Source organism: Martes martes, assembly GCF_963455335.1.
Source record: "Martes martes genome assembly, chromosome: 13".
Lineage (NCBI taxonomy): Eukaryota > Metazoa > Chordata > Mammalia > Carnivora > Mustelidae > Martes > Martes martes.
The window spans coordinates 230394-298950 of record NC_137901.1 but is presented as its reverse complement, the minus strand read 5'-3'; the positions used below and the strand labels follow the sequence as shown (position 1 = coordinate 298950).

The window sequence follows — 68557 nt, the reverse complement described above, 5'->3', positions numbered from 1 at the left end:
GTCCGTGGCTCGGGCTGTAACCCTCTAGCCTGCGGCTACTCTGCGGGGAGGAGAAGGTCTGCCTTTTGGCTGGAAGTATCCCCTGGCCGGAATGGTAGAAATCCAGAAACTTCAAGCCCTCTCTTTATTTCTGGTCTTACACAGAGTTGTCTGCTTGGGCACGGGACGGCCGCCAGTCTTCAGACTCCCGCGTGACGTTTCCTCCTGACTGATGTGATGTGATCCCCTCCACACCCCGCACCTAGCGGCTTCTGGCCGCAGGACCTCCACTGGGTGCCGGCCGGGACCCGGACCAGAAGGAATTAAAGCCCAGCTGGGGACTGTCTCCCAGGCAAGCTGGCTGTAAGGACCACGTGTGTCGCCGTGTCGCTTGAAACCATGACGGATTTCCATCTTTGCTGCCTTCCTTTACCGTTTCCCTAACTGCTTAAATCACAAAATCGGGTCATTTCCCCTTGTAAGACTTTCCTAGTGCTCTCCCTGATTCGGAAGAGGCAGGTTCTTCAAGGCAAGGTAAAATAAGGTGTGACCTTCATGGCGTGACCTTCAAGGCTCGGTATTTCAGTCCATATACCAGCACAGTCTAGAATGTGACGGGGAAGTGGGGGGAGGGCCGGCCTCCCTCCCGCAGGGGCCTTCGTGAGCAGCGGTGGTCACAGCGATTTTGTTCAGGGGGACGCCTCGGGCTGCTCGGAGGAACCTGGGCACGGGGGGGGGGGTGGTTCTTGCGGGTAAGGGACCTCCTCTTTTCCTCAGTTCCCACGGCTCCCCTTGGGGTGCCCCTTAAACCCACTGAAAACAATTTGGGTTGCAAAATTTAGGAGAGGACAGGGCTGCTGTAACCCTGTGTGGCCTTGGTGGGATCTGTCAGTGAGAGCCCCTCGCTAGGGTGCCATCACTGCTCTACACCAGGACCCCAACCTGAGGGCCTCTTGCAGACGGTGTCTGGCCAGTGCGGTGGCTGGCGAACTCCCTCCTGACACGTGGGAGGATAATTATCTAAACAGGCTTCCTCCCAGTAGACCCACGTTGCTGGAGGACACATAGGCCGTCCCTAGCAAAGGGGACTCCCTCTCACTGCTCTCCTAATACATGTGGGGGCGTCTCCCTCATTTCCCGGGTTAATGGCTGTAATCGCAGCCAGCTGTGGTCAGTCTACCTCCGGACGGGGACTCTAGGGAATATTCCCAAGCAGCTGCCGAAACTCCCTTTGCTTCAGGGAAATTCCCCGTCCCAAGATGGACTGCCTAGTCCCCCTTGCTGGCGGGAAAACACGACATCTGCTCCCTCACTGGAGCTCGTGAGCGCTAGAACCAGGAACCTCCTCCACCTTCCGGCCCGCTTGGCCTCTTCTGTCTCCCACTCGCCCTCCTCCTGTTTGGGCACCGGCTTGGGTGTGGCCTAACAGGCTCCTGGACCAACCTCCTCGCCCCAGGCACCACGGCCCCTGCTCCCCTCACCATCAAGGAGCACCAGTCCACCCACTCCAGATTTCCCCGTCAGGGTGTCGGGTAGAAACTGATCCTGGGGAGGGTCCAGGAGCAACATAATTCAGTATTTGAACTAAGTTAAGTTTGTTCTTTTAATGGAGATAGACGTGTCTTTAATGTCATCAGCACTAAACATGGAACTCAGGTCTACCGAGGTTTATTGAAGTTCAAAGAGAAGCTCGTGTTGTCTCTGTAGCAGTTTGTTAGCAAAAAGATGACTTAAAATGATGGTTAATCTTGTTAAAACTTATTCATCAAGTGTTCATGGATAACTGTTAAGAGAGTTTTCAAAGTCTTTGGTAACCTGAAACTTCAAAGCTTTGCTTGGATGATAAATGGGATTAAATTCGTTGCACAAGTAGGTCTTTTCCAAGTAGGACACAGTGCAAAGCATTGGTTACTGGATGTAGGTTTGCGCCTTTGACTTCTTACCGCATAGAAACCAAGAATATTTGGGTCTGTTGGTATGCTTTGTGCTTAATCGGTTCATAAATTTGCCGTCTAAAGAATTCTGGTTTAACAGTTCACAACTGGTTACTATTTAGTTTTTACTGGAGACTAAGATTTCCAAAGAACGCAAAATTCTACTAAATGTAATTAAGACTGATGGAAATAAGGAAAACAACTCTGTATGTACAAAAGAAGGAGACACGTGAGAAAGATAGAAGAAATGGGAATGCATTTTTGTTGAAAGTAAAAGAAGGTAATTTTGTCCTAAATAATGGCTTGGGACAAAATCTGAATGCAAAGCAAGTTGGAGAAGGCTTGTGAAGGGAAATCCTTGGAAAGGAATTTTAGGTGTGGTCAGGATGGACTAAGATTGAAGTGAATGGATTTCGGGATGCCCGGGGGGCTCGGTCTTTAAGCCTCTGCCTTCAGCTCAGGTCATGATCCCGGGGTCCTGGGATCGAGCCCCGCATCGGGCCCCGCATGGGGCTCTCTGCTCAGTGGGGAGCCTGCTTCCCTTCCTCCCTCTGCCTGCTTGTGATCTCTCTCTCTGTCAAATAAGTACATAAAATCTTTTTAAAAAAGATATCTATGACTTCCAGAACCATAACAAAGCATTCATTTGTGAACAAATTGAAGCATTTAACTTCTCTCTCTCCCGAACCCTCTGAAATTCAAAAGGTCTCAGTAAGTATTCTCTCTTCATGGGAATCATAGTCATTTGCATAAGTTCACTAAGAATCTGTTCTCCCTTGTAACGGGACGCCAGTGGAAGCATGGGTCATCTTACCAAGGCTTCGACGGGAACGCCGTATTTGAGCGACACGCGTAGACTCAGATATGACCAAACAGCTTTAAGGGACTAAAGTTGACTTTCTGAAACCGGGGGCCATAAAGCCCCTTGGAACTGTCGGCCTGGTACCTGTTTCCAGAGCCCCAGCAGCCTCACCAGGTGAGTCAAGAATGTCTCTTCCTGGCAGGTGCAGGACCTCCCAGGTGCCGTCCTGGGGACCGTGTGGAGAGGAATCCGCCCCATCTACAGGTACGGCCGGCGTGTCCGACGGCAAGTACGGGGCTTGGCTCCCGGCCCGGAGAGGCTACTGAAAGTTCAACCTAGAGATTCCTTCCAAAAAGTTCAGCAAGGCAGATTCTAAAAGATCCGTAGGATCACTCACCGTTCTCACTGAGCTTATGGAAATGATTAGGCCAAGTTTGTTAAAACTGCACTTGGTTTTAAATAAATTAGTCCTGAATTGGCTATCCCTGATTTAAAAATGAGGGTTATCTTAGAGAGAAAAATTATGTTTCAACAACACACATTTGTGGATGTTAAATGCCAGATCTGATGCTCTGTAAATGTTTGTTGTTTGCCTAAGCTAGACAGCTTGAGGTACAGCTCAGAGAAGCTGGCACGGTAGCTCGCGCACAGACAGAGTCTCCCTGCTCGTTGTTCTGTGGGGAGAGCGGCAGACCCCACGGGCATGTGATTATTTGGACAACGGGAACTGGGATAGATCCCCCGACAGCTGTATAAGTCAGCGATCACCGTGACCAGTTCTTTGTGCTGGGATGACGAAATCGCTCCCTAGAAGTCGAGCGCACCCCACTCTGTGGGGCCAGCTACGGGCTTGTGGAGGTGATGGACAACCCCACTCTCTTTATGGCGGGATAGGGTGACGCACTTGGGGATGCCCTTGTCTCTTGAGACAAGTTTTCTCCCACTTGCCTGTGATTCATTGTAATTAGGATACCGCCGACGCGGGACCTCAAACACAGAGGGCTTCTCGATGGTGTCATCCCTGAGTCACACTGATCGCCGCCTCTACTGGGAGGCAGCGGCGAGCAAAGGCTTGAGCCAAGCACACAGCAGTCTCCCTGGCAGGAGCCTCCAGGCCCACTCTGCGATGGTCCTTGGCTGCAGTGACTTCACATCAGGTCCGTGTCTTAGAGACAAAGGCCACCGACAGATGATGGAGGTGCGCTTATTAAACACCGGGCTATGCTTACAGATATGCCCGGAATGATACTTGACCCCTGTCGGATGTGAGACCAGCTACGCTCATGCCTGATCCTGACCGTCGTCCTACAGAGCGTAGCTCTTCAGAGGCTCCTTACTGATCCTGCTTCTGCTTGTCAACGAGATTTAAGAGGTGCCTCCACTGAAAATACAGACGACAGCTGGTTTACTGATGGCGACAGTGTCCTCAAAAAAGGAATAAGAAAAGCTGGGTGTGCCCTGGTGCTCACTCGTGCTTTGCAATTCTCAAAGCCTTAAAAATTAGTATTTCTGGGTGCCTGGGTGGCTCAGTGGGTTAAGCTGCTGCCTTCGGCTCAGGTCATGATCTCAGGGTCCTGGGATCAGGCCCCGCATCGGGCTCCTTGCTCAGTGGGGAGCCTGCTTCTCTCTCTGCCTCTGCCTGCCTCTCTGCCTGCTTGTGCTCTCTGTCTCTCTGTCAAATAAATAAATAAAATCTTTTTTAAAAAAATAAAAAAATAAGTATTTCTGCTGATTCCAAATATGTCTTCCCAGTCCTGTGTGCTCATGGAAGAATGTGCAATTTGGAAGAAAGGGGGACTTGTATCAAGCCGTGATTCCCCGATCAAATATGGCTGCACACCTCCCTAAGGAGACAGCTGTCAAGGACCTCAAGGGACATGACCTTAGAATCTGAAGGAAACAATTCACTAGAGTGTGCAACCAAGTAGGCAGCACAAAATAAACAAACATTAAGTCGCTTACCGGCCAGTAAAGTCCACAAGTCCAGCCTTTTCAGACCAAGAAAGACAGAAGAGGACTGGCTTGTGAATAATGAAGGAAAAATCTTTATGCCCAAGAATAACCAGTGGAAGGCGATACAGGCTTTACACCAGGTAATACACCAGGTAATACACCAGGCTACTTATTGGGGTAAAAAGGCCACAGAGGTGGCAAAAACTTCACTAAGAGAAATTGTCCCTAGATTTGGACTCCCTTGGTCCCTACAAAGTGACAACGGACTGTCTTTCATGACCCATTCAAACCATGGCCCTCCAAAAGTGAACAGCCCTTGGTATCTCAAGTGGAGTTAAAGGGTCCAGAATGAGATGACAGTCTCCTAACAGGACCCGGGGGCTATGCAGCTCTAACTCGTGTCATGGCTTCCCCCAGGCTGGAGAGACCACTGGACTCTGGGTTTTCCCTGGATGCACCGACACATTATTAAAACCATGACCATCCCAGCCAACCTTCCCAATTTACAACAATGGTGGACATGTTCTCTGTCTCGTTGGTCTGAGCACCCAACATTCCTCTCTGTTCCCTCTTTGGGATTGGAGGGAGGCGCACGGAAGCACTTAATAAGTACTCGGTCAAAGCCCTCAGTGAAACTCAAAATGCCATCTCTCTACTAATCGTCGAAGTAACAGGAATGCTCAAAGCAGTTTTATGGAATAGAACGGTGTTAGATGTGCTACCTGCTACACAAGGTGGGACAAGTGTGATCGTAAAAACAAAATACGATGCGTACCACGTTCCAGATGGTCACAAAGTGTTTCTGGGTTTCTGACATGGATACTCAAGTTGGCGCTTTAAAAGACCCATCTCTGTCCTTTAACAACTGGTGAAACTTCTGGACCAGAACAGGATTTTTGTCAACTGTCAAAGGGCTCTGTGCTGGGCTTCTTTATCTTTCTGTTTCACTAATCGTGTTTGGCTGTTTTCTCCCGTCTCTCCGCTTGGTGCTGGGACTCCTTCGCTGACACAACTTCCGGCCGACAGGGGATCCCATGTCTGGAAGAGCCACACGTGCGGTCTCTCCCGGATTCAGGCGCCTCTGCCTCTCGTAACTCCGCTCTCTATAGGGACCGACTGACCGACGGGGACCCATCCGCACGCCCCTGTTCAGCAGGAAGATGAGACCTTCTACCTCAGCAACCTTGAAGATTTAAGGGTCAACACTGGTCCGGGGGGAGTGATGCGGAAACAAACGCAGAAGAAAAGTTACTAAATTTCCTTGCTACCTACAGTCCATTGACAAGTCGCTCAAACAGGCAGAGTGACCCTCCTCTAGGGATTCAGCTGCCTCGATGCTGACACTTCGCTGAGGGCAAAAGGCAATCTTAACCCAACCCCCAGAATCCTGCGAGCCTACTTTAACACATAAAAATTCTTTTGGAAACTAACTTTACCTCTAAATCCCCAACATACATGTTGGTAATCGCCCCCCAAGCATACAGTCCATTGATACACATCTATCCGAAGGGCCTCGTGACGAGGGTTTTACTAGAGGCAATAAACGACATTTTCCCAACACCGGCGAGCGAGCCCTGGAAACCTGCTTCCCAAATTCCTTAGAGACTTATGCTCTCCTACCCCTCCCAACTTGAAAGTATATACTGGGCCCCTCCTCAGGGCCCCAGTACAGCTCTTTCTGTCCCCGCGCTTTAATAAAATCTCCTCTTTGCACCAAAAAATGGCTCAAGAATTCTTTCTTGGCCATCATCTTCAAAACCTAACGTTCTTTCCAACATCACTTGTAACCTTGGAGAGGATCCTGGGAAGAGGGCAGAGCAGGGAGCACCAGGAATCTCTCCCCACCCGGGCAACGACCGCAGGGGCAGACTGTCTGATGGGACTCTTTGGGGACCGTGGGGTCTGCCGACGCCTGCAACTGTCGAGGGGAAGTCGTCAGTTTGGGTCTCTCCTAGCTCTCGGCACGGTCGCAGCCACCCAGCCACGCCGCAGGCAGCTGTGCACGTATTTCTGGAACGGCCTGCAGACGCCAGGTGGGCAAGGACCCGTCCTCCCAGTAGCAGGGTCTACGCTCTGATCACTGACGGCGGCTTCCCATCACACAGGTGCCGACGCCGAGCCTGGCGGCCGTCGCTGTCACCCCTCCAGCTCCAGCTCTAGCGACGCCAAGGGCATTGAAAGGGCAAGGGCCCCCTTGGCCCCCTTTTGGGAGCCACACATTAGGACATTCAGAAACAGCTGCATGGGTGGGAATTAGGAAGGGACTGTGCGTGCCCAAGGAAAGGCTCAGACAAGACCCGAGGAGACGGCAGCTTACACCTCAGGCTGGTCCTCGGCACAGAGACAGCCCGCCGGCAATCCGAAGAACTTCGACAGCAAAACAGCAAACCCTGGGGAAGGGGGAGAATCTGATTTCTGGAGTCACCACATTATAAGACTTGAGCGTCCAGTGGTCAGTCAGCCAAAAAATCACAAGACACACAGGGCAACAGGAGAGTCTGGCCACTGAAAGGAAAAAGAGAATTCCACAGAATCAGTCCCCGAAAAAGACCTGAGTCAGAGCTACTAGACAGGCTTTAGAGCAACCGTCTTTTTTTATTTTTTTAAAGAGAGAGACAGCGAAAGTGGGAGCACAAGCAGGGGCAGTGGGAGAGGGAGAAGCAGGCTTCCCGCTGAGCAGGGAGCCTGATGCGGGGCTCGATTCGGGGCTCAATCCCAGGACCCTGAGATTATGACCTGAGCAAAGGCAGATGCTTAACGACTGAGCCACCCAGGCATCCCCTTGGAGCAACTGTCTTAAAGATGCTGAAAGAAGGGCACCAGGGTGGCTCAGTCAGTGAAGCGTCTGCCTTTGGCTCAGGTCATGGTTCTGGGGTCCTGGGATCGAGCCCCATGTTGGGCTCCCTGCTCGGTGGGAAGCTGCTTCTCCCTCTCCCACAGCCCCTCCTTGTGCTCCCAGTCTCGCTGTGTCTCTCTCCGTCAAGTAAATAAATAAAATCTTTTAAAAAGTTAAAATAAAATTATGAAAACATTGCTTCTATTTTAGAATAAAAAGCAAAGAATTCTATACTCAAATCTGTGTACCCAAGTCTATACGCCAAAAGAACCCTTCTTTTCTTACATATTTTTAATAAATATTTTACTTATTTGTTTATTTATTTAAGGGGCAGAGGGAGGGAGACTCTCAAGCAGACCCCCCACCGAGCCCAGAGTCTGACGTGGGGGCTCCCCCCCCACAGCCCTGAGATCAGGGCCGGAGCCAAAACCAAGAGTCAGGCACTCGACCGACTGTACCACCCAGGCACCCCGAAGGTGGCAAAATGTACTGCAAAGAAAAATCATGGTAAAATATATATAATGTCAAATGCTATTATTTTCACCATCTTTAAGTACTCAGTCCATTAGCAGGAAGGACAGTCACACTGCTGGGCGGCCATCACCACCGTCTGTCTCCAGAACGCCATCTTCCCAAACTGAGATGCGGTCCAGGGTGAGCGTCAGCTCCCGCCGTTTCTCCCTCTTGCTGGCCCCCGGCACCCGCCACTCTGCTTTCTGTCCGTCAGAGTGGGAACAGTCTGTGTGTCACGTAAGGGGACACCTATGGTGCCGAGCCCTGTGCTGATGGCTGATTTCATTGAGCATAACGCCCTCCAGGTTCACCCACGTGGCACCTGTGTCAGCGGTCCCTTCCTTTTCAGGACCGCATAATATTCCCAGGTGTGTCTCACATTTTATGTATCCACTCATCCATCCATGGACACGTGGGCTGCTTCCTTGTTCCCGCTGTTGTGAATAACACGGCTACGAACGTGGGTGTACAAATACCTTTTCAAGTTCCTGTTTTCACTTTTGGGGGTAGATGCCCAGAGGGGGAATTGCTGATTAATATGGTGATTCTCGTTCTAATTTTTTGAGGACCTGCTGTCCAATTTTAAGTCTCCACCAGCAACACACGAGAGTTCCAATTTCCCATTTCTGTCTTCGCTGACAGCCATCGTAGCGCATGTGGCATGGACCTCACCGGGGTTTCGATTTGCATTTCCCTCTGACCAGGAATGGGGGGCATCTTTTCACGTGCACATCTTTGGTGGAGAGATGTCTGCTCGAGCCTTTGCCCATGTCTGTCGGGGGCTTGTTTCTCGTTGAGTTTTAGGAACCGTGTAAATATTCTGGCATCGATTCCTTATCTGATACCTGACTTGCAAATATTTCCTCCCGTTCTGTAGGTTGCCCTTTCATTCTGTTGATGTGCCCTCAGTGCGGACACCCTGCTCCGGACCATGCGCTACAATCTCCAACAGCTTAGTGAAGTTTAGGGTCATGTGTGAAATGGGTAACAATATTTGCCTTGCGTGGGTTATCGGGGAAATGAACAAAAGTGGAAATAATAAGTATTATTACTTATTATATATTATATTTATTTTATATTGCTAATTAAATTATATTATGTATTAAATATTCTATATTTATTCTATATTCTACAGGATCTCTTCCAGAAAGTGTTTGGCTAGACCCCGTTCTACGGCGCTTCTCCTATCCTCCTAGGTCCGCGGACACAGCTTTGTCTCCCAGTTGCGTCCTGCTGACACCCGAGAGCAGCGGGGACTCTGTGGCGTTTGTGACGCCTCCCCCCAAGACTAACCCTTCCTGTTCATCTCCCGGAAAGTTCCGGAGCCGCGGAGGCCGCTCGGATCCTGGCCTGACACCACACACACCACGGGTGCACGGAGGAATTACTGATGTGCTTGCCGAAACGCAGACTCCTGGGCTCAGGAAGGGCACCACGGGCTGGGGGTGCTGCGGCTGGAGGGCCACCCGAGAGTGTGCTCTGAACGCCCACCCCCATTGCTCCTGCCTCGATTCCCGGCCACCCGGCCCCCTACCAGCTCCACTTCTAGAACCTTCCCACCTACCCTCGGATTCTCTGTCCTGAGACCTCGCACCATTTCTCACCATTCCCAGCTCAGTGGGGAGACTGGTTCCCAGGCCTAAGACCCTGGACTCTGATGGGAGTTTCTGAGGCTCTGCCTCCTGTAGGGGGGGGTCCCGGGCCACCTGTATCAGGTCTACCCACTCCCCAGACCTCCAGCCACCGTCGGGCAGGGGACCCCCTCCCCCGTCTTTGTTTCCCCAGGGGCCTGCCGGGCACCCGGACGCTAACTGCCTGGGTCAGTGGGTTCTGGAAGCTTAGACTGAAAGATGAGCGAAGGCCCGGCTGGGCAGACTCACAGACAGGCTCCTTGGGGAAGAGAAGCCCGTGCAGGGGAGAGAGAGGCCAGTGGCTTCAGAGACAAGAGCCTCTGCTTGTCTGCGTCTCCGTCCCAGGCTCCCGTGGGCCAGGCCAAGCTCACAGCCTTCCGTCTACTGCCGCTAATTAAAAGCAAGGAAGGCATCGCCAGCGTGGGGTGCGCAGGAACACGAACCTCAGCTAGGACCGGTTATTAGCATCCAGAGTCCCCCCAACCCCAATCCACGCTCCCAGGATGCTCACGAGGCCTGCCCCGCCCCGCCCCAGGTCAGCTGGCCAGGGTGTCAGCAAGCAGTGCCCAGCGCCGCACAGCCAGCCCCATGTGGCTGTCTGCCCGCACGAGGGAACCCGCCCTTGCACGGGAGGTGCGTCCTGTCTTCCAGAAGGCCGGGCTGGCCCCGCCGGCCTAGCAGGTTTTTGCTGGATGCTCAGGGGCTGAGAGAGAAGGCAGATCACCCTGCACGAGGTCCTCCTTCTGTAGACGGTCCCCACCTCTGCCATCTTCCAAGAGAAACCAGAGGCTGGAGGCGGCCGATCCCGACCCAGGGCTTAGCCCTCGACCCTCTCTGCCCCACCCTCTCTTCCCCCCGGAGTAGCCCAGACGGTGCCCCCTCCATCTCCCACACCCCAGAGTTCACACCGCACACCTTTCCTCCTCAGCCCCTCTCAGAGGGAAGATGCTTGAAAAGACATGAAAAGGAGCAAAACGGCCATGTTTTAAAAAGCTATTATTATTTTTTTAAAGATTTTATTTATTTATTTGACAGACAGAGATCACACGTAGGCAGAGAGGCAGGCAGAGAGAGAGGAGGAAGCAGGCTCCCCACCAAGCAGAGAGCCCGATGCGGGGCTCGATCCCAGGACCCTGGGATCATGACCCGAGCCGAAGGCAGAGGCTTTAACCCACTGAGCCACCTGGGCGCCCCTAAAAAGCTATTATTTTAACAACTGCTTTACTGAGATATGATTCACATACCATAAAACCCACCCACTTAATGTACACAATTCAGTGAGCTGTAGCTGATTGCAAGGGTTATGTGCCCACCACCATAAGCTAATTTTAGATGATCCCCCCAAAGATGTCCCTTAACTACCGAGCAGTGTCTCCCCTGCCCGTCCTCTCCCACCCTCAGCAACCACCAGTCTGCTTTCTCCCTTGGATTCACTGATTCTGGACATTTCACGGAATTGGAACCCTACAGTGCATGACCTTTTGTGACTGGTTCCTGTCACTCAGCATACCGTTCCCAACCTTCATCCCTGCTCACCATCCAGCTTCCTTCTCATGGCTCAGTGACAGCTCATTGGACGACGGGCCACATTCTGCTTGTCCGTGCATCATGTATTGGTGGACATTTGGGCTGTTTCCATTTTTTTTTTTTTAAGATTTTATGCTTAAATCTCCACACTGAATGGGGGCTCGAACTCACAACCCTGACATCAAGGGTCCCACGCTTCACCTCCTGAGCCAGCCAGGCACCCGTTCCCACTCTTTAGCTATTGCTAACAGTGCTGCTGTGAACCTCTGTGTCACGCGTACGCTGCCATTTCCCTGTGCACATATCCAGAGGCGGAACTCAAGTTCTACGGTAACTTTAACTCCACACTGGCTGCCATCCATCAGCAACCTGTAAGGGCTCGAACTCTCCACTGCCGCCCACACCTGTCATTGTTTCAGTTCTAGCCTAGCCGTGGGTGTGAAGTGGCATCTCACCCTGGTTTTGATGTGCGTTCTCCTGATGATTAACGACTTTGGGCATCTTTGCACGCCGTGTCTCACACACACATTCAACAACCCGGGTGTTCCCCCATTGCTGAGGGAGCGGCTAAAAACAGAGTCCTGGGGGGAGGGGGTCACCCCGGAAGTGACCCACGAGCCACAGTCCAGACAGGCCTCACGGGCGCTGGAGGGAATGGGTCGTGAGATCTTCCTTCCGGCCCCTGGATCAAATCAGAACAGGGATGCGAGTGTTGGCCGTGCGCCAGGACTGGGCCCCGGTCCGGGTTTGAAGGCTGACCACAGGAGTGGCGGCGACGTGAAGAGATGACCGTCCCCTGGAGGGGGATTATGGGCTGGGGGCACTGGGCTGTGTGTGGGCAGCAGCGGAGTTACCCAGCATCTGCACGAGCCCCTCAGAAAGGGACCAGGAAACATAAACGCAGAAGGGAGGGTGGTGGGCGCCGGGGGTCCTGGAGGGGGACATGCAGGTCACAGCAGGGGGGGCACAGTTCCACTTTGGGGAGATGAAGGGGTCCTGCAGGCGGTGGAGACCATGGCACAACAGTACGACCTGGATATGTGCAGGGCCGCCGCACCAGACCCCAGTTGGATCCTCAGTGGGACCCCCAGTTGGACCCCTGTCGGACCCCCCGCCGGACCCCCGTCGGACCCCCGTCGGACCCCCCGTCGGATCCCCCGTCGGACCCCCCGTCGGACCCCCCGTCGGACCCCCGTCGGACCCCCGTCGGACCCCCCGTCGGACCCCCCGTCGGACCCCCCGTCGGATCCCCCGTCGGACCCCCGTCGGAGCCCCCGTCGGACCCCCCGTCGGACCCCCGTCGGACCCCCGTCGGAGCCCCCGTCGGACCCCCGTCGGACCCCCCGTCGGACCCCCCGTCGGACCCCCGTCGGAGCCCCCGTCGGACCCCCGTCGGACCCCCGTCGGACCCCCGTCGGAGCCCCGTCCGACCCCCGTCGGACCGGTTAAGGCGGTACAGTTTGTCCCGCGCGCTCTACCGTGGCAGTAAGGCGGTGCTCCCTCTGCCCTCCTCTTTCGTCTCTGAAGCAATGAAAACAAAGCAAACAGTCCTGGGCAGGGTGAGCAACGCCTGCCTGGCCCCCGCCCAGGTCAGCAGGCCAGGGTGTCAGCAGGGCCCAGGGCGCACAGCCGGCCCCAGGCGGCTCTCCGCCTGCACGAGGGGACCCGCCCTTGCACGGGAGGTGCGTCCTGTCTTCCAGAAGGCCTGGCTGGCCCCGCCCGCCGGGCAGGTGCACAGGCCCCTCCCCGCACAAGGTGGCCCCTCCCTCCCCGGGGAAGCTGACCATCCGGCCTGGAGGAGCCCGCACCTCCCCGGGATCCCCCCGGGAGCCGCCCCGGTTTTGTTTGCCTGTCCCCGCACAGGCGGCCGCGCCGGCCCCGGAATTCACTTCTGGGGACCCGAGCTGCTGCGCTGCCTCCCACATCGGGGCTCCCCCAGGCCCCCCCAACCGCCCGCAGCCTGAGCATCTCGGCGACCGGCTGCCCAACAGCCCTGCGCCGCCGCGGGGACCTGTCGGGGTGCAGCGCAGCTGACGCCCAGGGGCCGCCGGGCCGGCGGGGAACCACCCGGCCCACTGGGACCCACCAGGACACTGGTACCCACTGGACATGGACGCGCGGGGACCCAAAGCCCCCGGCGGGGACGCGCTGGGCGACGCGGTGAGTGGGGTCCCCTCCCTTCCCTCCTCCGCGTCCCTCCGCACCTGCACCGCCTCCAGGACTGAGGGCGGGTCCTGGGTGGGCGGGGCGGGGGGTACTAGGGCAGGCTCCCCCCTCCCCTGCAAGCCTTTCGCGCCCGCACCCCTTCCCGCCCCCCGTTCGCCCGAGGCCACGCCGGCCGGCGCGCGTCGGGACGCAGGCTGGCAGGCCGGGGGCTCGTCTTCTCCTCCTTGTCCGCGTGCTCCTGACCACGCGAGGAAGAAGGAAAGCGAGCCGGTCCGCAGGGAAGGCGCCGCAGCGTCTCCACCTGCAGATGCAGAGTCGAGACGGCCCCCGCCCAGGCTTTCTCGTCCGCGCGCGAGGTCACGCGCGCCCCGCACTGCGCACGCGGGTCTGCAAGCGCCGGAGCCCGCAGGACTAGGGCTTGTCTCAGTAACGCACCGGCGCCTCTGGGCCGGTGGACACCGTCCGCAACCCCGGCTCGGGGCGGGCCGAGGGAGGCCGCGGGCAGGTGCTGCGGCCGCTGCTTCCGCGCTCCTCGGGGACTCGCGGGCCCCCGAGTTGTCACACTCTCCCGCGTCCCCTGCTGCGCATCGGTAGTTGTAACGCCTGCCTTCAGGTGCACGATGCTTTCGAGCTAGTTTTCGCGGGGGGTGGGAGGCGAGGGCAGGCCTGCTTGACCTTGTTCCGCGTCGGGCTCTCTCCTTGTCCCGGCACCATCCGGAAAGGTTTTCCTCACCCTTTGGATCGAAAGTCCTCGGCACCTTGTCAAAAATCTAACTAACTAACTAAGGATGATTCTGTTCCATGACGCTAAAATGTCCTACATCGAGAGTAAATATTTTTTTAAAAGGAAGGCGATAGATCTAATTTAATTACAGACATCAAGAGACATATATATATATATATATATATATATATATATATATATATATATATATATAAAATTACATTCAGTTTTGTGGTTCATTTTTTCAGGCAGAAAATCTATTTCAGGAACTTCAAGAACATTTTCAAGCTCTGACTGCAACATTAAACCTCAGAAATATCCTTTTCTATCTTACAACAAATACCGTGATGCTTTTGAACTCTGAAATTATCATGGAACCTCTTTTTGTCCGCCACTAATGGATAATTAACCCAGCATTTCCTGGTGTTTACATTTGCGCCTCTCCCTGGTATCCCGATGCAGCAATTACCACTCACAGGTAATTACTTCCTGCCTGGCCAGCAAAACAGGGCATTTTGTATGACAATGATAAAATGCAAGGACACAATGCACAGTACTGCCCAGTGGGGCTTTTCCACTGAGCCCTAAATAAATCTGAATGACATTTGTACTCCACCAATCAGAAACTTGCAAACGTAATAGGGAATGTCAGCTTACTGCTTTGTAAGACATGAATTCAAACAGAATAAGGATAGAAAGTTTGTTTCCACTTCAAGCAAACCTGGATAATGGAACTTCTGCCCTAAGACTTGGGGAGCTAGAGTTGTATGTGTAATGTTGTAAATGTTGTAAAGTGATTTTATAACATTAAGGTCATTCCTTAGAAATTATATGTAAAGTGTTTGCATATGAACCATTTACTTCAACTTCTGAGTCTGTAGATGGGTTCTCATAGGGAAAAACATATTCTTAAACATGGTAAAATAAAACTAGGAAAGCTGGTTTTAAACAGAATTAGTTTCCATTATATATACATACTCATCAGAGTTTGGTTAAAACATAGTTAAACCTACAAGACCATCTCATGTGTCTGAATCTGTGTCCACACAAAGGGAGCCAAGTTTCCTACTGAGCTCACATTTCAAAGGGTAAAGACTCATTATGAAACCCTCAGGGAAATGGTTAATTTGCACTGATGCAGAGTTGATTCCCTCCTTTTAAAAGTTGCATCAGTAGCCTTGATGAGCAGGTGTGGTTTGAAGTCTCCTTGACGTTGTACTGGAAGAAATGGGAAATCGCATTGAGGATTTACAGAAGAATGTCAGTGACCTAATGGTGCAAGCTGGGATCGAAAATTCTATTAAAGAACAAATGGTAAGGTCATCATTAGGAAAGTAAATATGTTTGCCTTTTGCATTATCTTTTGATTGCTTTCATCTTGAAAAATAAGATCCCACAGTTGTTCACTGTGGGGATGACGGCCTTTATCCTACATAGAAAACTTTTAGGAATAATAAAAGACATTTACAAGTGCTCTTTTCTAAGTAGACCAACTGGAATGCTCCTCGTCCTAATTCCTTAAAAAGCGTGTGTTTGAGTGATGGGTTCTGCGTTTGGCCGTCAGCTTTTACTATAGCACTTTTCCCTCCCGCCCAACGGGTCTTCAGTCAAAGCACGGGTTAGGACGGAGCAGAGGGTGGGGCGTAGAGCGAGTCGTTTCTGCTGGACGATATATTTCTATGGCCATTTAAAGAAAATGCGTGTGCATTAAGCCCTCGGTTTCATGGTGGTTCTTGAGGGTCCCACGCCGGCCCCCACCATGCAAACATTTCTCTTCCAGTGAAACGTCGCACTTAACCCCGCGATGCAAACACGTGCTTGACTTCAGGGCTGGGACTGGATTTACGTCCATGTGACATGGGGACAGACACGGCCTTATTTTATGAAGATACTGACCCATATTTTGTTTCCAAAATATTCTGATTATATAAGCCAATTTTGATGGAATAGTTAAGGTACCTTTGTTTTCCCGTTTTCTTTTTTTTTTTTTTTAAAGATTTTATTTATTTATTTGTCAGAGAGAGTGGGCACAGGCAGACAGAGAGGCAGGCAGAGGCAGAGGGAGAAGCAGGCTCCCCGCCGAGCAAGGAGCCCGATGTGGGACTCGATCCCAGGACCCCAGGATCATGACCCGAACCGAAGGCAGCCGCTCAACCAACTGAGCCACCCAGGCGTCCCTGTTTTCCCGTTTTCTTTCACAATTGTTATCCTTCGCCAGCTGGCAAATGGTCCGTACTCTACCTGCTGAATCAGGGCCGGTTCACCTCCCAGTGACTTAGAAATACCTGTGTCTCGTCTTCTGGGGAAAAGGTAACCCCAGGCGGTGCCCTGCTGCCCCGGGGCTGCACAACACTGCATGGGGTGCTCTGTGTGCAGGGTGCACTCAGGGCGCATCTGGCCCCCCAGCCTCCCGGCCGAGCCCTCCGCCCGCGGGGCTGAGTGGGTGGTAAGACAGGGCGTGAGGACACTGCCCGCTGCAGGCTGGGGGTGGCAGCCCAGGAGCCCGGGTCCTTCCCTGCGTCCCCCAGATCCAGCTGCTGTTTTAAATTTAGTCAAAACCACCAACTATTAGGATCAAGTTAAATGATTGAGTAAATGTGGAGCCCTCCCTGTTGGAGGCGCCTGCGGCCTGAGAGGTCAGACACCCAAGTTTGTTTCAAAGGGTCCTGCTGCTGAGACGGACAGAAAGACCCAAACAGAGATGTTTGGATAAACCTGGGTCTGCTGGTTGCACTAGGTCAGGGGTCACAGAGGGCTTGTGCCGGGGGCTTGGGGGGACTCCGCACACCTCTGAAACCCGTGTTGCTGTCCTGGGGAAGGGTGATGGGAGGAGGCAGATTCGGTGAGCCCAAAATGTCGGAGACGTCCTCAGTTTGTCGGTGTCCCCATTGCACGACACCGTGGCCCCTTTCCTGCAGTTACTTCCATGCAGAGACACAGTGTACCTCGCGGGGGTTCTGTCCGGGCTGCCTGGGAGGGTCGGTCACGGCGGTGGGACACCGATGAGAAACAGTGTTTTGTTGTTTCAAGAGTACACACTGTTTCCTCACCTTCCCTTGTGAACCCGCACGGACCCCATCGGGGGAAAAGGAAAAGCATTTAACGTGTATGTTCTCCTACACACCGGATTTTTCTTATCCACAAATCCTTTAATAATTATAGGAAATTAAGGTATTTTTCTTGAAAGCTTTGGCTTCCTGTTTATTTAACTGTACATTGATTGGTATATAAATCAACCATTACCTCTTTCAATTTTTTTTTCTTACAGACCTGAGGACGGTAGACCAGTCATTTGAAAATGTGATAAAGTCTTCCCTTCCTCTCTCTCTGCCTGCCTCTCTGCCTACCTGTGATCTCTGTCTGTCAAATTAAATAAAATCTTAAAAAAAAAAAAAGGAAATGTGATAAAGTCAAAACTGCACTTTTAAAATAATAATTTGCATGAGTTCTGACTTTTACTACTTAATTTAAAAATTCATTCTAATAAAAAGAAAGATTAAAAGAACAAACAATCCAGTAAGAACATAATTCAGAAAATGATTAACAAAGATGATTGTAAAATTTTTTCAATACATACCTTGTATTTATAAATCATGGGAGAAAAACATAAGCTACATTAGGTCAATGTTTTTTTCCTGAATTAAGTTCTATATAGATCTTTTTAAAAAGCATCATAAGCTGTTTTCTGATTGAGATTGCTTTTTAAGTAACTGCATTCCAACCCAGCTTTTCCACTCCCACGGGGTTTGGGAAGACTCATTTTAATCTGTCCAGTCCAAACAGATTCGGACAGCAGTGTTCTCCAGGCCCAACCCAACCCAAGAGAACAGCTTGTCCGGGAGCTCAGTCGGCCTCGCCCACCCTGCTCCTGGAGGGTAGTTACCCAGGAGAAGCAGACGTACTTCAGTGTACTTTGTAGGCTATAGAGAGACAATCAAGTAATTGTATGATTTGCCTCTCTAAGCCAAAGTAAAATAGCGCTATGATCATCTAAAAAGGGGTTGGCAGGTGGTAACTATGCACACAACACCAGCTTCTCAATCATTTTTTGGAAGTAGTTCTTTTTCAGGGTCTCTGGGTGGCTCAGTCAGTTAAGCATCTGCCTTCAGCTCAGGTCATGATCCCAGGCTCCCTGCTCGGTCGGTGGGGAGCCTGCTTCTCCCTGTCCCTCTACTGCTCCCTGTTTGTGCTCTGTCAAATAAATTTTAAAAATCCTTTTTTTTTTTTTTTTAGATTTTATTTATTTATTTGACACAGAGAGAGAGAGATCACAAGCAGGCAGAAAGGTAGGCAGGGGCAGGGGTAGCAGGCTCCACGCAAAGTGGAGAGCCCAACGTGGGGCTCGATCCCAGGACCCCGAGACCATGACCTGAGCCAAACGCAGAGGCCCAACCCACTGAGCCACCCAGGCACCCCTATAAAAATTAAAAAAAAAAAAGAATTAAGGGCGCCTGGGTGGCTCAGTGGGTTAAAGTCTCTGCCTTTGGCTCAGGTCATGATCCCAGGGTCCTGGGATTGAGCCCCGCATCGGGTTCTCTGCTCAGGGCGGAGCCTGCTTCCCTCTCTATCTCTCTGCCTGCCTCTCTGCCTACTTGTGATCTCTGTCCGTCAATTAAATAAATAAAATCTTTTTAAAAAATTGAAAAGGGTTGATAATAGGCTCTCATTGTAAAAAATAACCTTATACCTGTATATGAAATAAAACTTATTCTTCATCTAAAAGTCAAAATTACCCAGAATTCTACAATTTAGAATTAACCACTGTAAGCACTTCTCTGTGCACATACTATTTTATATATGCTTGATCATGTTGTTTATAATCTCATATCCTGTTCTTTTCATATCATAAACATTTTGTGAGAATTTCGTACACTTTTCATACTTTTTTTTTAAATGTCTGACTACTATTCTATCGTATGTAATAATCTGAACTTTCCTGTAATACCCCTCGGACACCTGAGGCTGCTCCCCACTTTCCCGCTGTTAAAAATAATGCCGTGGGGAGCGCTGTTACCATGAATTCTGCACACATTTCCTTAGGGTCAGAAGTACATTTGGTCAAATGCATCTAAGAAAGGGAGCGTCACGTTATACTCCCAAAAGGGGTGCATGTCTTTCTTTTTATGATTTTATTTTTAAAAAAGATTTTATTTATTTGAGAGACAGAGAGAGCACAAGCAGGGGGAGCAGCAGGCAGAGGGAGAAGCAGACTCCCCAGTCAGCAGGAAGAACGATGCAGGGCTTGATCCCGGGACCCTGAGACCATGACCCGAGCTGAAGGCAGACACGTCACTGACTGAGCCCCCCAGGCGTCCCCATGTCTTTCTTTTTTTAATCCAAAGTTTTAAAATGGCATCATTTGGATTCAGTATTCTTGGTGGTTTAAAATCATGGTAGTTCCATTGGAGTATGTGAACAATCTCAAAGCATCTTGGTTCCTATCATAATCTCAGCAGAAATTAAAGTGGATATTTGAAGTAAACCAAACAGATTTGAGTCCTCATTAATAACACAGACCACAGTTCAAAATACAGGATTTTTAATTAAGTAAGTAGAAAAGAAAGCTTCTAGGCACCCGGGGGGGCTCAGTCAGTTGAGCGTCTGACTCTTGAGTCCAGCTCAGGGTGTGATCTCGAGGACACAGGATCGAGCCCCAGGATGGGCTCCGCACTCAGAGGGGGGTCTGCTTGAGATCCTCTCTCTCCCTCTCTCCCAGCCCCTCCCCCTGCTCACACTCTTTCTCGAAATAAATACAGAAAATCTTTTTAAAAGGGGGTGGGAGAAAGCTTCTATTAGTTAATAACTAAAATAAAAACATTAGAGTGCCTGGCCGGCTCCGCTGGTAACGTGTGCGGCTCTTGATCTCAGAGTCACGAGTTCAAGCCTCACATTGGGTGTGGAGCCTACTTAAGAAATGAAAAAGAAACATTTGTGCTTTCCAAAACACTAACTTCTTTCTAAGGAAAGTTCCAAGCTGATCCCCTTTCATCGTCTGACATTTAATATCTCAATTATTTACTCAAACCACAGACACCTGCCTTTAGAGGTTATCTGCCATTTTATAATATCATCCCTGTTTTAACATCTTCCTAACATTTTTTTCAATTTTATTTAATTTTTTAGATTTTTAAATTTATTAACATAGAGTATATTATTTGTTTCAGGGTACAGGTCTGTGAATCATCAGTCTTACACACTTCACAGCACTCACCCTAGCACATACCCTCCCCAGTGTCCATCACCCAGCCACCCCAGCCCTCCCACCCACCTCCACTCCAGCCACCCTCAGTTTGTTTCCTGAGATTAAGAGTCTCTGTGGTCTGTCTCCCTCTCTGGTTTCGTCTTGTTCCATTTTCCCCTGTGATCCTCTGCCTTGTTGCTTAAATTCCACGTATCAGGGAGATCATATATCAATTGTCTTTCTCTGATTGACTTATTTCGTTCAGCATAATGCTGTCTAGTTCCATCCACATCGTTGCAAATGGCAAGACTCCATTTCTCTTGATGGCTGTGTAGTATTCCATTGTGTATATGGATCACATCTTCTCTATCCATTCATCTGTTGATGGACATCTAGGCTCTTTCCATAGTTTGGCTCTTGTGGACATTGCTGCTATGAACATTCGGGTGCACGTGCCCCTTCGGATCACTACATTTGTATCCTTAGGGTAAATACCCAGTAGTGTGATTGCTAGGTCATGGGGTAGCTCTATTTTCACCTTTTTTTTTTTAAGATTTTATTTATTTATTTGACAGACAGAGATCACAAGGAGGCAGAGAGGCAGGCAGAGAGAGAGGAGGAAGCAGGCCCCCCACTGAGCAGAGATCCCGACTCGGGGCTCGATCCCAGGACCCTGAAATCATGACTCAAGCGCAAGGCAGAGGCTTAACCCACTGAGCCACCCAGGCGCCCCTATTTTCAACTTTTTGAGGAACCTCCATGCTGTGTTCCAGAGTGGCTGCCCCAGCCTGCATTCCCACCAACAGTGCAGGAGGGTTCCCCTTTCTCCGCATCCTCGCCAGCATCTGTCGTTTCCTGACTTGTTATTTTTAGCCATTCTGACTGGAGTGAGGTGGGATCTCACTGTGGTTTTGATTTGTATTCCCCTGATGCCAAGTGACACTCAGCATTTCTTCATGTGTCTGTTGGCCATCTGGATGTCTTCGTTGCAGAAAAGTCGGTTCATGTCCTCTGCCCATTTCTTGATTGGATTATTTGTTCTTCGGGTGTTGAGTGAAAGGTTCTTTATAGATTTTGGACACTAGCCCTTTATCTGATATGTCATTTGCAAATATCTTCTCCCATCTGTCAGTTGTCTTTTGGTTTTGTTGACTGTTTCCTTTGCTGTGCAAAAGGTTTTGATCTTGACGAAGTCCCAATAGTTCATTTTTGCCCTTGCTTCCCTTGCCTTTGGCGATGTTTCTAGGAAGACGTTGCTGCGGCTGAGGTCGAAAAGGTTTCTGCCTGTGTTCTCCTCAAGGATTTTTTTTTTTTTTTAAAGATTTTATTTACTTATTTGACAGACAGATCACAAGTAGGCAGAGAGGCAGGCAGAGAGAGAAGGGAGGAAGCAGGCTCCCCACTGAGCAGAGAGCCCAATGCGGGGCTCGATCCCAGGAATCTGGGATCATGACCTGAGCTGAAGGCAGAGGCTTTAACCCACTGAGCCACCCAGGCGCCCCTCCTCAAGGATTTTGATGGATTCCTGTCTTACATTTAGGTCTTGCATCCAATTTGAGTCTATTTTTGTGTGTGGTGTAAGGAAATGGTCCAGTTCCATTCTTGTGCATGTGGCTGTCCAATTTTCCCAACACCATTTGTTGAAGAGACTGTCTTTTTTCCATTGGACATTCTTTCTTGCTTTGTTGAAGATTAGTTGACCCTAGAGTTGAGGGTCCATTTCTGGGCTCTCTAGTCTGTTCCATTGATCTGTGTGTCTGTTTTTGTGCCAGTACCATACTGTCTTTAGATGATTACAGTTTTGTAATAGAGCTTGAAGTCCAGAATTGTGATGCCCCCAGCTTTGCCTTTTCTTTATCAACATGTGTCTGGCTATTCGGGGTCATTTTTGTTCCCTACATATTTTAGGATTATTTGTTCCATTTCTGTGGGAAAAATTTATGGTATTTTGATAGGGATTGCATTAAATGTATACATTGCTCTAGGTACATTAGACACTTTAACAACATTTATTCTTCCAATCCATGAGCATGGAATGGTTTTTCATTTGTGTCTTCTTAAATTTCTTTTATGAGTACTTTATAGTTTTCTGAGTACAGATTCTTTGCCTCTTTGGTTAGGTTTATTCCCAGTTATCTTACAGTTTTGGGTGCAATTGTAAATGGGGTTGACTCCTTAATTTCTCTTTCTTCTGTCTTGTTGTTGGTGTAAAGAAATGCAACTGATTTCCATGCATTGATTTTAAATCCTGCCACTTTACTGAATTCCTGTATGAGTTCTAGCAGATTTGGAGTGGAGTCTTTTGGGTTTTCCACAGTATCGTATCATCTGCAAAGAGTGAGAGTTTGACTTCTTCTTTGCCCATTTGGATGCTTTTATTTCTTTTTGTTGTCTGACTGCCGAAGCTAGGACTTCTAGTACTATGTTGAATAGCAGTGGTGATAGTGGATATTCCTGCCATGTTCCTGACCTTAGGGGAAAAGTTCTCAGTTTTTCCCCATTGAGAGTGATATTCACAGTGGGTTTTTCATAGATGGGTTTGATGATATTGAGGTATGTTTCCTCTTTCCCTGCACTGTGAAGAGTTTTGATCAAGAAATGATACTGTAATTTGTCAGATGCTTTTTCTGCATCTATTGAAAGGATCCTATCATTCTTGTTCTTTCTTTTATCAATGTATTGTATCACATTGATTGATTTGCAGATGTTGAACTAACCTTGCAGCCCTGGAATAAATCCCACTTGGTCATGGTGAATAATCCTTTTAATATACTGTTGGATCCTATTGGCTAGTATTTTGGTGAGAATTTTCGCATCTGTGTTTATCACAGATATTGGTCTGTAATTCTCCTTTTTGATGGGGTCTTTGTCTGGTTTGGGGATCAAGGTAATGCTGGCCTCATAAAATGAGTCTGGAAATTTTCCTTCCGTTTCTATTTTTTGGAGCCATTTCAGAAGAATAAGTATTAATTCTTCTTTAAATGTTTGGTAGAATTCCCCCGGGAAGCCATCTGGCCCTGGGCTCTTGTTTCTTGGAAGATTTTTGATGACTCCTTCAATTTTCTTGTTGGTTATGGTTCTGTTCAGGTTTTCTAGTTCTTCCTGGTTCAGTTTTGGTAGTTTACAGGTCTCTAGGAATGCATCCATTTCTTCCAGATTACTTAATTTGTTGGCATATTGTTGCTCATAAAATGTTCTTGTAATTGTTTCTATTTCTTTGGTGTTGGTTGTGATCTCTCCTCTTTCATTCATGATTTTATTAATTTAGGTCCTTTCTCTCTTCTTTTTGATAAGTCTGGCCAGGGGTTTATCAATCTTACTAATTCTTTCAAAGAACTAGCTCCTAGTTTTGTTGATCTGTTCTACTGTTCTTTTGGTTTTTATTTCATTGATTTCTACTCTGATCTTTATTTCTCTTCTCCTGCTGGGTTTGGCTTTCTTTGCTGTTCTTTCTCCAGCTCCTTTAGGTGTAGGGTTATGTTGTGTATTTGAGACCTTTCCTGTTTCTTGAGAAAGGCTTGTATCACTATATACTTTTCTCTCAGGACTGCCTTTGCTGCATCCCACAGATTTTGAAGCGTTGTGTTTTCATTATCATTTGTTTCCATGAATTTTTTCAATTCTTCTTTAATTTCCTGGTTGACCCATTCATTTTTTTTTTAAGATTTTATTTAGTTATTTGACCAACAGAGATCACAAGTAGGCAGAGAGGCAGGCAGAGAGAGAGGAGGAAGCAGGTTCCCCACTGAGAAGAGAGCCAATGTGGGGTTCGATCCCAGGACCCTGAGATCATGACCTGAGCCGAAGGCAGAGGCTTAACCCACTGAGCCACCCAGGGGCCCTGACCCATTCATTCTTTTGAAGGATGCTCTTTAGCCTCCATGTATTTGGGTTCTTTCCAACTTTCCTCTTGTGACTGAGTTCTAGCTTCAGAGCATTATGGTCTGAAAATATGCAGGGAATGATCCCAATCTTTTGGTACTAGTTGAGACCTGATTTGGGAACCAGGATGTGATCTACTCTGGAGAATGTTCCATATGCAGAAGAGAAGAATGTGTATTTTGGGATGGAATGTTCTGAATGTATCTGTGATGTCCATCTGGTCCAGTGTGTCATTCAAAGCCCTTATTTCCTCGTTGATCCTTAGCTTAGATGATCTGTCCATTGCAGTGAAGGGTGTGTTAATGTCCCTACTATAGTATTATTGTCAGTGTGTTTCTTTGATTTTGTTATTAATTGGCTTATATAATTGGCTCCTCCCATGTTAGGGGCATAAATATTTACAAATGTTAGACATTCTTGTTGGATAGATCCTTTAATTATGATATAGTGTCCTTCTTCATCTCTTTTTACAGTCTTCGGTTGAAAATCTAATTTGTCTAATAGAGGGATTGCCACCCCAGCTTTCTTTCTTTCTTTCTTTTTTAAGGTTTTATTTATTTATTTGACAGAGACAGACGCAGCAAGAGGGAACAGAAGCAGGGGGAGTGAGAGAGGGAGAAGCAGGCTTCCTGCTGAGCACAGAGCCCAATGCAGGGCTCAATCTCATGACCCTGGGATCATGACCTGAGCCAAAGGCAGAAGCTTAACAACCGAGCCACCCGGGTGCCCCCCAGCTTTCTTTTGATGTCCATTAGCATGATAAATTGCTTTCTACTCCCCTCATTTTCAATCTGGAGGTGTCTTTCAGTCTAAAATGAGTCTCTTGCAGACAGTATATCGATGGGTCTTGTTTTTTTTTTTTTAAGATTTATTTATTTATTTGACAGAGAGACAGAGAGAGAGATATCACAAGTAGGCAGAGAGGCAGGAGGAGAGAGAGGAGGAAGCAGGCTCCCCGATGAGCAGAGAGCCCAATGCGGGGCTCAATCCCAGGACCCTGAGATCATGATCTGAGCCAAGGGCAGAGGCTTAACCCACTGAGCCACCCAGGTGCCTCTCAATGGATCTTTTTTTTTTTTTTTTTTTTTAATCCAATCTGATACCCCGTGTCTTTTGTTTGGGGCGTTTGGGCCATTTACATTCAGGGTAACTATCAAAAGATATGAATTTAGTGACACTGTATTGCCTGTAAAGTGACTGTTACTGTGTATTGTCTCTGTTTCTTTCTGGTCTATGTTACTTTTAGGCTCTCTCTTTGCTTAGAGGACCCCTTTCAGTAGTTCTTGTGGGGCTCGTTTGGTGATCGCAAATTCTTTTAGTTTTTGTTTGTCCTGGAAGTTTTTCTCTCTCCTTCTACTTTCAATGACAGCCTAGCTGGATATAGTATTCTTGGCTGCATATTTTTCTCATCTAGTGCCCTAACATATTCCTAAAGGATTGGTAGTTTCCAGTTCCATATATTTAAATGAAATCAAAATGCTTCCATAAGGAAAAGGGGGAAAGTAGTAGATGGAGTTACATGTGCTTAAACACACTTATTCAAACATAAACTAGACAAACATGGCTTTTAGCAACAAGCAATTTACTCACAGAATAGTTAAGTAAATGCTGTGAATTCAATATCAAATGCTATACTCATAAACTTGTAACTTAAAACTCATTTACCTCAAAATTAGGGAACTTATGAAAACCTCAAGTTTAATAATAAAGGCCTAAATCTGTTAGTCAGCAGCTCTAGAAGCAGTTGTGCGAAGTTTTAAATTCTCACGTTTAATTTCCGTTCTTTACAGTCTCTTGCCTGATCTATCACCATAGACTTTCAACTCTCTTCCCAATCCCCTTTTAGCTCTTCCAAGGGGACAGAAAGATCTCAGAACTAAAATCTGATCATGTTACACCTGGTTCCCAAGGCAAAGCGTCCCCCTGTGCCCACTCCACATAAGCCACCACAGTTCTCAGATGAGCCCGCCTCCCTCCCACCATGGGCCTTTGTTCCTGCAGGTCCCCTTCTGGAATGCAATTACACCCACTGAGTTGGCTTTTTAATATCTGATATCAGCTTGAAAATAATCTCAGAGATTCTCTCCCTGAATCCCCCTCTGGGTCAGATCTACTCGGTACATGGTCTCCTGGCACTCTGCTGTTGACTATCACCGTCGTAATTTCACTTTTTACATGATCATTTGGTTATCTTCACAAGGCAGCAAGCAACCAGACTGATTTTGCTCAGTCCTGGGGCCCAGGAGCTACTCAAATTTTTTAAAAAATAAATTAATAATTGAATTGCCAGAGTTTCAAAATAATTTTTGCAATCCTTTATATGGTGTTTTTTGTCCATGGAGATGTGTGAGAGCTTAACTACTCTACTAAACAAGAAAATCAAAGCCCAGTTGGAGGATGGGGTTATAGCAGTGCCTGGGGAAACTAGTGGGATGTCACCCCAACACAGTGTGCAAGACAGTACAAGTCTCATTAAGATGCCATTGGTGTTCCTTATATAGCTTTTGATGATAAATGTAAAAATGCCACAAAAGAATACTAAAACCAGATGTATTTTAAAAGCCATTAGTAAAGATGATGTAGAAAAACTATTCAAAATGGCAACCATATAAGTGAGTTCTCCCAAAGTTCCCCATTCTGATTTTCAAGATATCAGACTTTCCCAACAAGCACCTCAACTTTCAGATCAGAAACCTGGTGAGGCCATGGACACATCCTATATTTTTTTTCCTCTTTTTTATTTATTTGACAGAGATAGAGAGAGAGAGAGAGGGCACAAGTGGGGGCAGCTGCAGGCAGAGGCAGAGGGAGAAGCAGACTCCCCTCTGAGCAAGGAGCCCGACGGGGGGCTCTATCCCAGGACCCCAGGATCATGACCTGAGCCGAAGGCAGATGCTTCACCCACTGAGCCCGCCAAGGTGCCTCGATATCCTACATTTTAACTGAGCCACCCGAGGAACCAAACTCCAAAATCCAGACACAGTTTTTAGGGTTGCTGTAGTTTTGACTCTGTCAGTGACCCCAACGCCTTGCTTCTCTGCTCATAACAGTAGGAAAGAAGCAGTCTACCCCAGGGACCCACAACAATCTACTGCAAAGACACACCGTTTCTGGTTATTTCGATATTGCAGAGCTGTGTTTCGAATGTCTGAAAGCTGTAAGTAGATGCCGTCATGCCGTGGTGCCCTGCCGTACCTAGCAGCTCTGTTTTGGGACAGTTGTTTACGGTGGTGTGTGTAGCTCTGCTTCAGTCATTGACAGCTGTGTGGTAACCCTTTGAGTTCTGTTTTCCATTTGACTGTTTCCAGTAATGATGCAATAAACAGTCTTTCCTATCTCCTATGTGTCTGTTTTCTCGGGGTACTTGATTACTTACTGCCCCCCTGAATATGTGCTGTACCTTCTAGGCTTGTTGCCTCTGTGTAAGCTGCCAAGACTAACTCCTGGACTTTGCACAAGCTGCCCTGGGAAGGATGAGAAACAGAAATCATTCAGTGCTCAGGGAACCGGGGGTACTGGTGCACCTTCTGCACTAGTTAATCTCCACTTGAATAAAGCAACGCGCACAGCAATGAGGTGGGTCCGGTAGCAGCACAGATCCGGCCTTGAAGCCACATCCTCTGGATGAGAAGGGATTCTGTGCAACCTAACCTTTACTTTCCTTCTATGCACGCTGGCTACTGGCAGGTGGTTGGAAGGATTTGAGAAAATGGCTTGTAAATCACTTAATTCAGGCTGAGGTAGACAGTAGGTACAAAGTAAGACATAAACTTATAAAAACAACACATTTACAGCACTACCACAGGGTAAGTTTACAAATGTGGGATGTAATTTTCTTTGCTTATTTTTGGGCAGCTAATAAAGCTTTATCAATAAGATGTAATTCACATGCTACACAATTAACCAATTAACACAATTCAGTGGTTTTTGGTATATCTACAGATGTGTACCACCATCACCATAACCAGTCTTAGGACGTTTTCATCATCTCAGGAAGAAACCCCATAGCCATCAGCTACCACCTCCCTCTGTCCCCCTCCCCCTAACCACTGATCTACTTTCTGTCTCTATGAATTGCTTATTCTGGGCATTTCATAAAAACGGGAATCATACGATATATGGTGCCTAGTCTCTCACGTACCCTCATGTTTTCAAGGTTCAACATACCGTGCATCAGTACTTCATGTCTTAGCACCAAATAACATCCCATTGTACAGACAGACCACATTGTGTTTACCCATTCTGCAGCCGGACATGCGAGTTATCTCCTCGTTCTCCAAAGGGCCGCCTGCACTCCTCTCCCCCAGCAGGGTCTAAGCGATCCAGTTTTCTCCGTGCCCTTGACTCTTGTAATAATCCGACCCTTTAGGGGCGCCTGGGTGGCTCAGTGGGTAAAGCCTCTGCCTTCGGCTCAGGTCGTGATCTCAGGGTATGGGATCGACCTCTGCATCGGGCTCTCTGCTTGGCGGGGAGCCTGCCTCTCTGCCTACTTGCGATCTCTCTCTCTCTCTGCCAAATACATAAATAAAATCTTAAAAAAAAAAAATCAGGCCCTTTGGATGTAGTCACACCACCCCGATGGGTGGGAAGTGGCATCTGCCAGTTTTGATTTGCATTTCCTTGATGACAAACAACAGTGAGTTTGTCATGGGATCCTCGGCTGTTCTCTCTTGGAGAAACGTCCGAAGGAGAACACGGAATGTCTGTTATGTGCCAGGTACCTGGGGTCACAATGAGTTTTCCACCCGTCCCTCATCTGTCAGGGCACTGTACTCCCTATTTCGTAGGTGGGAAGGTTAAGGCTGGAGCAGTGCAGTGAATCTGCGTCGGAGTTTCAAGTCCACTTCAAGTGCGCCTCGGGTGCGTTTGCTGGTCTCTACTCGTGTCTCAAGCGCAGTCAACCTGGCCGTGGCTTTCGCACACTGAAGCCCACCAGGCACTATTCTGAGACACACACGGCACAGCAGACACCGGCACCTCCTCACCTGAGAGAAAGAGGAGTTGTCGCAGCAGAGCCTGTATGGACGAGATGTGCCGGGAAGTTCCCGACCGCCCACCCACCACCGAGCTGTGGGGCAGGAGAGGCGCAAGTCTGACATGAGGACACCAGCTGCACGTACGGCGGGACCGCGGTTTCCACAGAAGATAGAGCCTGCTTGAGTACGATAGATACCATCTTAGGAGGAAGGAGGAACAACTTACTCTTCGTATTTAAAAGGAGGACTCCCGGAATCATCATCTTACGGCACTGTTTTTGTAACCAGAGTAAAAGACACTTTTTTCCCCAAGTGTATTCTTTCTGAACTCAAGCCTTCGGATTCTGCTGTGGGTTGAACTGTGCCTCCTCATAAATTCCCATGTTGGGAGTTTTTAAATAGATTTTATTTATTTGACAGAGAGAGCACAAGCAGGGGGAGGGCAGAGGGAGAGGGAGAAGGAGGCTCCCGCTGAGCAGGGAGCCTGATGCGGGGCTCGATCCCAGGGCTGAGATCTTAACCTGGGCCGGAGGCAGACACTTCACATCGACAGAGTCGCCCAGGCACACCCTGCCTATGTCGGGAGTTCCAATCCCCAGTACAATGTGACCTCATATGGAGATAGGATGGCCCTCTCCAGTGACCAGTGTCCTTATAAGAAATGTGGACACAGACACACACAGGGAGAAGAGGCCACGTGAAGATGAAAACTGAGACCTGGGCGAAGCGTCGGGCCAAAGCAGGCCAACGAGCACCGGAAAGCAGCAGGGTCTGGGAGAGGGGCAGGGGACAGATTCTCCAGCACAGCCCGAAGGACTCAGCCCTGATCACCTCTGGATCTAGAGTTCTTGCCTTCAGATCTGGAAGACTGCGCATGTCCGCTGTCACTCCCGTCTGGGCTACTTTGCTACGGCAGCCTTGGGAGGCTCACACGCCGCCCCCCCCCCCACCAAACCGGAGGCACCAAACACAGGGCCCCACGGAACATACGCTTGAATTCCACTCCAACGGGAAAGAAGTCCAGTAGTTCCGGACTGCCAAGGTCAGTAACCTGCACGGCAACTGTTTTTAAAAGATTTTATTTATTTATTTGACAGAGATCACAAGTAGGCAGAGAGGCAGGCAGAGAGAGAGGAGGAAGCAGGCTCCCCACTGAGCAGAGAGCCCGAGGCGGGGCTCGATCCCAGGACCCTGAGACCATGACCTGAGCCGAAGGCAGAGGCTCAACCCAGTGAACCACCAGGCGCCCCTGCATGGCAAATTTGTAAGAAACAAGCAATTACAACTTCCCATCACTGAGTATTTTATTTATTTTAGCTAGATATTTACAGATATTTGATAATATAAAAATACAATGGCCAGGGGCACCAGGGTGGCTCAGTGAGTTAAGTGCCTGCCTTTGGCTCAGGTCATGATCTCAAGGTCTTGGAATTGAGCCCCGCGTTGGGCTCTCTGCTCAGCAGGCAGCCTGCTTCCCCCTCTCTCTCTGCCTGCCTCCCTGCCTATTTGTGATATCTCTCTCTCTCTCTCTCTGTGTCAAGTAAATAAACAAAATCTTAAAAAAAAAAAAAATACAACGGCCAGGCAGGCGGAGAGTTGAGGCCATGCAAGCCCCAAGCAAGGACCCTCCAAGCAACCCTGTGATCTTCATATTCTCTTCCAAACGCTTGCCCTAAGGCTTTAAATAGTTTCCAATATTTCCACATGAAAATGACTCCACGCCACTTCTGTGCATGGAGACTGGGCCGAGCTCAGTATCTGTACTTCGTGGAGTAATCCTTTGGAGACACGACCAGGCCGCGGCCTTTCCGGGCGCCCCGGTACACTGTCTCGATGATGTCTATCATTTCCTGTTTGTCTTCCATGGCCCAGTTGATCTTGTTGTTGTTACCAGTACCCAGGTCAATCATGATGTGCTTGTTCCTGCAAAGAGGAGACAGGGTCAATGTTCACAAACATTCTAAGAGCTCCATGAAAAAAATGCCTTCTGTGTCCCACCATCACAAGCTCTTGTTAAACATCAGTTAAGGGCTCCTGGGTGGCTCAGCGGGTTAAGCCTCTGCTTTTGGCTCGGGTCATGATCTCAGGGTCCTGGGATCGAGCCCCGCATCGGGCTCTCTGCTCAGCGGGGAGCCTGCTTCCCCCTCTCTCTCTGCCTGCCTCTCTGCCCACTTGTGATCTCTGTCTGTCAAATAAATAAACAAAATCTTAAAAAAAAAATCAGTTAAGACAAAAACATACAGAGTCAGGAGGATCTACCACGATTTAGAAGATGAGAACCAGTTGAACACTAGTGTAAGAGCACACACCATGCAGGGCACAAGTTCCCTCTGCATGGCTTAGCCACTCCCTCGGGACAAATGTTCTACAGGACACAGTGTGAGTCACTTGGAAAGTGACACTGTTTCCCAAAGGGCTGTACCAATTTACCTAGGAAACACAATACCCTAACCCTAGCGTACGCTTTATTCAAAGTCCTAACTGTGAAATTAGTATGGTCTGCATTTCTATAGTTAGGGAAGTAGATGATACTTTACAAATTTATTTTTAAGAGGCTACTTTCAAAAATGAATTGCTATGTGCACTTTACAGAGATATTAACCCTTGTTGTCATTGGTGCACTGATTTCTCCAAGTTTGTTGGAGATAGTTTTCATTTATCCCAGTTTTCACTTCTACAGGAATGAAGAGCGGCACCTCAAGTCTCCGTCCGTCCAGCCACCGGGAGCATCCGAAAGGCAGACACGTTTCTCCTTCGCTGCAAACATCTACTTCCAGGGTAACTCTCCACATCCGTACTCAGGCCCAGGAATCTGGGGGTCTGGACCCTGTCCCTCCCTGTCCCATCACCTGTCAGCCTCCTACAGTCTCCCAACACGGCCTGACCGTCCTCGCCTGTGTGCCTGCCCCCGCGAAGGCACCAACTCGTTCTAAACTTCCTCCAGCTGTCCTCCAGCTCCCCGCCACCCTGACCCGGCACTTGTGTCTCTACAAACACCTGCTCGCCTCCGCTCATCTACTCCGCTGCTGCCAATCCGCGAAGTCCGGTGACGGCAGGAACACTGTCTTGTCTGACTTAACGTCCGGGCGCTAGACCACGAAACCTGGCAGGACTCGGTACACGCACTTGGTGAAAACATTAACTCAAGCAGAGAGGCGCCCTGTCTTGGATTCCGGGGTCGCAGAAAGAGCGGAGGGCACTTCGTCTTCTCTTCGGTCTAACGCCCCAGCATCCACCCTACCATCCTCCTCTCTGCAGCTCCCCGTCCGCCAGAGTGTCCTCTGTGCCTTGGCTGGGCTGGCCACTGGCGGCGGGAGGCTGGCCCTAAGATGGCTCTCGTGAGTCACACCTTAAGGGTGTGGGGAGGACTGGGAGCAGCACGACAGGAAAGGCCCGGACTGCCTCGCAGAGCCTGTTCGTAGACTCACGGACTTGAGGAGCACGGCCAGTGCACGTGCCGGAGGAAGAAGGAGCACACTGCCGGGGTGGAGGGAAGGGCCCCTGTTCCCCGGGGACACCGTCCTGCAGAAGTCATCAGGATGCGCCTGGATGTGCACCTGAGGAGCTGTTGAGCCCTGGAGCGGCCACCTGCTTTCTCCCTCCTGCAGACGGTGACGACAGATGACGCGGGGTTAGAGCCGCTAAAAGAGAGAAGGAATTCTTGGCCCCTCCAGACGGCAGAAGACGCTGCAATGCAGAAGGGCACGGGGACACGGAAGAGGCCCCACGACCTGGTGCTGCAGCCCAGGCGGAATGTTCAGTCGCAAGTGAGGAACGGTGTGCCTCCTGGGTCTTCAAGGACGCCCAGGACAGGCACTCGGGCTGCAGAGGACGACGGTGCGGAGAAAGGAGGCGGAAGAACCCCAAAATGCTTCCTGCTGAAGTCGGCTGAAAATGGCCCAGCTGCACATGCGTTTCCCAGAAAAGGCAGGAAAGCCTGGGCAGACCTTCCCAGGGCTGGGGAGTCAGCCCCTTCCTCCTCACGTCCCCCTGAGAAACCAGACCTGTTTGCTATGCTGTCCCATGATGTGTGCCGGGAGAGCTGAGGCCACAGGTAAGGGCTGTCTACCCGCCTAAGCAGCCTCATCCAGACCTGCTTTGGTACACCTGAAGGGTGTGAGTCTTTGGAGCCGGAGGGCGGACGGTGGAAGACAAAGCCCTAAACTCAACCCTGCGAAGTTCCTGCCCTCGTCCCTGGGACTGTGCTGCGATGAGACGCCAGCCACCAGGGATGCTACAGACAACCGAGACTGGCAGACGCCCTGACGATTACTCATCAACTGACTTTAAAATAGGGAGATAACCCTGGATTTTTTGGTGAATCTATTCCATTCACAGCCCCGGGGAAGCAGAACAGGAAACTGCAGAGATGGTGCAGGCTGTGCAGACAGAAGGGCCTCAGGCAGCGGGGAGGGCCCGGCACACAGCCGGCTGGGAGTCAGCAGCCCCAGCCCATGACCACAGGGAACGGGGTTCGGCCAATGACCCAATGAGCCAGTGGCTTCCTCCCCGACTGACGGCCCCAAAAAGGCCCAGCCCGTGACTGCGGCCTCGTGAGACCCCGAGAGGAAACCCACTGAGCCAGCCTGAACTTGGAGCAACAGAACACTGAGTTCATCGATGTGGCTTTTGGCTACTCACATGGTGTTATCTGTTGCACAGGATATAAAGCCAATATCCGCCCCATACAACCCACCCAGACATCCCTCACCAGTCAGGCACGGGGGATGATCAAGGCTTAATACTGCCATTTACCAACCTTTCTACTAACAATAAACAAAAATTTTGACAAGTAGAAACAACGCCAAATGGTGATTTCTTTCCGAATTAAATCTCCACAACTTTTTTTTGAGTCATGTTACCCAATTTTATTACAGAAATACCATCGGATGTGACACCATCTGGACTAGATCAAACTTCCGGACCAACACTATCCAACTGAGACGAGAGCTTTATGGGAACGTACCTGAAGAAAAACATGACAGTACACGGGTCGTACAACTCGTACATCTTGTTGAAGTCAGGCACTTCTGTGATATCCACAAGATAAATAACTGCAAAATTTTTAACCTAAAAGTAAGAGATTGAAAAAGCCCTATAAAGTAACACATCAGTTTTTTATTCTGTAAAAGCACACTGAAAAGCGAGTGCAAGAATCTGTGTGGAAAAGGACAATCTTCAAACCAATTCCCCCACGTCGTTCCGCAGTGACGCTAACGCACGGGCGCCGACCCTTGGGTCCCACCCTGCTGCACCCCTTCCGGAAGAGCAGGTTGCACCACCCCTGCAGCGGAGGCCCACCTGGCAACCACTTGCACCAGCTTCCCCCAAGAGTAAGTGCGCACCGTCAAGAGCGGCGGGAAAACAGGCCTTGAGAAGTCGGCTGTCCGCTCCTCCCGCATGGCCCTGCACACCCGCCGGTGCTAAGAGCCCGGCACCGTGAGAGGTGTCGCACGCAACACACCTTCCTCTTTCTCCCTGATTCCGAGTGCATCAGAGGATTTAGAAAACTCAGAAAGCGGTCCATGAAACAGAATCACTAAGTAAATAAATAAACAGAATCACCTCCAATCCCAACGACCAGAGTTAATGACTACAAGTAGATTTTTAGTAAATTCTTCACCACTTTTTCTGTTACACACATACACACGTGTCTACGCTGTTTAAGTAAAATGTGGTCATACCACAGTATTTTATATCCTGCTTTAATTATGGATAGTCTCTCATACAAATTATACATTTTCCCCGAACACAATTTTTACAGCTACATAATTGCTTTATCAAACGGTTAGGTCATTATTTTACTTTTTCTATTATGTTCTGATTTTTCATGAAAATAATTCAGATTTTTTTCATCAATACTAATTATTCACCTATGAACATTGCTACCCTTAAGTTTGTGTACATATTTCATTATTTCCAAAGATAAACTCCTAAAACGTAATCTCTACAACAAAGGACATGACGTTTTAAACACTTACAAGCGCTGTCTCAGTGCCTTCCGGGAAGCCAGACAACCCTGTACGTTATGGGCTGAGTTACTTTCCCCAGAAAGAGATACGCTGCAGCCCAAACCCCCAGTGCTCAGAATGGGGCCTTATTCGGCAGAGGGTCCTTGCAGATGTCATTGCTAGGATGAGACTGGCCATTCCAGACGGTGTCGTTCAGAGAAGGGGCCATGGCTGACTTTTAGGGCAGGAGACACCCACAAGACAAGGGCACCGAAGGTGGCAGACAACCCCAGAGCAGGAAGATGCACCAGGCAGTCTCCCTAGAAGGTCTCAGAGGCTGCACAGTCCTGCGGACACCTTGGCTTGGGACTCTCGGCCCCCAGATTGTGAGATGACAGACTTCTATTCGTTTCTCTGCCCAGTTTGTGGGCTCTGTTAGTGCAGCCCCAGGAAATGCATATAAAACTAATTCTAAAATTCTGAATATAATTTGCAGATGAAATGATGTGGTATCTGGGATTTGCTTTAAATACTGCAGCATAAAAAACGTCTGGGGCCAGCTGACGGAAGACTGAAAGGTACTGGGGACTGCTGGACTTGAGCAAGAGGCTCAGAGGGGTCACTACAACCCTCCTCTCTGCTTTGGGAACCATTAACTAATAGTTAACACAGAAAATTAAGCTACCAACACCAAACAAAGCTGGCATCTCACAAGGACTCCTTTTGGCCCCAGTGCTGGTCGGAAGAGACCCTGAACACCATCATGCCCCAGCTCTCTGCCCGAGGGCTCTGACGCTGCCGCGCGCTGCGGTCTACACACCGTGTCCTGAAAGCCCCAAAGCAGCACCTTCGTGTGGCCGAGCCCATCCCTGAAACTCTGGTCTCCTGCGCCGACAGTGGGGACGCGCCGGTCAGGTCACCAGAACCCAGTCCCGCCCTGAAACTCTGGTCTCCTGCGCCGACAGTGGGGACGCGCCGGTCAGGTCACCGGAACCCAGTCCCGTCCTGAAACTCTGGTCTCCTGGGCCAACAGTGGGAACGTGCTGGTCAGGTCACCAGAACCCAGTTTTACTTTCTGGGTTAACTCATCAACCGTATTCTGATTTTATTTAAAAATAAAACAGAAACTGCAGCACAGAAGTTCAGACTATAAAACAGTCAGTGTGTATAAAGACACACAAAATGGTCAGGCAGTAACCCTGACCCGTTTTTATCCCTTCAATGCCTTGCTCTGTTGACTGATGTCAAAATAGATACCAGTAACAGTGAGTAAATATTAACTTAGGGAATCGCCATGTAAATATTCAGTTAGTCTAAAAATCAGATGGGCAGGGCTATAAATTATGTACTTTAGAGAAAAGTAAAATCATAAATTTGTTTTTATTGTATGCAAAAAATTTTTTGTTTTGCTTTACTGATAATTCTCCAGAAACCAAGAATTGTAAAAGATTCGTAATAATTTACAAATTATTACTGCCGTTCACTTCACAGTCCCCAAAACTTTCCTCCAAGATTATTCTGGCATCTGTGTCCCGTGGATTTGCTTTGCCACTTTGCAAATTCAAGCTTCCTCTTCCATGCCCCTCCCAGAGGCCTCAAACTGCATTTCCAGGGTCTGTCAGCCTCAGCACGCAAGTACCCAAGGATGGGAACTTTGGCTACTGCTTGGTTTTTACTGACTTCCCAGTATCGTGTGTGGACTTGAAGTCCCGCCCGCGACACAACGAACTTCCCGAGTCTCGATGTAAACCACGGCAAATTTCAAAGTTCTCTTGCCTCGCGCGCTCCGTCAACAGCACTCGGGACGCATGCAGTGCCGGCCGATGTTTTAGGGGCTTGAGGCAGATCCACGGGCCACAACAAACTGCTGTACGCAAAAAACTCTCTAAAAACATGAGGACTCGCATCAATGGGCCTTTCATAATCAGAAGGCAACTAAGAAAAGTAACTTGTTTAAAGGTACAAGTCTCGGGGCATCTGGGTGGCTCAGTCGTTAAGCGTCTGCCTTCGGCTCAGGTCATATCCCAGGGTCCTGGGATGGAGCCCCGAATCAGGCTCCCTGCTTGGCGGGAAGCCTGCTTCTCCTCTCCCACCCCCCCCCACTTGTGTTTCCTCTCTCGCTGTGTCTGTCAAATAAATGAAAATCTTAAAAAAAAAAAAGAAAGAAACAAGTCTCGATGCCCTTTGCCTTCTTGCTCTATCTGGTCTATCTAAACCCCACCGTGAATTCTAGCAGAAGCAAAGTATGTCAAGTTCACTTACAAGGCACCCCTCACTCCTTACTTCTAACTCTTCAACCCCCGAATAAAGACATAGTTAATGTTTTGTGTACAATGAAAGTAAGACTCAGAAGGACAGAGTGACTCTAAGAAGTGAGTCAGAAAGACCGTAAGCTACAGGGGAAGCAAGCGGCAAAGCTGAGACTTAGCCGGTCCGGCTCCGGAGCGCACCCTCTGGATGGGACTCCTACCCAAGTCCCGAAGGAATCAGGCTGCCCAGAGGGGGCAGGAGGCCCTGGGGGGGTGGGGGTGGGGAATGGGCCAGGCTAGAAAGGCGGCGTGTGCGAGACGAAGATGCCGGAGAGGACAGGCAAGGGCAGCGGCAGCGCCCGGGATGCGGGGTTAGAGGTGGAACGTGAGCCTGGACACGTAGACGGGCCCTTCTAGGCCCAAGTTCAGGTCATTTACTTGTTTGTCTCCAAGCAAGGAGGGGTTGGGGACCTGGGAAAACGGAGGACCATCTAGGGAGAAGGGCTTACAAGCAACGCTGGCATGGCTGTGCTCTGGGCACCACTGCCGTCTGCATCCAACAGCGGCCAGTCCAGCCGCCCCACGGGAGGGCCAAGGGCAGCAGGGGTGGCCAGAGAGGCTCACGCACAAACCAAGTCAAGGGACCCACCCAGCAGGGAGCTGGGTCAGGGACCAGAGAGCTCATGTCAGACGAAGCCTGTGGTTCTGTGACTCTGGCTACTGGAAGGTCATCAGGGACCGTGCAAGACCCGCACAAGGCACGAAGGATGGACAGACCCCGCAGAGAGCCTGGCTGTGAAAAGACAGGTCACCGAGGGTCTCAGGTGGAGAGGCAGGTCCCACCCTGGCCACTGCCAATCCCCACGTTTCTGGGTGAAAGAGAAGGCGGCCGGGCGGTGACGTGCACCGTGCGGCACTGGTCCAAACAGCCTCTGCGCGAGATGGCTCCCTCCACGTCCCCGCGGCCCCTGGGCAGCAGCGCCCGGCAAACGTGACCCTGCGAGTTCCTAACTTGCTGCCTACACCTGAATTCCACTAAACAGAGATACCTCCTTTTGTTACTTTTTACTTATAAAACAAGGGCACTGTAACTTACAGGAACGGTATTTACGCTCCGGAGTGACCAAGCACAGATGCACGTCTGCCTCCTGCGGCACAAGCTGCCGAGCCAGCGCCTGCCCGGGTGCCTTTCTGGCTCGATGTGGATTCTTCAGCCAACGGGTTCTGGTTCCTGGACCCTCCAAACCTCCCAGGTTAGAGCAGAGACTGACACCAGAAACCACATCCTTCTAAAAGTGGTCAAGATACATCGCATCTATTTTATGTATGATGACATTCCACAACCCCAACTCGATGAGACAATTTTCACACTGTAAATGCTGGTCTTTACAGTGAGACTTTAAGAGAGGCCCAATTTCCTCTTGCCTCCCATGATGAGTAAGAAAACTGTAGCTCCGTCAGAAGTAAAAGGGACAGGGACGCCTTGGTGGCACAGCTGGGCTGGGCCTCCAACTCCTGATCTCAGTCAGGCTGTGAGCCCCGCGGCAGGCTCGGGGCTCAGCGGGGTCTGCCCGAGAGCGCCCCGGTCCCTCCCCTCGCTCACAGGCCCTCTCAAAACAAAAGTAGACAAACAAGTGCTGCCTGGTACTTGGTTCTTCCCTCCCCCTGTGTGGACGACACGGTGGCCCTGCAGAACCGTGTCTGTCTTTACCGACGTGTCCTCAGACGCAGAGCCCGACTCACAAGCATGAGTCATGTTCGCTGCATGAACTTCTAACAAGAAACTCGTATTTCGAAATGCGAGGAACACATTATTGTCACTAAAAATGTGTTCTGGGACAGCACGAGCTTAATTACGTAACCCTGGGCTTGGAGAGACCGGCCTTCAGAGCCGGTGCGGTGCCACCTCCTCCTGACACAGGCTGGCGAGGAATCGCCGCGCAGGGACCGCGGCCCAGCCGGGCGGCGCCCGGGGGCCTTCCGCCAACCCTCCGCCTCCCTGTGGTCTCTCCCCTCTGGAAAAGCCTCCACTCGGCAAAGCTTCTCCTAGCGCGGGCTTCGTGGCTTCTGCCGGGACGCCTTCCACGCGGTCTGAACTGTTTCGCCTCAATATTTCACACCTATTAAGGCACCTGTGCTTAACTACAACCCTGTGTGTTTTTTAGAAAACTGAAAAGGAGCTAGGTGTCTACGATATTCTCTCCATTTAAAAAATGCTCACTTTGGAAATATAGAAAAGGAAGGGGAAATCCACTGCCATGTGACCAGCCCAGTTTTTTTTTTTTTGGAAGTAAAGTCTACCCCCAACATGGGACTCAAACTCACGGCCCCACGGTTGAGAGCCGCGTGCTCTTCTGACTGAGCCAACCAGGGGCTCCGGCCCAGTATTCTTTTATTTTTTTTTAATATTTTATTTATTTATTTGACAGAGAGAGTGAGCACAGGCAGACAGAGAGGCAGGCAGAGGCAGAGGCAGAGGCAGAGGGAGAAGCAGGCCCCCTGCCGAGCAAGGAGCCCGATGTGGAACTCGATCCCAGGACCCTGGAATCATGACCCGAGCCAGAGGCAGCCGCTCAACCAACTGAGCCACCCAGGCGTCCCTCCAGCCCAGTATTCTTTAAACAAGTTATATAACTTAAAAATATATGACAAATGAAATTAACAGAGTATGAGTGTCTCATGGTGAAACGTGTTTCCCTCTCCCCGGACCCACGTGTTCACTCGCGAGGGAGTCACATACGTTCTGCTTTCTCGAGCTGACGTCACCAACAAATGCCCACGGTATTTAAAAAGCTTAGAAAATCATTTTTAATGGCCACATAATATTCCATCCAGTGAAGAGGACATTCCCAGTTCAAATCCCAGCTCTCCGTTTCCGAGTCTGGACAAACTACTTGGCCCACCTACTTCACGGGTCGTCACAACGACTACGCTGAGGTCTGTTTCCCACCGGACAAGGGGACTGGTCTAAGTGTTCAAAAACCGGAGATAAGAGTCTTCACCACGCTCTCCTACCGTCAGACATTGTCGTTGCTCCCAGTTTTGCTAGAAATGATACCAACAGTCCTGTGGGGCGCACAACTTTGCCTACTGAAGAAGTAGGATGACTGAGTTCTTAAGGCTTTTCAAACAAGGCCAAGCTGCGTTCCAAAAGGACATCAGTATTAACATTCTCCACGCCACAGTAAAGACCTCCTCTCCTCTGAGAAGGCTAAGTAGCAGTGTGGACTACTTCATGCGCACGGCTCTGAGGGTCGCGTAACCATCAGAATTTCCTCTTTTTAAAGCTCTTTCCCTCTCTATCCGTGGGAGCCATCTTTTCAAGCGGCACTTCAAACCTATCTACACAAGTCTTCTAGATCTAAAATAATGTTTTGCCTGCTATATTTGCAGTGATTTTAATTGGTTGTTACTAGCATTTTTTAAAAGCCAAAAACTCTATGTACAAATTTCATTTCTACTATCAAGTTGTTTCTTAACGTATACATTCTGCTGATCGTTTGTAACAGTAAACGTCCTCCCCAGCCCTGCTGCCCGCACATGTCCTTCTCCTCCAGCAGGTCACCGACTAAGCTGTCCAGAAGCCCTTCTACAGGATGTGCCTACAAGTGAAAGTCACTCATTCGAATCAGGGAGACTGAAGGCCCGCACAGGAGACCAACCACCCTTCCAGCCTTCTAAGAGAGCGCCTCCTCCAGCTGAGGACCCACGTAAAACGCTGGAAAAACACGTTCTAGACTGTCAATTGCCACTCTGTATTTTATTTCCGAGGAACCAATTTTTAGGTCATTCATGTAAAAGCCATCAAAAACCTGCATGATAACTTTATTTGCCCCAACTCTTTGCCTGATTAGCTCTATCACAGCAACTCCTGCAAATGTTGTGATGTGCCCAATGATGCTCGTAAGAGCGGCTAATGATTACTGAGTATGTGACCGGCTATGTGACAAAAGTGTCTCAGAAGTGTGTCCTATTAATTCTATCCTCACGACTACCCTACTTAGACTACTGTCCCTTTCTTACAGACGAGTAAAATGAGGCACAGAGACAAGTTATTTAAGATCACACAGGGAGTGAGTAGCAGGAGCCAGCTAGGCCCCTGCTCTTAACCAGCTTCGAGGAGCACTCCACGCCACCCCTCCGAGCTTGCTGCCAGCTTCGAGGCTGTCGTACCCAGACACGCAAATCCACAGCAAACATACGCTTCTTCCTGACTCATTAGACATCTCATCTGACTGAACATCAACTTCCAGTAAGGTTCAATTCACTTTATGCAACACTTAAGAATGATCCCTTAAAATCATTTCTAAAGGTTCCATACATATATTTGTCTTACTTACAACGTTATGAGAATGTATGATCATGAATCAATGATATCACTGAGGTTTTGCATATTTTAAACTCATTTGTACGAGTCTTTTTAACACAAAAAATCTAAATGTCCCATCTACTCTTTCCTATCCTGGGATGAGCTGTGACAAACTGTTAGTACAAAATGGCAAGACAACACAGAGGTACCCAAACAGTCTCTCTTTGAGGCTGTGCATAAAATCAGCTGAACAGTGGTGCCCGGGTGGCTCAGTGGGTTAAGCCGCTGCCTTCGGCTCAGGTCATGATCCCAGGGTCGTCCTTGGATCGAGTCCCACATCGGGCTCTCTGCCTCTGCCTACCACTCTGCCTGCTTGTGCGCTCTGACAAATAAATAAATAAAATCTTAAAGAAAAAAAAAAAACCTAACTGAATAGGAAAACTTTGTTATTCTCACTCTACCAAATTCCAGACGTCTGTGAAACCGTCACGCAGATCTCTTGTGTTTTCAGTGCAGCTCAAAACTAACCCAGCATGAGGTGGGGGGCGGAAAGTCAACGTACCACATTCCAGGAGAAACGATCGCATCAAGTCCAGCCTAAACAGTGGAACTTTTACTCACTCTACAACAGCTGGGGTATCCAAACAGGGCTTGTAACAATATAGGAAGATCCCCACTCTCTGCCATTTCTGCAGAGAGAAATTTTTATTTTTATTTTTTTAAGATTTACTTATTTATTTATTTGCAGAAAGAGAGATCACAAGCAGGCAGAAAGGCAGGCAGAGGGGGAGGGGGAAGCAGGCTCTCAGCTGAGCAGAGAGCCCAACGCGGGGCTCGATCCCAGGACCCTGAGATCATGACCTGAGCCGAAGGCAGAGGCTTAACCCACTGAGCCACCCAGGCACCCCCAGAGGGACATTTTTAAATGGAGAGTTAAGTTGTTCTTTGTACTACAACCTTAAATTTCAAAAATTCCCCTTGAGCTTCCCCAAAAAGAGCTTCCAGAATCATAAACTCGTATTTTGCCCTTATACTAAGAAGAAAATAAAGCAATAATCTTGGGACGCATTTCAAGTTTCCATTTTTAATAACCGTACTATGTAATATTTTACTAGAACTTTATTAAAACAGAAATCCAAACTTTCGGACAAAAGAAAAAGTAGCTTAAAAAAAAACCAAAGAAGGGGCGCCTGGGTGGCTCAGTGGGTTAAGCCTCTGCCTTCGGCTCGGGTCATGGTCTCAGGGTCCTGGGATCGAGCCCCACATCGGGCTCTCTGCTCAGCAGGGAGCCTGCTTCCCCCCCCCTCTCTCTGTGTGCCTCTCTGCCTACTTGCGATCTCTCTCTCTGTCAAAAAAAAAAAAAAAAAAAACAAAGAAAAACACTCAAAGTGAGCCCATTTCAGCTATTCTTACGAACAGGTTCAATACCAAGAAAGAGGGCATCCACTGACACAGGGATTCAGTCTACAACCGACAGGAAGTGATGAGAAAAGAACTCTGGGGGGCACCTGGGTGGCTCAGTGGGTTAAAGCCTCTGCCTTCGGCTCAGGTCATGATCCCAGGGTCCTGGGATCGAGCCCCACATCGGGCTCTCTGCTCAGCGGGGAGCCTGCTTCTCCCTCTCTCTCTGCCTGCCTCTCTACATACTTGTGATCTCTGTCTGTCAAATAAATAAATAAAATCTTAAAAAAAAAAAAAGAAAGAAAAGAACTCTGGAAGCCCCTAAAAGCTTACATTAACAGACAAAATCTGTCTCCTAGCTAAGAGCATTCTGCTGGCTTTGCTCAGATAGGAAAACGACCCTGCCATCTCTAAGTATCCTGACCTCGCGCTGAGGGCAGCAGGAGCTGGTCACCGCCTGGTGTTCCCACCACCAGCTGCAACACAGGACTCAGAACACACAGCCCAGCTACTGCAGAGCGAGTGGAGCAGCCACGTGCTCCTCAGAGAGGTGCTCCCAGGCAGCACTGACCTCGACTGTGTCTGCCCTTGACCACCACAACCTAAACAAAGGCATAAGAGAGATGTCCTGGCATCACCTCACTGAGGACTTCGGACCCCAGCCGGGAGGACCCCCACGTCAGGAAAATGCTGCTCTCCCGAGTTCCCCAGGCTCGCTCTCAAGCTGCTGGAGGAGGAGGACAGGAGCGGCTGGCAACCACAGCACACCTACTCTGACCGTGACCGCCGCTGAGGGGTTTTGAAAGTCCCATCAGAACTGCCAGGGCAGCTTCTGAAAAGGGCTGTTTCTGGACCTCACCCCAGACCAGCAGAACCGGAACCTCGGAGACGCACTTCAGCAAGAATTCCAAGTGATGCTCATGATGACGGACAGAACGGTCTCAAGTGTCCCCAGTGCCACCACCCCTGCCGCAGTCTGCCTCTCCTACCAAGTAAGAGATAGTAAAAATTAGTAGTGGAAGGTCAGTTGTTTGTTTTTAACTAAACTAACCCAATGTGGGGCTTGAACGCAGCGCTGCAAGGATCTCACTCTACGGACTGAGCCCGCCAGATGTCCCAGAAGGTCAGTTTTCGCGTCCTCAATGCAAGACACACGCTTACATCCGTTACTTTAACCCCTTACCCTCTGAAAGAAAACATGGCTTCAACGTTTCCGTTACTTTCACTCTCCGTTGAAGTGGCCTCTCAAGTTATTTTTGGAATATCGGTAAGTTAGATACCTTATTAACAGCCTAACACTGGCTCTTCATCCTGTTGCCACAACGGCAAAAATCCAAATTAAAGTCACCTCCAAACCACCATGAAGAAGCTACAGAAAAGCAGGGAGCCCCGGTTACAGAACGGGGCCGGGACCGCCTTCAGCAAAGCGCCACCACCCACGAGCCGGAGCCCGGTCCTGATCGAAACACCCGGAGCCCCACGGGCCGGAGCCCCAAGGCCGGAGCCCCACGGGCCGGAGCCCGAGCCTCTCCTCTCCCGCCGCCTCCTGCAACGCGCTCGCTCGCTCGGAGACAGAGGCCAGGCGGCTTCCAGCGCGCGGCGTGCAGGGAAGGGCCGGAAGCCGGGGCAGGGCTCAAGCTCCCGCAGGCCCGGGGGGGGGGGCCACCTGGAAACAAGGCCCCGGGAACCGACGGTCTTTCCCGCGACGCCACCAGCTCACTCGCCCCACGCGCGTCCCGCCCGCGACCCTGCGGCGAGGAACCGTCCCCCCCGTCGGCACCGGGAATCACGGACAACGTCGGGGCCGCAGGGAAGGGCGCGCCCGCGAGCCCCTCCTCCCTCTGCCCACCGCGCCCCGACCTGCGGCCCGAACGAGACCACCGCGCTTCCCAGCCCCCCGCCGGCGGCCGAGCGGCCCCGGGGCGCCGCGCTACCTTCTCGGCGATGCTGTAGAGCACCTCGTCCATCTTCATGCACGTGGGGTCCCAGTCGTGCCCGAAGCGGATGACCACCACGCGGTCCTCCTCCGACAGGATGGCCTGGTCCACCTGCCAGCCGTTGTGCAGGTGCGGGAGCATGTACGACATCGCGGGCGGGTGCGGGGCCTGCGACGAGAGCTGCGCGCACCCGCTCCTTCCGCGGGCTGCCGGGCACGGGGGCGCGGGGGCGCGGGGGCGCGGGGGCGCGGGGGGCGCGGGGGCGCGGGGGCCGCGGGGGCGCGGGGCCGCGCGACTCCCCGCCCGCCGCCCTCGGTCCCACGGCGGGCGGCCGGGACCCCGCTTCCCGCCTGGACCCCCGAGCTGACCCCTGCTCGCGGACGCCCCGCGGGGGCTGCCCCCCCCCGGTTGCCGCCCCCCCCCCCCGGGCCGCCGCCCCCTCCCCCCCGCCCCACTGCCCTCCCGACCCCCACCCCGGCCGCCCGCACCTCAGCCGACTAGAGCGTCCCGCGCTGCGCTCCTTCCGGGCGCGGACGCGTGCCGGACGCTGCGTGCGCGCCGACGGGAGCGTGCGCGTGTCCGCCGACGTGGGGCGCGCGCCCGGCGCTGGGAGGCGCGCGACACCCGAGGCCCAGTGTTCCCGGCGGCGCCCGTGCGGTAGGTGGTCAGGGGCGAGCCCCGCGGGCTCGCTTTTCGGAGGCGCCGCGGTGGTCACGAGGGGCCCGGCTTTCCGCGACCTGTCGTCAGGCCCGGGCAGGCCCCGTCGGACAGACCCAGCCTCAGCGCGGCGCCTCCGTGCCCCGGGGGTGCGGAGGGGGCAGCTGGCTGGGTGGACTAAGGAGGTGGGGTTCGCGTCCGAACTGAGAGGACCCGGGACTTGGGGGGGAGGGGGGCTGGACAGAGAGGACCTCTGGGACGGGGGTGGGGACTGGACAGAGAGGACCCCTGGGACAAGGGTGGGACTGGACAGAGAGGATTCCTGGGACGGGGGTGGAGACTGGACAGAGAGGACCCCTGGGACAAGGGTGGGGACTGGACAGAGAGGACCCCTGGGACTGGGGTGGGGACTGGACAGAGAGGACCCCTGGGACTGGGGTGGGGGCTGGACAGAGAGGACCCCTGGGACTGGGGTGGGGACTGGACAGAGAGGACCCCTGGGACGGGGGTGGAGACTGGACAGAGAGGACCCCTGGGACAAGGGTGGGGACTGGACAGAGAGGACCCCTGGGACGGGGGTGGGGACTGGACAGAGAGGACCCCTGGGACTGGGGTGGGGGCTGGACAGAGAGGACCCCTGGGACTGGGGTGGGGGCTGGTGACAGGACCCCTGGGACTGGGGTGGGGGCTGGACAGAGAGGACCCCTGGGACTTGAGAGGAAGGGGGGGCTGGACAGGACCCCTAGGACGAGGGTGGGGACTGGATAGAGAGGATTCCTGGGATGGGGGTGGGGACTGGACATAGAGGACCCCTGGGACGGGGGTGGGGGCTGGACATAGAGGACCCCTGGGACTTGAGAGGAAGGGGGGCCTGGACAAGACCCCTAGGACGAGGGTGGGGACTGGACAGAGAGGATTCCTGGGACTGGGGTGTGGGCCGGACAGAGGGGACCCCTGGGACTGGGGTGGGGACCTCCTTGGTCTGCCCAGCCAGCTGCCCCCTCCGCACCCCCGGGGCACCGTGGCACCACGGTGAGGCTGGGTCTGTCTGACAGGGCCTGCCTGGGACTGACAACAGGTCGGGTAAAGCCGGGCGCCTCGTGACCACCGTCTGGGGAGAGGCTGGACGTTGACTCCGCCGAGGGCCAGTGACTTCATCAATCCTGGCTCCGCAGTGAAGCCTCCACAAAACCCCAAGAGGTCAGCTTTTTGGTCCTTTCTAGAGACCTTCCAAGCTTAGGGAACCGGAACTCTTCCTCGGTGAGCCGGCCCCGAGCCCCACGGGGACAGAAACTCGGTTGTCGGCGTCTCACTCTCCCTGTCCTCTGTCACAGCCTCTGAGGAACTGGGAAGCAGGAGGCCGTGTCCCTGAGTTCTGTGAGCCGCTCTCGAGAGTTCCAAGAACGTGAGGAGGAGGTGGGCCGGAAGCACAGGGAGCGGCCTGGGGCCTGTGAGGGGCTTCGGAGGTGGGGGTGGGGCAGCCTCGGAGGACTCAGCCCTTAGCCCGCGGGATCGATGCTGTCTTTGGGTAGGTGGTGTCACAACTGAGTTGAATCCTTGGACACTCAGACACTGAGCTGGTACCCTGAGGACGGCACGGAAGTGAGGGCGGGGGCCACCATGTTGGGAACTGGGCACTCAGAACCCTAAAAGGGCAGTCGAGGAGCACTGATTGTTCTGTTAAAGACGTGCTGACAGCAGACGTCGCGCTTGTCTTCCGGCAGGACTTGCCTGGCGTGTTGGCGTCTGCACTGGAAGGGTCTTACGGTGTATGTGAAGATCGCGCTGGACATCTGCAGAAACACCTTAATCTCATTACCAAGCAAGAAAATTTGGAAAATGAAATGCAGTTTGGCCCAAAGATCCAAGCTGTGTATATCTGGGGCGGAAGTGCGCAGAGTAGGTCTCGGTCACCTGGACCTGAAGCTCGCTGCCAGCTTTGGTGTGAAGGTGGCCGACACACCACAGGCCGTGTCCAGCCCCATGGCCGATATGGGGATGGCCTTACTGCTGGCGGCAGCTCGCAGAGTCGTGGCAGGGAAACGGCCACCGGAGTTGCTGGTTTTCCAAGGAGTGCGCATGACAGACACTTAACACCAGACGCGATAACATGCTCGTGTCTTCAAACTACAAGTCTTCGCTGGGCCCTGACTTCTTCACGCCATACTTAGGGCTTTGTTGCACTTGGGAATTGGAGCCACTCTCGGCAGCCCACCCGGGGCTTGAGCCCAGCTCGCCTGCACCTGGCACTGGCCATCTGTCCAACAGCCGCCATGTCCACCCCCCACAGGATTCCACGCGATTCCTTGACGGCTGAAGTCATTTCAGCATCTCTGCGGAAACGCCCTTGGGGTCATTCCTTGGTCCGTCAGCTGCCCCGGGGTGAAGGCCTCCAAGTGAGAAGGCAGCCCCGGGCCTCTGCGCGCCCTGGCCATCTCAGGGAGGGTCCCCCGTCCTCCTGGTGAGCTTGGGTACGAAGGCGCTTGAGGAAGGAGGAAGCAAGAACCAGGCTCTTGGGGTGCACACACGTGCCGACACCGACACACTTCTACCAGAAAGCCTTCCTTGACGTAAAAGAAGTTGGTGTTTTACAGCTTTCTACCAGGACGCTCGGTGCTGTCACGAGGAAATGTCATCTGTCCCTCCAGCCTTGCAGAAGCCTCGTCTGTGGTGCGGGAAGGGTGTGGCCGTGGCTTTCTGTGTGTGGTGCCGTCCCCGCTGCTCACTCTGTCCCCTGTGTATTTTAGGTCATATGTTGGCCAGTGTGCCAGATACAGAGACGTTTCTACAAACTGGATGGGTCAGGAGGTGGCCGGGGACACTCTGGGAACCGTCAGCGTGGGCAGCAGTGGCTGTGAGATGGCTCAGAGAGCCAGAGCGTGCGACACGAGGATTCTCTATCACAACCGGAGATGCAGGTAGACGTGCAGAAAACGGACCTGGAATTCACACACCATCGCTGCCTTCAGTACGGCTTGGGCATAGGATCCTCTCCGGCTCTTTCTCTCCAAAAAATAAGAATGGTGGTCGAGAAAGCGGCTGTGCTTACCTGGAAATGTGGCTGAGACTTTTTTTTAATTGAAAATATTCACCAGAAAAGAGGCTTTAATTTCTGCAGTGAAAGGGAGAAGCTGTTGTTGCTGTGGAGCACCGGGCAACTTGCCTGATCCCTTTAACACGGAAGGTCGTGTCGGCCCTCCGTGACGTGCGCGGGCTCCTCCCCGGGTCGACCCCCGGGCTTACGATTCTGTCTCCACGCAGCGGCAGACCTGCTTGTTCTCTCTCACTTCTTCGATGCCGCCGGCTCCAGCCCCCTCCTTTCTCACCTGAAGTACATACTCTGTGGGGCTTCTCCGTGCTGCTCTTTAACCTCCGGCCCTCCTTGCAAACCAGCCAAATGATGGACATTGTTTACAACCTTTCAGGGGCCTCCCACTGCCTGTGGACCACATTTCCAGCTGGTGAGAAGCTCATGGAGGCCTGGTGAGCTGGGAGATGGTGTGTCCAGCCAGTATTTGCACCATAGACAGCGAAGAGACTTCGGGGCGATGGACACAGGCACAGAGATGCCAGGGTTCTTGTGTGATGGAGTGTGTGATGTGGGCACGGTATCCGTCCTTCCTCGGGGCTGTCCCTTGACCCAAACACGTGTTAGGGGAGAATTTGGGTAATTTGGAATTCTGTGTTTGTAGCGCCGTGGCAGCTGCCCGGGAACCTGTAACCTCGGGGCCTTGGAATCCCTCTGAACAGCTGTTTGGGGACCAGAGCAGGGTTAGGACTGAACCAGAGCAAAACACAAAGGTTCCCTCCATCAGACCCTGGGGGCCTTGCTCCCTGTGTGAGAAGCAGCATTCCCAGGCACGCTCCGGTTCTGTTGGTATGTTTTCTGGGAAACCCAGATGCATTTGCCCACATCGGGGTGCTCTGTGGTCCCAGAAGCAAGTGCTCGTGCTCTAACTTGGACTGGGACCTACTTCCCTTCATTGATGTCCTGTTGTCACCGAGGGTATGTCTGATGGACCGTCAGACTTGTACCAGGCTCTGGGGGTTCAAGGGACAAGCAGCTCCTGGCCTCAGGGAGCCCCAGTGTGGTATGAAATTCCACAGGCCCCACGTCCTCCCCCCAGAGAACCCAAACATGCCCACAGGGTTCCCATGGGTCCTGGACCCAGCAGCGAGAGGCTGCATCCTTGGCTCCCTCAGAAACTCCTTCCTGGGGCGACGTGCTGAATTTCTCATTAGAGAACATGGTTTTTCTTCCTTGTTCCCTTCATAGGAAATTAGAGGAGGAGGAAGCTGTTGGTGCCACTTACTGAGAGTCTGGATGACCTGCTTCGGGGACTGGACTTCATGCTGCTGGCTGTGAGCCTGATGTCCCAGACCCAGAGGCTGGTTGGGAAGAGGGAGCTGAGTCTGATGAAGCCCACGGCCATTGTCATCAGCGTGGGCAGAGGTACAGGTCTCTGCTGAGCATGGGCCGCGGGGCTGGACAGTCATGTGGGAAGAAACACCCTGGACGTGACATGCCCGCGGCCCCTGCCCCGGTGAGCAAGCCGGGCGCACCGGCCGTTTCTCCCGAGGCTCGGGCCGCTCCACAGTCACTGCTCTCCGCCCTTACAGCTGTTAAGCCACAGACCGGGGGGTCTGCGCTGTGCAGGGGCCCGGGCGGGCCTCGCTGACCGGTCCGGTTCTGCAGGAGGCCGGACGTCTGCATGGGGGGCGGGGTCTGGGCTCTCGGGCGGCGGCCCCGCGGGGGGACGGGCCGGCCTGGCTCCTGTCCGGCCGGAGCACCCTCGCTTTACCCGGTGGCCCTGGTGTGCCTCCTGGAGCCTCAGAGCCGCCGCCCCCGCTCCGTGCGTCTGAGCTTGTCTCAGGTCCTGCAGTCACAGCCGAAACGGTGGCACTTCCAGGCGCCTGCCTGTCCCCGTTTCCAGCGCTCTGGCTCGGGAGGTCCTCTGAGGACGTGCTCGCGCGACCTGCGCCCGGGCCGTGCTGTGGTCTGAGCCCGCGAGCTCGTTCCGCAGCCTGTGCGTTAGGTTTTTAGTCGGCAAAAATCGAAATTATTCCCTCAATTGTCTTTTATGTGTGGAATTTTACATTTATTTCTGCTTAATTTACTTCTGTGTGTTGTTTTAAGGACATTTTATTTTTATTTAAAAGATTTTAGTTATTTGTCAGAGAGAGAGCGTGCGCGAGAGCACGTACAAGCAAGGGGTGGGGGGGGGAGCAGGCTCCCCACTGAGCAGAGAGCCGGACGCGGGACTCGATCCCAGGACCCCAGGACTACGACCGGAGCTGCAGGCGGACACCTAACCGACTGAGTCACACAGGCGCCCTGTTTATTTTTTCAGGGAGAGAGAGGGAGCATCATGTACACGGGGGGCCGATGTGAGGGAGAGAGAGTCTCACGCAGACTCCCTGTGAGCGTGAGGCCGATCGGGGCTCTTGATCTAGGGCCGAACGCCCCACCGACAGAGCCACACAGGCGCTCATGTTGGTGTGTTTGACCCAGAGATCGGGGGACTGGGGTCTTCGTCACGTCGTTTATCTTGAATCTTGGTGTCGTTCATTAAGGTAGCGGTTCCCAGGTTTGATTCCTCCAGCTTTGTGTCTAGTAAGCAAATTACTGTCCGTTGGAAGTCTGACATGACAACCAAATTTAATATCTAACTTTACCAAGACTGACCACAACTTACATATCTGAAAAAAAAAAGTTTATTTAGCATACTTTCTCAGGATGTGGTCGGGAGACCCTCTGAGGGGTCTGTACAGTCGGTTATTTTCACTGAACTGTAAGATCCTGCCTCCTCTCGGATGGTTCAGTACAGCCTGAGGACAGCATCGCTGACAACTAATGCAGTGTGTGTTGCTGTACTAATATTTTTCTAATCTCCAATACAATAAATGTTGACAGATAAAACCCATAAAAACAATGTTTTTTGTGGTTCTCAGTTTGTTTTTTTTTAAATCTTATTTATTTATTTGACAGACAGAGATCACAAGTAGGCAGAGAGGCAGGCAGAGAGAGAGGGGGAAGCAGGCTCCCTGCCAAGCAGAGAGCCCGATGCGGGGCTCGATCCCAGGACCCCGAGATCATGACCTGAGCCGAAGGCAGAGGCTTTAACCCACTGAGCCACCCAGGCGCCCCTGTGGTTCTCAGTTTTAAGAGTGTAAAGAAGGGAGCCTGGGTGGCTCAGTCAGTTAAGCATCTGCCTCCTGGGATCGAGCCCTGTGGGGCTCCCTGCTCAGTGGGGAGTCTGCTTCTCCCTGTTGCCCTTACTTGCTCTCTCTCAAATAAACAAATAAATAAAATCTTAAAAAACTTAAAGAAAGGTGTAAAGGAGTCCCGGGGTCCATGGCTGGCTCAGCTGGTAGTATGTGCAATTCTTGACCTCAGGGTTGTGAGTTCTGGCCCCACACTGGGCATGCAGACTACTTAAAAAAAAAAAAAAAAAAAAAAAAGAGAGAAAATTTAACAAAAAAAAGATTGACCTAAGAGTGTACCTGAGACCAAATGTTTGAGAACCACTCATGTAGAACAGACGAGTGTCAGTATCCAGTAAGAAGCACGAGCATTTTAGACAGTTGTCAACTTACTCAGAAACCTAGAAGCTCGGGGCACCTGTTGCCGAGTAAGCTTTTTTGGTGGCTTCACTAACAAGTCACAGGGCAAGTCCAGGGGTGTAGGTCGTCGGTGTCATCCTGTTACCTGGATACCAACAACGCCGCTGTTGCAGCGCTGTGCTGGTGCACCAAATTCTGTGGGCGGGGTTGTTGCAGTTGGCCAGGACTCCGTCCTTTCTGAGTCCGAGTGGTGGGGATCACCTCCCGCTGAGACTGGAGTCCCGAGTGTGCTGTGGGGTGGTAGGGCCCACCTCGTTGCTCCCAGGCAGGAGCCGCCTTCTGAATAGTCCCCACCCTTGCAAGGGTGTTACAGGCTCTGCCTCCCTTGGATCAGGCCTGGGGGCAAGGACAGTCATAGCGCATTGACAGAAATCACAAGTGTCCCCAGAGAATTTCTGCAGCTTTGGGGTCCCTAAGATTCCTAGAGGATGGAGGCTTTGCCTTTGTATTAAAACAGTCAAGAGGTGGGGCGCCTGGGGGGCTCAGTGGCTTAAAGCCTCTGCCTTCCGCTCAGGTCATGATCTCGGGGTCCTGGGATCGAGTCCCACGTCGGGCTCCTTGCTCATTGGGGAGCCTGCTTCCTCCCCTCTCTCTGCCTACTTGTGATCTCTCCCTCTCTGTCAAATAAATAAATTTTTAAAAAATCTTAAAAAGTCAAGAGGCTCTGCCGGGTCAGGCTGCTGCGCTCTCCTCGTGCTGGCGGCTAGGGTCACCGTCCGTGTGCGTCCCCTGCTGCCCTTGGAACACTTCTCCCCTCTCTGGGCTGACTCCCGTCCTCTCCCTGCTCCCCGGTCTGGTTCCAGGTAAGGAGGCCCCCCCCCCCGCCCCCGAACACCGCTTCTTGTCGCAGGGGGCCCGGCCCGTGATGCGGGGACGAGCCCCTGCATCACCCGGAACCCCGAGGGCCTCTTCCTCTGGCGGGGCCAGTGTCGTGCCGTCCTGGGCCGAGAGCCCGGGTGTGGCTGGGCCGCGCCCCCACGTCCTGGGGCTGGAGGAGGGGCGGTGCCCTGAGACCAGCACAGCCTCCCCCTCCGACCGGGGCGTGCGCCCGGAGACCCCCGGCGAACCAGGGCCGCGCCCGTCGGAGACCGCCCTTGGGTGAAGCCGCACCCCGAGGGCCGCGCGCGGGAGCCGAGAGCGTCCCCGCCGCCCTCCCGGGCCTGCCGAAGCTCCAGGCCGGTCAGTGCGATCCGGGTCGAACCGGGGGACCTCACTGTGTGTTCACTGGGGCGCGTCGCGCCGCCCCGTCGACAGGGGCCCGGCGGGCTCGGTCGGAGAAGGTCGGGGCCACGGGAGCGCGGGTCACGGAAGCGGGCGGGAGCGCGGTCCGCCGAGAGCTCCGCGCGCCGTTCGCTCCCGCGGCGGCCTCCGGGCGGCTCCGAGGGGTCGCCCCGCAGAGCCGGCGGCCGGGGTCCCGTCCCCGCGCCCGCCTCTGCGGTGAACCCCGGGCTGGTCCGCACCTCCCGGGGCCGCCCGCCCTCCTGCCGCGGGCGACAGCGTCCCCGATCCTGCGACCTGCCGGCGCCGGCGTCCGCGCGCCCCGTTCCCGCCGGGCCTGCGGCCCCGGGGTGCGGGCCGGAGCGGCGCGGGCCGTCGAGCCGGGTGGGGCCCCCAGGCACGGGGCTGCCTCCCTCCGGCGCGCACGGGCGGCCGCCGAGGCTGCGGGAGCCCCGGCTCGCCCGCACCTCTCCTCCCCGCCCTCCGCATCTGCAGCCGCCCGCCCCGCCCCGCGCGTCGGCCGGACCAGCCGTAGCTCCCGCCGCCCTCCCGGCCTGCAGGCCCCGCCCCCCGACGTCGCCCCGCGCGCCCCGGCTTCTAGGCCCCGCCCCGCCCTGTGCGCGCTTCGCGTGAGAGGACGTCGCCCCGCCCCGACGTCGCTGCGTACGCGGGTCGCCCGGCGCCGGATGACCGCGCGCGCCGCATTCACCTCCCGCCGCGTGCTTCCGCCTGGCCCCACAGCCCCGCCCCCGCGTCGCCCCGCCCCCGCGTCGCCCCGCCCCCCGCGCCGCCCCGCCTCACGTTGTCCCGCCTCACGTTGCCCCGCCCCGCCACACGTTGCCCCGCGTCGCCTCACGTCGCCCCGCGTCGCCTCACGTCGCCCCGCGTCGCCTCACGTCGCCCCGCGTCGCCTCACGTCGCCCCGCGTCGCCTCACGTCGTCCCGCGTCGCCTCACGCCGCCCCTGCCGGCTCTGCCGCCGCAGCCATGTGGGCGGTAATCCTCCGCCGGTGCGGGTTTCGCGAGGGGCTCCGGGCGTTCCTCCGCGGGGGCCCCGCCGCTCTCCCTCCGGGCGGGGCGCGGGCCCTGCGTGGCTCGCCGGTCTCCTGCGGCAAGAACCTACTCAAGAAATTCGCTTCGAAAACCAAGTAATGCGCACCCGGTCCGCGCGGGGGCGCTGGGGGTGGGGCGGTGCCTTTGTGGCGGAGCGCGACTAACTTCAGGTTGGGGGGCAGGGGCCGTGTCCGTGGGGCAGGACGCAGCTGCGGGGGGTCCGTCCACTGTGGAGGGTCCGTCCACTGTGGAGGGGGACGCTCCGCGGTAAGGGGCGGGGTTCCCACGGTAAGGGGCGGGGTCTAGGGGCGGGGTTCACCGGGGGCGGGTCCTCGGGGCGTGGCTCCCGCGGTAAGGGGCGGGGCCCGGGGGGCCTCGGGGCGGGGTTCCCACGGTTAGGGGCGGGGCAGGGGCGGGGTTCCCGCGGTCAGGGACGGGGGTCGCGGGGGCGTGGTGGGGGGGGCAGGTCCTCGGGGGCGAGGGCGGGGTTCACCGGGGGCGGGTCCGCGGGGCGTGGCTCCCGCGGTAAGGGGCGGGGTCCAGGGGCGGGGTTCCCGCGGTAAGGGACGGGGGTCGCGGGGGCGTGGTGGGGGGGGCAGGTCCTCGGGGGCGAGGGCGGGGTTCACCGGGGGCGGGTCCGCGGGGCGTGGCTCCCGCGGTAAGGGGCGGGGTCCGCGGGGGGGCGGGGTCGCCGCGTCGGGTGGGCCGCACGTGGTCGGCAGCGCCGCTCCTGCTCGTTGGGTCGCGGTGGCCGAGCCGCTGCCAGTAATGGCGCGCGTCGCTGCTTGACGCGGGGCTGGCTTCCCGCCCTCCTGCTTCCCGAGAGCAGTTCTCGGGGGCGGGGGCCCGTCGGAGGGGAGCCCGGGAGCGGCTCTGTGCGCCGCAGCGCCCGGCGCGGGCTCGGGGGTCCCGCGGGGGAGGGTGCCCTGCGCTGCCGTCCGCAGACCGGCTTTCCGCGGCGGCTTCCCGGTGGCCGCGGCGGCGGGGGGAGCAGCGTCCCGGGGCCCCGCGCCCGCTGTGTGGCGGGCTGTGCGGCAGCGGGCGCCGGGGGCGAGCTGGGGGCGCACCCGCTTGGTGACTGGAGCCCTGTTCCCGCCGCAGGGCCCGTCCGAGACCGCGTCCCGCCGAGCCGGCCGCCGGGCCCTCTGGACCCGGCTTCGGTGTCCGGCGGCCCTGGAGCTTGTGCGCGCGCCGCATGGACGCTGTCCGCGTGCCCCTTGTGGGGTTGCGGGACTTCTCGAGCTCCTGCCGCGGAGCCTGCTTGGGGCGGTCGCTGCGGGCCCAGGGGCTGCCCGCGGTCGCGTCTGTCGGGCGCCCCCGTGTCGCGAGCTCCCCAGCCCGGGGCGCCCTGTCTACTCTAGGGGACGCCCCGCGGGCAGCCGCACGGGGCGGGGGGTCATGCTCCGGCGTGTCTGCGGGTCTGCGACCGCGGAGCGGGTCTTGTCCTGCAGGTGCTGGTATGCGCGTGGACCTCCCGTGTCCAGCCACTAACCCCGCCGCGCTCCGCTTGTCTCTGACCTCTGGGAGCTCTCTGTTTGGGTCCCGGACTCTTTGCCACACTCATCGTTTTGGGGTTTTGTGGTGGTTTTTAAGTCTAAAAACTTTTTTTTTCCTTGAGGCTTGTTGGAGATCGAGCGGGAGCGGTGGGGAGCGGCAGAGGCCGAAGCAGGCTCCCCGCTGAACAGAGAGCCCGACGCGGGGCTCGATCCCAGGCCCGGCGATCATGACCTGAGACGGAGGCAGACGCTTCACTGACTGAGCCACCCAGGTGCCCCTGAAAACTTTTTTACCCCTCCCCCTCCCAGCCCTGCAGTCAGCAGTTTCTCTGAGAAGCTCTGTTCTTGCTGGACGTCATCAGAAATGATCATCTGGGGGCGCCTGCGTGGCTCAGTGGGTTAAGCCTCTGCCTTCAGCGCAGGTCATGATGCCAGGGTCCTGGGATCGAGCCCCGCATCGGGCTCTCTGCTTGGTGGGGAGCCTGTTTCTCCCTCTCTCTCTGCCTGCCTCTCTCCCTACTCGTGATCTCTGTCTGCCAAATAAATAAAATCTTAAATTCAAAAAAATGATAATCTGAGAGCTGGGGTGTCTGTGCCTTAGGCCCTGTCAGGTGACAAAGCAGAAAATGCGTTTTTGTTAACTCTGCACATACTCTTGTCTGCAGAGGTTTCTGTATGTGTCAGATACTCAGGGACACTGGAGTCCACACTGATGTCCAGCCCCAGTCCACACCACACAGCTCGCGCAGCTAGCTTTCCTTGCTTATCTGTAATCTCAGCAAAGCAGTGACCGCTCCCCCATCACCACCCGCTATCCTCATCCAGCCCAGCCAGTGTGGGGCCGCGCACCCCGCGTACGGTGCTCACCTGCGCTTTCGCAGGTGTTCTGAGGTGCTTTCTCCGGCTTCGGGATTGGAGGTAGACCTTGAGTAAATGTTAGGAGGTTGAACTAAAATTATCTTCTGGGGTTCCTGGGTGGCTCGGTGGGTTAGGCCGCTGCCTTCGGTTCAGGTCATGGTCTTGGGGTCCTGGGATCGAGCCCCACATCGGGCTCTCCGCTCAGCAGGGAGCCTGCTTCACTCTCTCTCTCTCTGCCTGCCTCTCCGTCTGTCAAAAAAATAAATAAAGTCTTTAAAAAAAAATAAAATTATCTTCTGTCTCCCCCACAGCCCCTGTTGTTGGTTAGAATCCTGAATTTCTTAGTTCTCCGGTAACATCCATTTCTGTGCCCATGTTTAGCCCTTTAGGAAGGATGGTTGTATTGTACTGTTGAGTTGATATGTATTTTTCTCAGTTTGCCACCAGTGTCATCGTTCTATTTTCTCCCCATAGAAAGAAGTTTTGGTACGAAGGTCCTTCCTTGGGCTCTCACTTGGTAAGTGCCGCACGGCTGCGAGGGGCTGCTTCAGGCTCCGGTGGGCGTGGGCTTCCAGAAGTGGGCAGAGCCCCGGCCTGGTGGTCCTTCCATTTCCATATCTGAGGACTCAAGGTCTGCAGGGGCGGGGCTAGAGACACTGCCAGTATGAATTTTTACTTTTTAGAAGAGTTTATTTATTTGAGAGGGAGAGAGTGTGAGTGAGCACAGGGCAGGGGCAGAGAGAGGGTGAGAATCCCAGACAGAGCCCCGCTAAGCATCAAGCCCAACTCAGGGCTCCGTGTTACAACCCTGAGGTCATGACCAGAGCCAAAACCAAGAGTCGGATGCTCAGCCAAGTAACCAGGTACCCTTTAAAAAAAATTATTCTGAAGGATTCTGGAATGTCGTCTGTGTTATCAAAGAGTAATATGGAAACGTCCGTTTGGTTTTAGCACCTGTACGTGTAGATAAACTGTGAGAGTTTATGTACTAAGTGGCTTTTGTTAGAAAAAGTGCATTGTATGTTAACCCTGAATTGTTTAAGAAGGAGAATTGTATACTATGTAAGAATTTTTTAGTGCAGATACACATACTGACAGTACTTTCAACTTGGGGGGACGCTAGGTAATGTCTAGGAGCCGGGTCCGTAGATGGCATCGTAGTGAGCTGAGACGGCTGAGAGTAATGCGGCTTCTCGTTGATCCAAGTGTGCAGTCCTCCCCAGTCCCCTTCTCGTAAGTCAGACCAAGTTTCGTGCACGGTTGTGACGCTGGCCTTTCTGTCCCACATGGAGATGTACAAGCCGTCCCAGCTGGAGTTCCTGACGAAGAGCACCTCGAAGAGGACCAGGAGGGACGAGCACGTGCGCCTGCGGGCTCTGAACGGCCTCCTCTACAAAGCGCTCACGGATCTGCTGTGCACCCCGCAAGTGAGCCAGGAGATCTGTGACCTGAACGTGCAGCTCTCCAAGGTAGACTCGGGCCAGAGCGCGGGGACCGGGCGAGGCCGGCAGCCTGGTGCTTGGGGAGGAGGCCCCACGTCGGTCCTGAGGTCTTAGAGCTCAGGAGCCCCGTTAAGTGTCACCACTTAACGTAGTGTACACGGGGTGTGCATGTCCAGGTGTGGGGTGCGGGGTGACCGCTTCCACACCTGCCTCCCTGTGCTCTGAGTTTAGCCAGAGGGACACCCGGAGGCTGAGAAGCCGCAGGTCAGGCATTTTTGATGTGCGCTGTGGGAGCGGGTCGGGGACGCTGAGGATTTGTATTCGGGCGGCAGGAGCCGGTGGCCTGTGGCGAGGGGACGGGCTGGAGCACCTGCAAGGGGGGTGGCCGGTGCCTGAAGCTGTTTCTGCTTCTGCGTGCCATGTGCGGGCAGGCACGGCAGCTGGAGGTGACCCGCGGCTGTGGGGGGGGGGCTCAGGTGTCTCTGACCGCAGACTTCTCCGCCTGCCGCGTGTACTGGCGGACCGCGGTCCCCGCCGAGCAGAACGCAAGCACGGAGGCCATCCTGCAGAGGAGTGCCGCCCACATGAGGTGAGGCGCCCTGTCCTCAGCCCGTCGCTTCTGCTTGCCTCTCCAGTCTCCCCGTGGTGCCTGAGTCTTTGTGCTTTTGAGGAAACTCTGGGACGCGTACTCTTAAATTTCCAAGCGTAATTTACATTGCACGCGGGACATAACCTAGGACAGTGGTTCTCAAGGTGTGGGCCCAGACGCCTAGGGGCTCCTGGCCGCCGACGTCCCCCTGGTCCTTGTAGCTTCCTGTCACCTGCTCACGGGGAAAAGCAGCGCAGTGTTTCACAAGGACATCCTTGGTGAATAAGCAGACGTGACTGAGATCATTCCGTCCTGACCCTTGGGCACGTGTCATCTCAGTGTCCTGTGTCATGGAGAGTGAGCACCAGCTAGCCTGTGCTGGCATGGCACGGTCGCCTCGGGAAAAGGCGCAGTTGCCCTGAGCTGAAGCAGATGCTCGTTCACTGGAGGGAACAAGTGAGCTCGCTGTGTGGTTTCAGATGTGGGCAGTTGGCAGACATTTCCTCTAAAATGAGCAAAGTGAACCTGTCACTTCAGGGAAAACAATGGACTGTTTTTGTTGCCAGTGATAAAATTCAAGCCCCCCACCTTTTTTTAAAGTTACTTATTTGAGGGACGCCTGGGCGGCTCAGTTCATTGAGCTGCTGCCTTTGGCTCAGGTCATGATCCCAGGGTCCTGAGATTGAGTACCCCATCGGGTTCCTTGCTTGGCAGGGAGCCTGCTTCTCTAACTGCCTCTGCCTGCCTCTCTGCCTGCTTGCGTGTGCGCGTGCGTTCTCTTTTCTCTGACAAATAAATAAAATCTTTGAAGAGAAAAAAAAGTTACTTATTTGAAACAGGTAGGGAAGGGCAGAGGGAGAGAGGATCTCCAGTGGACTCTGCGCCGAGCACAGAGCTGCACACGGGGCTCCCTCTCACGACCCTGAGATCACAGCCTGGGCCGAAACCAAGAGTTGGACACTTAACTAACTGAGCCACCCAGGTGCCCCAAGATTCAAGCTTTCAAATGAAAATTGACTTTAGAAAACTTGTGTCTGCCTCCGGGAGGCTGGTAGCATTCCAGTACTTGAAGACCCTGGAGGAGATTGGCGGGGACGCCGACAAGGGTAGTGTGGTGTGGTGCGGGGCCGGCATCTGAGAGTCTGGGTACCTTGGGGAGTCCGTCGTTTCCATGTGAGCAGAACGGGAGGCCACAGAGTCAAGTGTAGGGAAAGCTCGATTCGAAGTGCAGGAAGACCAGCCGGCTTCAGTGTGACTGCGGTGCTGGCCTGGTTGGTGCCCCGGCCCAGCCAGCCCTTAGCGCGCCGTCGCTGGTGGACTTTCTGTGAGTATCAGAGAAGGCCGTTCTTTTCTGAAGTGCTGGTCGTGTATTTCTTCTCCAGTCAGGGATCTGTGTGAGGGCAGATTTTCCTGTATTTCAACCAAAATAACGGAGCAGCTGGAATGCAGATGGAGAGATGAGAATCTGGCTAAGCTGGGCGGTGAAGAAGTGTGTGACTCTGTAAACAGCAGCCTGCCTGCCTCTCTGCTTGTCATATTTCTCTGTCTGTCAGATAAATAAATAAAATCTTTAATTAAAAATCCATGTGAGGAGCGTCCGGGTGGCTCAGTGGGTTAAAGCCTCTGCCTTCGGCTCAGGTCATGATCCCAGGGTCCTGGGGTCAAGCCCCGCATTGGGCTCTTTGCTCAGCAGGGAGCCTGCTTCCTCCTCTCTCTCTGTCTGCCTCTCTGCCTACGTGTGATCTTTGTCAAATAAATATAAATAAAAGCTTTTTAAAAAAATCCATGTAAACACTTAGTAATTACTGTTTGTTATTAAAATGGACTAATGCGTATTTTTCAAATTCTGAGTTTTTTGTTTGTTTCTATGTATTTGTTGGCGAGGAGAGTGAGCACGTACAAGCAGGCAGAGCGGCAGGCAGGGCAGAGAGAGAGAAGCAGGCTCCCCGCTGAGCAAGGAGCCCAATGCGGGGCTCCATCCCAGGACCCTGAGATCATGACCTGAGCTGAAGGCAGAGACTTAACCTACTGAGCCACCCAGGCGCCCCTCAAATTCTGAGTTTTAATTTATAGTGTGCTAGACGTGGACTGATACAACGCACGTTAACAGAAGCTCCTTGCTGTCCTCGGCGATCTTGAAAGGTATGAAGAGGTCTTGAGACCAAGCGTCTGGAGAACCTCGGAGCTGGGCGGTGGTAAAGGGTCACTCTTTTCTTCTCAGTTTGAGGAAATGCAGAAACCTAACCAACCAGCACTCTCAGAACTGGTGCTCTCCCCCTGCTTCCCTCCTTTCTCTGCCCCCTCACCTCTCCCTTGTCCATCGTACTCCGTTTTTCGGAGAAGGGGATGAGTCATGTGTGGAACCAGTGTTTTTTTACGTACTGTCTGCTTCAGTTCTCCTGACGTCTATCCCAGGAGGCCCGAGGAGTCTCTTACATCAAAGGGCGCTCATTTGATTTTTTTCTTTGTTAACAGTAACAGGAGAAAGATTTCCAACAAGTGTTGGCGAAACAGTATTATTTTCTGATTAGTTTTAGGTCGTCAGAAGACCCAGCTGAACAGACCATCCCTTTTCCCGGCTCTTGTGCTGAGCTGAGGTTTAGCGTAAAGGCTTGACTATAATTGCGTCCCAGGACCTGCTGTCACTGTGCAGAGAGGCTGTCCCAGCAGTGTCCTCACCGGGTGCTAATGCTGCTGCTTCACGTCCGTCTGCCTGCATGAGCGGCCGTGCACATGGGGCTGCGCGTTTCCCTCGGAGCCGGAGGTCCTTGGTGCACTTCTTGGCCTTGTTGCCCCGAGTGGAGGGATGAGGCCTGGGCAGCTGTTCACGCCCAGACCACGCAGCCCATGGCCACTGCGATGCCCAGGAGGCACCCAGGCCAAGATCGGGTTGCTCGTAAGGCTCTCAGGAGTTGCGTTTGGGCAGTGAAGCAGTGGTGATGATGTGTTCCGTATTCCTGGTGTGGTGTGGCAGTGGACGAAGGAAGACTGTCTTGCGCTGATGTTTTCGGGTTTGAATAATGTGAGAGCAGATCCCTTGTTTTATTCCATGAGATGAATGTGTATTTTCCTTTCTGCTAAACTGCACCGTTTGCACCGTCTCTCTCCAGGCACCTTTTGATGTCCCAGCAGACCCTGAGGAATGTGCCGCCAATTGTGTTCATTCGGGACAAAGGAAACGCAGCCCTGGCAGAGGTATGGCTCTGCAGAAACTGCGAGTAGCAAGATGACCGGACGAGTGAGATGTTGTAGTTCATCTTCAAATACTGGACTGATCGTGGGTGTAGTCACAAGGAGTAATCAGTCTCCAAGAGTCTAAGTGGAAAGTGAGGCTCCCAGGCCCCTGTCCCAGCCAGACTCCCCAGTGGTAACCACTCCTCCTGGTCTGTAATGTTTACCACTAAATCTCTAGCTGGGAAACCAAGTGTCAGTTTCTTGACTTACAAACTGCCCTTCTCTCCAGATTTGACCTACGTTACTTACACTGAATTTACGTTCTGTTAATTGTAAGTTAATTATAAAGGTCCCAGGCTGTAAGGTTATGTGTGCTTTCTTTCTGGGTGGTAGTTACTGGGTAGTTACTAAGGTGTGTTATACTTCTAAAAAATTTATGAAAATTCCGGTCAGTAGCAGTCGTGATGGTATAGGCAGGTAGCTGTTACTCGCCATAGGACTAGGTAGTGTGTTTTTTTCTTTGTTTTTATTTTTTTATTTAGTTTAAAGATTTATTTGAGAGAAAGGGCAGGTACATGTGACCTGGGGTGGGGAGGGGCGGGGTGGAGGAGGAGAGACAGTCCCAGGCAGGCTGCCCTGACACAGGGCTCAGTCCCATGACCCCAAGATGACGACCTGAGCCGAAGCCGAGGGTCACGTGCCCTACGACCAGGTGGTGTTTAGATCCACAGAGGAAAACGAATCTAACTGGACGTTTTCATTTTTTGTTACTCGTTATTTTAGCAATACTGAAGGTACTGTACAAGTGAAAACCTTGACAGAGGCGTGGTTTTGCTCACGAGAAGAGTGACGTGGCCAGTGCCAGCTTCAGAGAGCCGGGCAGAAACCAGGTTGTGGGGTGCACTGGGTCCGTACGCGCACGGGACTCACCCAGGCACGGTTGGCGGAGCTGGCAGAAGGCGGTACCTCTCGGCAACGGGGAGAGTCCTCTCCCTCATGGCTCGTCCCTCTCTGGGGAGGTAGGGCCTGCCTGGCTCTGTGGGCTCTTTTGTAGAAAAAGTCATTGGAAGGAGGGACGTGCAGGGAATGCTCAAAGCACCCCAGAGCCGTCCTGCCTCTAGAGAGTGTGCTGTGGGCTGTTTGCCACGGAGGCCACCTGGGCCTGCCCAGCCCCTGTCCTCCCGTGTCCTTGCTGTGCTGGGGTCAGAGAAGGTTGGGCGGGTTTCTGCTCGTCTTGTTGTCCTCAGGTGTCTGTGTTCTGTAGTCAGAAGCAAGCAGAGGCTGGACAGGGGCGTGGGGGGTCTCTGACCGGGGCAGGTGGGTCACTGAGGGCACGGTCATGATCGGCTTGCTCTTGCATAAGTCAGGGCAACGTGTTTTGAAATAGGGGTTAAAGTCAGCCCGTAGTAAAGAAGTTTGGATAGACACGTGCCGTTGGAATGGGAGTATTGGATGAAACTTGGAGTTCTGTACCTGTCAGCTTATTTCTGTGTCTTGTGTTGGTAGCACATGTTGAAAAGTTGCCGGTGGTTGGAGACGCCGGGGGCTGGCCGTGGTTGCGGCAGCTGACTCTGCCTTCTCCGGAACACTCGGGAGAAGAGCGGGAATGAGCTCTGCCCCAAGCGCGTTCAGCGGTGCCGGTGTCAGGGCCGGTAAACACACGCAGAGGTGCCCAGCAGCACAGAAAACCGCACAGATGCCAGGCTTGCCCTTCCCCCAAGGGGTTTCCACTAGTGAGCAGAGCAGGCCAGAGAGACGCCGCGGGACCCCCTCCGTGCTGTGGGCTGAGCAGCTAGCAGCGGGAGCCAAGGGCACGCTCACGCTGCCACTTAAACCGAGTGTGTGCCCCAGAGACGCACCCAGGGTGCCGGCGGCAGGGATCCCTCAGTCAGACCCCCGGGCATGCGTCAGGCTCCCAGACTCCCAAGTAAGTGTCACACTCCCTGGCACAGGTTAGATCCCCGGGTACGCATCGGGACCCCGGGTATGGGTCAGACCCCCAGGCACAGGTGGGTGGGCGGACGAGCTCCCCTCGCCTCGCAGGTGATGCAGAGCCAGAGAAAAGGCCATGTTCCCTGTGGTTCTGTTTCCAGGATGTTGAGCCAAGTGGCTCATCTCTAGTGATGGGAGTCAAACTGGTGGCCGCGTCTGGGAAAGGGAGTGAGTGGGAGGGATGTGAAGAGCTTCTGGGGGTTTGTCTCTGGGACGTTGGGGACACCCGGGGGGGTGCAGTCCACTGGCGAAGTGTCATTGGGCTCTGCACGTAACGACTGGTGTACTTCCCCGTGTCTTCCATTCCATTCAGAGGGTTTTCAAAAGGTTTTTAGGGGCGTCTGGGTGGCTCAGTGGGTTAAAGCCTCTGCCTTCGGCTCAGGTCATGATCCCGGGGTCCTGGGATCGAGCCCCACATCGGGCTCTCTGCTCAGCGGGGGGCCTGCTTCCCCCTCTCTCTGCCTGCTTCTCTGCCTACTTGTGATCTCTGTCAGTCAAATAAATAAAATCTTTTTAAAAAACAGGTTGATCTTACCATGATTTTAAAGGGAAAAACGTAAAATCTTGAAACACGTAAACTATGATATCGGCTTTGTGTTTTATTTACACGTTTGCTTGTCTTCCGGCTGGAGAAGCAGGCGTCAGGAGAGCCCACGCGGGCTGCCAACTCCCATTGAGTCGGGCCTGAGCCTTGCCTGAGAGGGTGTCCGAGCAGCCCATGTCCTGTCTCAGAGGTCGGCACGGAGCCTCCCGTCCCCGCAGCCTGAGGGGACGCGTCGGGATTTGGTTGCTTTCACATGGGGTGCTGGGTAAAGGCTTCATAGAGAAGCTTTCGTGACGCCTGATTTCCAGGCAGTGCACAGGGATGGCGGCCGGCGTGCCTTTGTGCCCTGCCCCACCCCTGCCCCCACACCCCTGCCCGCGGGGCCCCCCCCCAGCCAGCGGCTGTCAGATGGTTTCTCCTGCTCAGATTCCTGGAGCTGTGCGGACACAGAGGCAGGCGTCGGCGTTATTGCTCAGCGCTGTTTTTGAGAGTCCCCTCGTTTCACGTGTAAGGGGTCCCTACTGCTAAGTGACCCGTTCACCTTTCGCGGACATTGGTCTTTTCGGGTTTTTGGCAGCGGTGAGTAAAGGTGTTGGGAACCGTGTGTACACATCGTTGCGTGTTTAGGTCAGTGTGTAGAAGTGGCGGGCACGTCTGACTTTCCGGAGCTCTTGGTCGGCCGGAACTGTCTGGGCCGCCGCGAGCTCCCGCCGGACGTCAGGGGTCCTGCTGCGTTTGTGGTGGCCCCTCCGGCAGCCACACATGCTTGTGCGTGACGACTCGTACTGGGGAGTATCTTGCCACGCGCCTGTCGGCCGTTCTTTGTTTTGTGAAGTCTGTTCCAGGCTTTGGCCCGTTCTTGAAGGTACGCAGTGTGGAGTTGTGCAGAACGCCCGTGTGTCCAGCACAGGTCCCTTGGCAGGTGTGAGCAGTAACCCGGGAGACGTCCAGTTAGTGCTCATTTTGTGGCTTTGTTGGTCCTGTTTCTGGTCTTTTCTGTGGACTGACTGTTTCTCCTGGTTCTGCTTTTTCACATTTGTGGTTTTTATTGGCGGGCCCTTGGTTTGTGATGGTGCTTTGTGTTGCTGTGGAATGACGGGCCCTGGTCCTGGCCCCGGGCTCTCCTGGGCGTGCCGCGGGGTCTTGGGGTCTTGGGCGCACGTCCTGGGCCTGCAGGGCGGCGAGTGAGGGGGTGAGCTGCCCTCCGTGTCCAGGGAGCTGGCTCTGTGCGCTGCCCCCACCGAGGAGAGCTTTCATTTCCACCGAGTCCCCTCGGCCACCGTGGAGCTGGAGTCACGTGACTGTGACTTTATTGCTGGGCCGGGAGGCTTTCCTTCCGCAAACACAGACTCCGGGGCAGAAGTGAACTGTCCTGCGCTTCCTTAGGAATTACGTATTTGAGCCAACGCTTACCTGACTTCTTCACAAGTTCGACGTTCGCAGGCTTTAAGTGCAGTTTGACGAAGGCACCCGTGGGCCATCAGAGAACACGTGGCTGTACGTGGCCGGTGTTTGAAAGCACCGTCGCCGGGAGGTGTCGACTGAGGCGCGTGTCTGAGCCAGCACGGTGTGGCTGCACACCGCCCCCCAGAGCCGGGCTGTCATGCTGGGCGGGGGGCGGTGTGGCTCACCGGCTCACGCTCTGTCCGTCCTCCTCAGGTTGAGCGGTTGTTGGCCGTGGCCGATCTGGGACCCCAGGATGAGAAAGAAGCCTCCGTGCAAGAGGACGTCGGGTATGTGGGGACGTGACTTTGGTTCTTCGGACCGATGTCCGGGTGTGGGACTGCTGGTTACTGCGGCGGGTGCGCAGGCCCGGCCCCGGCGTTGTGCCCTCCGACCCTGCCCAGGGCCCCAGCCTGGCAGAGGCCTGTTCCCAGTAGCAGCAGCTGCTGGCACCTCAGCATGGCGGCTGGGAAGGCCTCTGCGGTCGCCGCAGCGACTCGGCGAGGGAGGGCAGCTGTCCCTCCCTCAGCCGCTCTGTCCACTCAGCACGGTTTTCTTGGGTGTGCGCTATGTCCTGTCCTGGCACCCAGGGTCCGGGGACAGAACACGTCGTGGGCTCTTTGGAGCTCGCATTCTGCTGGGCGAGGCCTCCAGGGAGCCACAGACGGTCGTGGGTCTGGAAGGTCTGGTTGGTGGATTGGTAGGCGGGTGGGTGGGGGCAGCGCTGGTTTTCAGTCAGGCCATCACAGTCTGAGAAAGAGACGTGACGATCGAGTTGGGGGCCGTCGCAGGCGAGGGTAGAGCTCCAGCCGGCGCTCAGCCTCTGCTCCTTAACTCTGGGTGCCTCCGCGTCCGGGGTCCTGTCAGGACCTCGGGCGGGGCCCCCAGTGTCCAGCCTCGGGAGCAGGCGTGAAGGCCCCACGCCGTGGGGAGCCCGGCCCGTGGGGGTGAGACCTTCCAGAGCTGAGCAGGAAAGGGGGGAGAGGCATGACTTGGCCAAATTTGGGTTTTGAAAGGGTCATACCAGGTTAGATATTTTCCTTTGGTTTCTTGGGGAACCGGAGTGGTGGATCTAAAAGGCCGCAGCTGTGATTCTGTGAAACCGGCCCAGCACAGTAGCCGTGTTTAAGTGGGGAAGGAGATGGAAAACCCATCTCACGGAAGGGCTGCCGGGGACGGTGCTGGCCTGCCCCGCCCGCGGGCTCCGGCAGCACCAGCAGAGGCGCTCTGGGCTGGGGAGCCCGGTGCCGTCCGGCCCAGCTTCCCTCGGACGCGGGCAGCCCACTGGCAAGTGGAGGGGGAAGGGGAGGAGCAATGGCCCCAGGCCCTCGTGGTCCTGCGGCCTCTCGTGCTTCACCGGGTGCCTCTTCTCCCCACAGCGGCCCCGGGACCCGGGACGCTCCTGCTCCGCGAGGCACCCCGATCTCTGCCACGTGCTCAAGTCTGTGTGGGATCGATCATGAGGCGCTCAACAAACAAATCATGGAGTACAAGAGGAAACAAGGGCATAGGACTGTGAGTCCCGAGGAGTCGAGGCTGACGGCTGATCTGGCGGCGGCGATGAGAGAGGGGAAGGTGGCAGCCGCACCCTGTGCAGATGGGGACCTCTGCCCCGGGAATCACCAGCTGGGGGCGGCGGGCGGCAACCCCAGCCCTGACCTGGGGGGCCCCCGGGGTGCGGACAGCAGCCCCAAGCAGCAGGGCAGGCGGCGGCCAGGGGCAGAGAGTGGGGGATGGGCAGGGGGTGGGTCCTGAATGTCAGCTGTGCTGGCGGAACCCAGGGCTCCTCGGGGGCTGTGATGCCCCCGACACAGGTGCACTTGGACCTTGCATTGAGAAGGGCAGTGGCCGTGGGAAGCGTGGGACAGTCCGTCAGCACACCGGCCGCCGTCGGTCCTCCTCACGAGTGCCCGCGCTTGCACACCCTGTGTGGATGTGCAAGGGACTCGTGGGGACTCGAGGCTGTCGTGCAGCCCCCGCACAGGGGTTCGTGGTTGGGACGGCCGAGCATCGTCACCTTGTTTGCACGGGTGTCCTCTTGCACCCCAAACGCCGTCCTCACGGTCGGTCTGCTGAAGGATGGCCCCACGTCCAGTTTCCCCGGGGCAAGAGCTCCGTGGCGTGCCCTGTCAGATGTGTGCTGTCGGAAGGATGTAGAATAAATCCTTACCAAGTCTGATCTCTTCTGAGTGTGGGGCTCCTCCCTTCGCGGGTGTCCTCAGTGTCAAATGCTGATGAGGTGTCCCCGGAGCTCGCACAGTCAGACTCGCGGGCGTGAGACGGGGCAAGGGCGCTGGTGGCTTAGCTGCTTGGGGAGCATGACTTGCACTTCTGTGCCATCCCCCTAGCCGTGCGGTCCCCTAGCCGTCCGGGCACGCACCCCCGTGAACCGTGTGCAGGCAGGTGGCGCTGGGAAGTGCTGGCTTTGCCCGCAGAGTGGCCCCGTCAATGGGACATGTCACGGGTCACAGGCAGGACCACCTCAGAAGCGCTGGGCATGGTGGTATAGGGGTGGGT

General features: G+C 53.6%; 3 protein-coding genes across 8 annotated transcripts; 2 read left to right on the top strand and 1 right to left on the bottom strand.

The window, feature by feature from the left end:
* The first annotated feature begins 13241 nt into the window (after positions 1-13241).
* HSBP1L1 (heat shock factor binding protein 1 like 1) lies at positions 13242-17547 on the top strand. Its single transcript, XM_080822205.1, has 4 exons — positions 13242-13335; positions 14314-14380; positions 15285-15379; positions 17334-17547. The coding sequence occupies exons 1-4, from the start codon at positions 13285-13287 to the stop codon at positions 17337-17339; spliced, it is 219 nt and encodes a 72-aa protein (XP_080678331.1). The 5' UTR covers positions 13242-13284; the 3' UTR covers positions 17340-17547.
* Positions 17548-30394: 12847 nt separating this feature from the next.
* On the bottom strand, positions 30395-45508 carry TXNL4A (thioredoxin like 4A). Of its 4 annotated transcripts, none has more exons than XM_080821367.1 (5): positions 45440-45490; positions 44949-45131; positions 34071-34174; positions 32662-32745; positions 30395-31027 (listed from the first exon to the last, which is right to left on the bottom strand). In XM_080821367.1, exons 2-5 carry the CDS (start codon positions 45099-45101, stop codon positions 30856-30858), a joined length of 513 nt encoding a protein of 170 aa, XP_080677493.1. In that variant the 5' UTR covers positions 45102-45131; positions 45440-45490; the 3' UTR covers positions 30395-30855. The 4 variants fall into 4 exon arrangements, with proteins under 4 accessions (XP_080677493.1, XP_080677495.1, XP_080677496.1 ...); XM_080821369.1 differs by having other exon boundaries at positions 32662-32706; XM_080821370.1 differs by lacking the exon at positions 32662-32745 and having other exon boundaries at positions 45440-45508.
* An 8862-nt stretch (positions 45509-54370) lies between these two features.
* RBFA (ribosome binding factor A) lies at positions 54371-68219 on the top strand. Of its 3 annotated transcripts, XM_080821084.1 has the most exons (8): positions 54371-54597; positions 57331-57373; positions 58149-58325; positions 58775-58887; positions 61998-62082; positions 66257-66330; positions 67420-67804; positions 67917-68219. In XM_080821084.1, the coding sequence occupies exons 1-7, from the start codon at positions 54437-54439 to the stop codon at positions 67793-67795; spliced, it is 1029 nt and encodes a 342-aa protein (XP_080677210.1). In that variant the 5' UTR covers positions 54371-54436; the 3' UTR covers positions 67796-67804; positions 67917-68219. The 3 variants fall into 3 exon arrangements, with proteins under 3 accessions (XP_080677210.1, XP_080677209.1, XP_080677211.1); XM_080821083.1 differs by having other exon boundaries at positions 67420-68219; XM_080821085.1 differs by lacking the exon at positions 54371-54597 and adding an exon at positions 56182-56270 and having other exon boundaries at positions 67420-68219.
* Positions 68220-68557: the final 338 nt, after the last annotated feature.

What these genes read in the sequence shown, in the direction of transcription:
- HSBP1L1 (XM_080822205.1), top strand. Translation starts at nt 13,285, where the DNA reads ATGGACGCGCGGGGACCCAAAGCCCCCGGCGGGGACGCGCTGGGCGAC. An exon ending in GGGACGCGCTGGGCGACGCG is followed by an intron (nt 13,336 to 14,313) that starts GTGAGTGGGGTC and finishes TCATTTTTTCAG; the next exon opens with GCAGAAAATCTATTTCAGGA. An exon ending in TGCAACATTAAACCTCAGAA is followed by an intron (nt 14,381 to 15,284) that starts ATATCCTTTTCT and finishes TTGACGTTGTAC; the next exon opens with TGGAAGAAATGGGAAATCGC.
- TXNL4A (XM_080821367.1), bottom strand. Translation starts at nt 45,101, where the DNA reads ATGTCGTACATGCTCCCGCACCTGCACAACGGCTGGCAGGTGGACCAG. An exon ending in TCTACAGCATCGCCGAGAAG is followed by an intron (nt 34,175 to 44,948) that starts GTAGCGCGGCGC and finishes TCTTACTTTTAG; the next exon opens with GTTAAAAATTTTGCAGTTAT. An exon ending in ACTGTCATGTTTTTCTTCAG is followed by an intron (nt 32,746 to 34,070) that starts GTACGTTCCCAT and finishes TCTCTCTTTTAG; the next exon opens with CGGCTCTAACCCCGCGTCAT.
- RBFA (XM_080821084.1), top strand. Translation starts at nt 54,437, where the DNA reads ATGTGGGCGGTAATCCTCCGCCGGTGCGGGTTTCGCGAGGGGCTCCGG. An exon ending in TGAACGTGCAGCTCTCCAAG is followed by an intron (nt 58,326 to 58,774) that starts GTAGACTCGGGC and finishes GGGGGGGCTCAG; the next exon opens with GTGTCTCTGACCGCAGACTT. An exon ending in GAAACGCAGCCCTGGCAGAG is followed by an intron (nt 62,083 to 66,256) that starts GTATGGCTCTGC and finishes CGTCCTCCTCAG; the next exon opens with GTTGAGCGGTTGTTGGCCGT.